Raw genomic sequence first — 72,089 nt, forward strand, 5'->3', positions numbered from 1 at the left:
CAGTACTTCTCCACTAGACTCTAAATACTATAACTACAGCATTTATTGTAGTCTACAATAAATATTATGAAGAGCGCCGGCTACATTTAATGATCTCAACACTGAGAAAGATGCAACACATTAAGAGTAAATGTATCACTCACTATCCGTGGGACCAGTCGCAGGCTTCTGCCCAATGCGGCAGACAGAACCTGAGATCCACACTCCCTATGTTTGTTTGCTTATCCCGCATTCAAGGGGGATTGTTTGGTATAGTATGTGTGGGCAGCTGTGAAGCATTAGATGATGCAGTGCAGTCGTTCCTTTTACTTTCTGTAAGGAGTGAGTAGCACTGGTTCCAGGTTTAGTCACAGCGAATCTGTGCTCGGGGAGGCCAACATTTGTTGTTTTGAGGTGGTTGTGTTTTCGAAATAATGTACAATTCATCCAAGGATTATACGCTGCGCGTGTGAATATGCCTTGATTCGGCAACGTTGAGCCTGGTTAACCAGTGTTGGATACTTCTGATGATGTTTGATAGACATAGCACCAAAGCCACGTTGAATGGATCAGCCCCATTGCCTCAAGATTCACGAGCTTAAATCACAAGCACTCGGAACAGAGTGCTGACATCCTACATTCAAATGCCAAGCTGGACATGACTGGGGTATCACTCGCAAGCCACACATGTCCTACCCAAACAGTTGTTATAGCTTTTTATGCTGGTGGATCCGATGCACTGCTCTGGATGATGTGATATTACAGTTAAGTTTTTGAATTTTTTTTTCTCATGTATCAAACTGGTAGTAGTCATGTGAGATGCTTCCTGCTGGTCCGATGAAGGAAAAAAATGTACATTTAATATGTGAGACAAGGACATGTTGTCAAGGCTTTCTCGAGCTGAACACCATACGCCAGCAAAGAGTTCCGTATTAATATAAAGAAAGAAATGTGTGACAAGCGTCAAACGTAGCTCCCACTTTCCATTAAAATCCTATCCCGTGTACCGCATAGACCACATCTTAGGTCATTCGGTTTTGAATTTGCCGGTGTGTTTGCACCAGGTACTCCACATACGACAGTCCCAAAGCGGACTTGTCTTCAACCAAGTAGTTGTAGAAAAGAAGCTCTACACAAGTGCAACCACAGACACTTCATGAATTCATGCCCTCACGACATACCGCCGCAAACCATAAGCCTTGTGCATGAAACAAACTTAGCTGAGTCAAAACTAGTTTCTCAAATTCAGATCGCAAATCGAACATCATCTTGTACAATGCCCAAATGCTTAGCATAACCTGTGACCACACAAAGCACATCCATGGAATCTATTAGGCATACCTCGGGGATCTCCTCTCTTCAGCATGCACAACCTGCAATAAATACTAAACAGTCAGTAAGTATCCGGTGAAAACACTCTTCAAAAGCATACCTTGAACGGCCCCCTCAAACAATAACTCAAGGAACAACAGCAGCAACCAATCAACAGAGGTTTCGTTACGCCACAAGCACGATTAGGAGAATAGAATGGTTACCGCAGGTATGAGCAGCGTTGACGCCGTATCTCGTTAACTACCTCATTCAGCCTCCTTGATAATTCATTGTCATACTCCTGAAGAGAGAACTGAATCCACGACCGAATGATTTCAGCAACATCAGACGATGTTCTGTTACATATCCTACTCATGCTAATATCACCCACCAATTTATCATGGACCTATAAAACCAAAAGACACTATACAGTTCTACGAGTATCAAGAGGAATCCAAATTCAATGGTGATTTAAAAAAAGGTCCACTAGTGCTCTAAAAGCACAGAGGCACCGTACCTGTCCAACTGCCAACTCATCCACCGAACACACGCCAAAAAGCTGATGCAAGACTTCTCGTGAAGCTTGCGAGTTAACGTACAGCAAAGCATCCTCTCCATTCTCCAGCAAATAAATACCGTCGAGCTCCAAATTCTCGCTCGATAGAGATAACGTAGATGGAAGAACAACGCCTCTCAGATCCTCCTACAATCAGAAAGGATAAAGAAATCTCATCAAACTACCATACCACACCAACATTGACCACCACAAGCAACATGAAGGGAAAAAGAGAAACAGCAACAGCAACAGCAACACGAACACGAACACGAGCGCGCACAACGAAGTCGGGTTTCAGAAGTACTAAATAATACCTTCGAAGGAAGGTTGTGCAACGCAAACAATCGTGGGTACACCAGAGGAATAGCCGAAGGTGCTGACAGTGAAGCTGCTCGCGTAATCCAGTACGATCTCTCATCAATTCGCGCATCGGTCCGCAAACCCACACTTTTTGTCAAAGCTACACCCAGAAAGAAAACACCTTCAGTAATCTACTGTACACACTGCACAAACTCCCACCAACTACACCTCACAAAAACGGTTTGGCAGGTACCACCTTCGTTTACGTATCACATTGACAACTGCACTAAGAAGTTTGTCTGCATAGCAACCCAGACCACAAGTTGCTGTGAGTTCATACTTACCCATAGTGTAAAGAGGCAGCAACTTTAAGGCTTCCGGAAGTATCAATTGCCCGGACGAAGATGCAGTTGCACAGAACTTCCGGTACGTATATAAAATATTCACACATTGACCAGACACACGATCCCTTTCTTGAGCAACTTGTGTCGTCAACACATCCTGGGCAGCTGCAATTCATGATGGGCAATACAAAAAAATAAAAAAATACATTAGAGTACTTACCCCAAGAACACGTACAAGTCAAGATGACGTACAACAATCACTTAGTCAGCAAACGAACAACTGACCACAGCAGAGATACTTGTAAACTGAGAACGATCACAAACAGGAGAATTGCAAACAGACCCTGCTTCAAAAAGTGGGTGAACTGAGCATCCAGGTCAGCTCCGCGGAAAAGGCTGGTTAGAGCAGTCGAACAAGACAGAGACAATGTGTTCAGTCGGATCCGCCTTTGTCCACTTGTGGTTGTATACAGCAGAGCACTCTTCACAAATGCAAAGTGCGAGATTTCACTCAGTAAGAAACGTAGAAGGATGGTTCCTCTAGACAAACTTAAGAAATGCATACTGCCCGCACAAAATACAAATATTGCATGAACAAGATAATATGTAAACAACGCGGACGTGTGCAAGACGCAGGCATATTCCTCTGTTTAATCACTATTTTCCACGCGGTACCGTTTCTCAAAGCATAATCTACGCATTAATGGCTCTGTCAGAGAAGATGATGCAAACCTGAAAGCAGCAGTCTGCGTTATCTTGAAACTTGTCGTCATGTTTAAAAGTCACCATGATTGTTTTGTCACAATCAATCTGCAAACAAGTTTGTAGAAAGCAGTTGATGGTCAATGTCTGATCAATGGATTCACATATGCAACACAAAGTCTACAACGACTTCATATACCGTCCCCAAGTTCTAAGAATATGAATTTCAACTTTCTCGAAGATTGACAAACTCGATGTGCTCGTCAGATAGCACAGAACACAAACGAAATCCAGGACACCGACAAACGAAGTCTACGACTACTATATGTCAGCAAGCCGCAACTGAAAGATTCAATACGTATTGTACTCATGCTGCTAACAACACTTTTATATGACTCAACAATTAACTATGAACATGACACGCATAGGAAAAGAGTATCACAATCGCAAAGTCATGGCCCTTTCAGCTGTAAATCTAGCAACAGGCTATTGAGAACTAAGTCATCCAAATGTAAATAAAAACAAATAACTCACCGCTGGAAGGTCCACATCTGTAGGGTTACGCTTGCAGAAGTTGCCATAGTAATCTTGAACTTGCATACCCTAAATCCCCACAATCCCAGGTTATATTCTTAAAAAGGAAGGAAGCACATAATACAGAGTAAATGTGTATCTAACAACATTCAGTAACAATACTCGAACCGGGGAATCAACAGAAAACATCCTACCAGCAACATCTATGAAGAGAAAATAATCATGGAAAAGAAATGCACATACATTGCTGCATCGCACTCGCATAACACCTTCCAACCCCTGTGGTCGGGTCAAATTCCACCGTAGATCATTGTACAGCTTCGCAGAATCCACAACAGCTTGGAACTCATGGTAGTAATAAATCTAGACATACACAAGAAAAGGACACATATTAATAACAAAAAAATGAGCCATCCCACTAACTTAACATCTTCTCCTGTGATGTCCAGTAAAGTATTATGAAGAATTGGAACTGGAAACTGGAATTCGCTCTTCTTCTAGAAGTACTCTGTTAGCACGAATACAAGAACCATAGTACAAGCCCAAGATTTAAGAACAAAATAAAATAAAACTGGACACAAGTAAAGGTAGAAAACAAGCAGATGGAGAATTACTAGAATAACGTTTTCAGAATACACCAGGGCTGGCCGTTCTTTCTTCATGGGCAAGACAGCTCTATGTGCCAGCTTTGAGAAAATGTACCTGGCCTCCTGTGGATCGTGGAAGAACAGCTAAGGATGCAATATCCACAAAGCTTTGTGTTGCTAAGAATAGGTCCACACACACCTGTCGAGCATAAAGCACGAGATTTACAGAAGGTTCTGACGAACTCGCAACACTCACACTAAGCATACCACACCCAAAAGATCTGCAGGCAAAGGAAGAAGATAATAGGCGGTGCCCAAACTTACTGTTGCACAACGCAACCTCTGTGTTAAGAAAGGTAAATCACATATCCACATAAATATCAGGATAAAGCCGCATGGCTTACCTGGAACTCCGCGAGCTCAAGTGCCAAGGTCTTCAGGATCTTGTCCGAGGGCTGCAAAAGCTTCTGAGCCTCCTGCGAATCCGTCCAATATGAGTAAATAAGCAACTATAACGCACGCCAGAAATTAGACTGACTTACAAAACAGAGAAAGTGCAATTGTAGGAGGCACAAGAACAATTACAAAATAATAAATAAGTGAAGTTTTCATACAGCATAGATGATACAACAAAGTATGAACCAGGAAAGAACAAATCCAAACCATCAACACTGAAAGAAACTGGAAATCCTAATATTGAACACTAATCAAGTATAGACCAAAATGCTACAAAATAAATTAACATACCAAAGATCATCGCTAAATAAGGGAAGATGAGTGCAACGCAATGAAGTTGGGTATCTCGCACTCTACCTTTTCATTAACTTTGCTCTCTGCCTCGCGTGCTGTTAAAGCTCCAAATCCAACAGACGGTAGAACTGCATAAACCCCAGAAATCTCAGTCATCTAACAAACCCATTAACTGTGATAATAATCTAAAAAACGTACCGTCATACACAAGAGAGAAAAAATTAACTTAAATTAAAAAAGTAAACAAATAACAACCTGTTTGAAAGACTAGCAGCTTCCCTCCAGTCGCCTTCATGCCTAAATAGGCACCCTGGATAGCACAAATATCAAACAGGGGATCACCCAGACCACACAGATCCATCAACCGCGACTTATATAACACTGTGAGACTGCATTACTCTCAAAGCCACTTTGACTAATCATAACCCAGCTGGCGTTCACATTTTCTAGGTAGCACACATGGACAGACCTCCACATCTGCATACCTCTTATGATCAATCTAAGGTTCCCAAATATGAAGTGAAACCACCCTTCTCAAATACAGTCAGCTACATATACACCCACTTCAGCACTACAATCAAAACTACCAACCTTGACGGCAGCTCCAAGAGCAGCGTCCGGTATTCGATTGTTCTGAAACATGCTGGGGATAGTCTCCAATAGTTGCTCCAAATGATCCCGTCCCTAACCACATCACACACGCCAACCACACCATAACACAACCAGTCATCCAACACCAATTATCTCAAAGGTTCATACACCCGGCACCTCAATTTGCCAAAGTAACTTCAACAGATCCACAACGTCAAAAGCGCGTCTCATAAACACATCCACACGATAAGGTCAGGGGATAATCACCTCCGCAAGCGGAACAAGCAGGTCAGTCTGACGAGGAGTGTAAACATCTTGTATGTCGGGAACAACCAACATAGATGGCTGCGCCCCAAACAAACAACACACCCCATGAGCCACACCACCAACACAGAAACCACGAACTCTGAGCAAAACAAAATAGGCCCACTTGATCCCTTCACTGTGCGAAAAAACAAAGAACCTCAAATCTGCATGTCTACCGTCCTATGACCCACGTGCCCGGAATTGCCTAGAATGACCTCTACCGCTTACTGTACATTCCCAGTCCTTCCTAGTCATCGACCACCGAACTATACATCCCATCGAATACTAGAGGTACAAATTCAGCTCTTTGTCGCCTCACAATCCTAAAAGAACCACCGACATTCTCACCGATTGTAAACTCGTGTTCAGGTTGTAGAAATGCACAGTAGAATCGAATGTCGCGATGCCCACAAGAGTCCTCGTATCATCCTGTTCGCAGAAACAACAAGCGGGTTTTACTGACCCATTCTATTCAAGCCATCTCGTAATTTCATCGACGTCATCATCTGAATCACAGACTCATCAACACAACCAAGAAAGAACTCAAGTCTCACAAATACCAAAAGCTTCGAAAACCGCAAACCCACACCCCCTATAACAACAAGCTCGACCCCACGCCTCCACAATAAAAGGCATATTCCGCCTTTGATTTAACCTCCGCACACTTCCATATCAGAAATATAGATCTACCTCTCAGATAACTGTACAACCACCTCCCAAATACGCAACACAATATGATTCAACACACATGCAGTAGACTTACTCCAAGGTCGGCCAGAACACGATTGATTGCACTGCAAGCTGACGCAACTGCTCCCGTGGAAACCGCGTTCACAGACACATCCACCAAGAAGAAGAATACTTGGGGCATTGGAGGTCGAACCTACATGCACATCACAACAAAAATCAGTCCATCGACCCAAACCAACGCCAAAACCTTACATTCCAACCGTGAACATCACCTGAGGTCAACACTTGGAGGCACCAGTTTTGCTGCTTCCAAAGCTGATCCCACATTCATGCTACTTTCCAACGACACTAGAACCTTGCACTGCCAGCAGACCCTCCGTACCATGTACTCTTTTGGAGCTACAAACTCCACGGTGCCCCTCGACAGCTCGGGTCTCATGTCTGCATCCCGTCTTCTCCCGTCCGGTCCCAGATTGCACAGATAATCTCGTGGGGTTTCGCTCGTGTAACCTGTTCATCAACACATCCTCCCGCTCGTCAACACACTCGACCCACATCCTGTGCCTTCCGGATGCTTCGACCTCGGAACCCAAACTTCTACCCCTGTGAATCAACCACATTCTACGGACTGGCGCAACTGCTACGAAGCTGAAACGCATACATTGGACTCGGCCATGATACGGAGCAATGTATCTAATCCAAACAAACTCCACGTGGCCGCAGAATCACTGCATCGCCACTCCAAGCTCGGTTTTGAACCCTCACCACACAAATTGCATGTGAAACGGCGACCCTGGTCGATAAACCTCATAAATGGGTTGATGTACGCTTTGCACTGAGGTGCACTACATCGCACTGGACCGCTCTCTCCGAAATCCACCACCTGCCAACCAACACCTCCACGACTTGCCGTCAGTTCACTGAAGTCACAACCTCAAACACGGATCGGCTTGCACTAAAATCATATCGCCACCTGGCGTACCCGCCGGGTTACTTCCCACCCTGTATCGTGTATAATTTGTTCATCTGACCAAACTTCTCCACCACGGTTTACGCCGCACGCACACACAAACGCCTCTCCAAGTACAAATCGCTCAACTCCCCAGTCCGTCAACTACCTGAATTGCCTCCTCGGCGGGGTCTTGGAGAGCGAGGGGCTGAACCATTACGGCCAACGGCATTCCAGAATTCGCTAACAAATCTCCCGAACACGGAATCTGCAACCATGCGCGGAACCAGATCAATGTCGGATACGCAACCTCACCCGTGAACAGCAGAAATACTGAGCCAACAACCCTGCGCCTCATAACTTCACCAACACCAATTCAAGTAGATTACTCTCATGCACGTAACCTGAACTACTCCTCACTTGCATCCACACCACATCAACCACATGCTTCAAATCACCGGCATCTCTGCGACGTGACCCCTCCACACACCACCACGTCATGGCTTTCTACACACCACCCAGCAATTTCGGAGGCGTTGCCCAAAGGTAGAAAACACCACATCACCTGGTTCAAGGTGCACCGCATGAATCGTGGGCTGCAATTTCCAGTATCCCTCACAACGAAGTGCGTTGTAGCAGACTGACACACGCATACAACACCATCAGTTCAGCGGAACCATTGCATGAAAAAGTCCCCCCATTATACATTCCCTACCATATCGCTTATGCTGCGGGTGAGTAACCATCACGACATTCTTCTCTATGGACGTTGACCTCTATGACCACCACCACCCCTGAGTCACCAGACACCTCAAAACAAGACCCTGGAATACAACATTCTCTGCACAGTACCGGAGGCAAGTTGGCCATGCCATTCACTCGTGTATCGAACGGTAAGGGGCTCGCTGTTGACTGGGGACGCGGAATCTGGTTAGGATCGATACGGGAGGCGGATCCTGGTTGACCTCCAGCGGGTGATCCTGGCTGGGACATGGTCTGCATCGATGGAGCCATGCTTCCCGGTATGTAGGGCTGTCCACCATGAAGTTGCTGCGGACCACCCGCCACAGGAGGCATGGAGCCCTGCCACCCATCAACACCACAGGAGTCATGTGCCCAGCGTCAGTGCCTTTGCAGCTAACTTCGCCACCAAGCAAACACGCTGAGATCGCCACCCAACACCATCAACCACGGAAGCACACGCCGTTCACTGCTGAAGCTACCTCGACCGTAAGTTCACACCCTGACACTCCTAGCACTGACCCGCTCTAACAATCTCGACCTCCTAACTACACCTTGAGCGTCGTGGTCTCATCACTACAGTGGACACTCATTCCCATCGCGAATGCCCTCTTGCCAACCCTCAATGCTCCAGCTCTTCGCAACCACGTCAATGGTTGCAGCATTAGCTTCCAAACACTGATCTCATGCTCAGCAGATTCACACATCAAAAGAAAAGCGACGCCATTTACTCCCAAAACTCACACTTTGAGGTTGACCACCGTAGGCCTCCGGATACACACGCCTTGCAGGAGTTTGCCATGTAGATGGAGTACTATACGAAGCTCCCGCCACAGGTTGACTAGGTGCAGAGAAACTAGGAGGACCTGGTGGACCAGGTGGCTGCTGGCCTGGCTGACCCATGGACATCCGTTGGAACTGTTGTGCAAGAGTAGTTGCTCCAGGCGCTCCCTGCACGCTATGCATTGGTCTGTACAATGCCTCAGACTGCCCCATAGCTGGACTAGGGCCTTGTCCAGGAAACTGGCTGGTGCTTCCACCCAGCCGTGTGGGAGGAGCTTGAGGAGGTCCATTAGCGGGTGCTTGCTGGTACGAGAAGCTAGGAGGACCAGCAGGAGCACTGGATAGGGGAACCTGGCTGCTAGATTGTTGTTGGTACGGCAAGGAAGGGGGGCCCATGGGAGGACCACTGGAGGCAACGGCTGACGATGGTCTCGCCGGTTGGTAAGCTGGAGGGGTGGATTGGGGCGCGGAAAAGGCTGGTCTGTTGACAGCAGCAGGGGCACCCCCAGGCGTGAAACCACCGGGACCTCCAAATGGACCTGCGCATTGCAGCCACTGTCAAAAGCAGTTTAGGGGGACAAAATCTGGATTTCCAGACGCGAAAAAATCAAGGCCACACATCTGTGCTGCACGCACTCCTCCAGACTATCCCTCCCACGAGTTGAGGCACATTGGAAAGCAACCGATATCTGTAAAGGTACAAATCAAGGCATGCTCTTTCTGGGTGCATCTTGCATATATCCAGACTGTATTTCAGACACAAAGGCAAGCGGCAGAAAGAAAAGTTCACAGGGCTTAAAACAGTGATCTAATGGATCCTACTTTCATACATTGGTTGGGGCATCATTCCAGTAATCACTCTAATCTTATCATTTTCAACAGTAATCTTTCTTCATCTGCGACAACCAGCACCACTAGTTGATGGGATCTCGTCACTTTGTCATGGAGCCTGTGTAGATTCAGTTGCTCAAGTACATTGTCATTTTCACAAGCAATTCCTTCTAGATCCAATCAATTATCTCAACAGTAGACACTTCTAGGACCATACTTAGCTGTTAGCGAACCTAGGGGTAGACAATTGACCTGAGGAATGCCCCATCGTTCCTGTAATTGAGTTGGTAGACGGGTTAGTCGCAGGTGGAGCTTCCGGTCTCATATGAGGAAAATCTCCTGCTGGGGACGTAGCTATATAGCTGCGATTGACGAAAGAGCTCAGCCCTGGAGGACCTGAAATTGGCGGTGGTCCTGGAGGACCGGAAACTGGAGAGGGTCTCGCCAGCACCCTGCTTGGAGGAGCTCCCCACTGCGGCTGTACTCCAGGGGGTGTGCTACCGGGTGGAGGTCCAGGAGGCCTGAAAGGGGGAGCTGCGTTGCCATACAGTGAAGGAGGTGGTCCTGTAGGAGGAGGACCCCTTAGGCCAGGCTGCATTGGTGCTATTCCTTGAGCGTACTGGCCACCAGAGGCCCCTGAGTAGGACTGCATGGACTGGGGAGCATAACCTGCGGGTTGTGGAGTCCCTTCTGGATGCTGGTGCCCTGGCCACTCACCCTCTCTCCCCATGCCTTCACTCACCAGAAAAAGACGGCAGCTATTCTTTCCAAATCGTCCACTAAATGGTGATAGTGATCATGTAATGGCTGTGAGTGCCCTCGATGAGCAAAGGTTTAGGCTAAAGAAGGAGGTTCCAATAAACAGATCCGTGACGATTCGTTCTAGAATGGTTGAGACACAACATACTACGAGTTGAACGAAACCGATATTAACAAGAATTCAATTATTTCAGATGCTGGGCCCCCTCAATGCAACATTGTTCATTCAATTTTAGTGGCCTGCGCATTCACTGCAATTTATCAATGCCTCCACTCATCACATCGTCTCACCACCGTAGACACAAAACGAGACGAGTACCAACTCTTTTGCAATCGACCGCTACAGAACCTCCTGAACCAAGCCAAAATCCACTAAAAGCAAACAAGCAGACTCCATTGTACTCGTCATTCTACTCTTTTAAAGATTATCGTCCTCTCAAACCATCAACAATTCGATCGGCTGACAAAGTAAGCCAAATCACCAAACCTGCTCTCAGCTATCCACTAGCCACTCCAAATCTGAACTGTAGAAACCCTAAAAGCATAACTCGAAAACAATCAGTTACAAAATGCCAATATCACTACCTTGTTGATTTCCCTAAAACGAAAAATCTTCGACTTCTCCAACTTCTAGATCAACCCAAAAACCACCACAGAAATTCCTACCCGCAAAGCATTCACAAAATATATCTACACACATAACAAACAAATAAATAAATAATAATGAAAAAAATAAAAAGACGTCAAGATTATACCAGAATATGTACTTCAGAGAAAATATATGGTGAGAAGCCCCTAAGCAGACGCAGAGTAACGTTGCAAAAATTACAACGCACGAGCACAGAATGCAAAACCTGCGCCAGAGGAGGCCTCACCAAACTCTAAGCTCGTCGAGCAGAAGCAAGACGACCAGACCTGAAAATTGCCGGCCCGGGGCGAGCCGGGGCGGGCCAATATGGACACCCAGCCTGAGGTCATGAGATGTCCGCCAGGTCAATGCCTGCATGGGCAGCCCACCTCGCACAAAGTTCTAATTATCACAAGCACCCACATCATGCTATCTTACATCAATCCAGCTTAGAGGTTCCTGTTATTGGTAAATTATTCAAGCTCATCCATAAAAAACTAGAAAAGAGAGAGTAATGTGAATTGGAATTGTAATTCTAGAATAAAGTAGAATGATAAGTGTTGAAACACACAAAAGTCACTAAATCCTTGAGTTACTGAACATATTTCAAAATATTAATTAAGAAATGATGACAAAATGTTAAACATTCAACTTCATACTGAAGATTTTTTTTGGCATGATTTCTTTTTACTTTTTTGTATGATTAACATGCATGTTTCTTCCAATTTTTTTAAGAACAAAATAAATAACTATCTATCTACATACATATAACTATTGAGAATATATCTAGTATATAAAATAGCTTAGGTATGAAAGAAAGACGCCTTCTTATTGACCATGAAGATGAGAACTTGGAAAACATGGGAAGATTGGAGTACAGGAATGTTGATCTTTTTAGGGCCTTGTAGTTTAGAAGAGTCCGCTTCCAAAAGCTTACCTATCTTCTGTGTCCAATGATTTGAGTTTTTGCTAGAACATATATATATATATATATATATATATTTACAAAGGAATATTAAAGTGACCCATGGTTTTACGAAATCAATTCATCCATCATCACAAAGCATAGAGATTGTCGACCTTATCTATATTATCATTATTCTAATACTTTTAGATTGATACAATAATGGTTTTTTTAAAACGAAATTAGTACAATGATGGTCATATAGCCGGTAATAATAATTGCTTATCAACAACTACATTTAATAGTGTCATGGCTTTTTTCTACCTTTCATATTATATATTATTATAGTATATTGCTCTCTTTGCATTGTCCTATTGTAATATGTTTGATATTGTGTTTAGTATTCAAAGAGGGAGAAAAAAAAAAAAAAAAAAAAAAAAAAAAAAAGTCAAATATTTGGATTTTGTAATGGATACTGTGTCTTTTACATCTCTTTTACTTGAGGGTATTTTTTACTGTTTTAAAGACATAAAAGAAAAGATAGACGAAATTGCCTATAATTGAGGATACATCATTTGTAAGTTCAAGTTTGACAAAGGTTACATTGATTTTAAGTGTGATAGGAGACAAGTTTATATTAAATGACCAAATCTCATTTATCAACAAAATACAACAAATCAATTGATTGGATGTCTTTTTGTCTTAAATGCAAAGTGTTTAGAAGGTATTAGACAATGGCAATTAATAGTGCAAAATGGTGAATATAACAATAGACCATTGTCATCTCTAATAGGACATGCATTTGCAAGCCTATCAAAAATATATATATATATATATATATATTTATTGTTAAAGCTTGGACAAATGAATATCTTTATTTTATGAATGTTACTATTTCTAGAATTAAAGGTCAATATTCTCTTCTTAAATCATATTTAAAGGTTTTTATAAAAGACTTGCAAGGGGTACAATTTTTTCTATTTCAATTCTTTGAAAACACAACAAGGGAGATTAATGCACAAGAAAGTTCAAAAGGACTTGTGTATGTTATTAACATACTATTCATTTTTTTCAAATGTTGTAAAAAGAGTATCAATGTATGCATTCAATCTTGCCTTTTCATAGTTGAATTATGTAATAGAGATTTTTGATGTTAACTTTTATATAATATATTGATAAAGACATTAGGAATAGTATATAAACATGAAATTCAAAGCATCCAACATACTAGAAATATTTTATCTATAGCAAAATTTCAAGCTCAATATCATTTAGTGAATACCACTGCAAAATGTATATGCAAGTTGCAAAGACCTTTATATTTTCTTTGACTTTATTGGTCAAATTTTGTAATTACTATCTCTTCATCAACACAAGAAAGTGCAAGGTTAATCATTAGAGCTAGCATTTACAAGTGTACAATTAGAAAATCAAGCAATACTTGACCAAAAGACCAACCATGTGGAGCACCTAATTATATAAGATACAACATTCTATACAACAAAGTGCTTTATAGTTTGAAGTTGTTGAAGCAATAGCTAATATTTGTCATTGCAAGAATTGCTAAAGATAAGGACACAAAATACACACTTGACCTACTCAAAGTTTACTACATCACAAGTCTCTATGAATACATCTCACTTATAATGAAGTATTTACTATCTATGTGCAATTAGTTATTTAAAAATTAGAATATTTCATATGAAGGTGGTGAAAATTTAGTTTATTAACATGTGAAGAGGTAGTGATTATGATTGAACAAGATATATTTGTTTGATTGTTGCACAAATTGAAGAATATGTGCATTTATTTAGCAAATTAATCCTAACATACATAGACATATATAAAGTTTTTAAATAAAGCTCAGTATTACAAAAACAATTTGTATGCCATAGAATGCACACTCTTTATTTGTGTGACTTTATATGATGTACAAGTATCTTTTTTGGTACTTCTTGCAACTCGACCTCCCTCATCAAAGATTTTTTGTATATAAAAATAAATAAATAAATAAATAAAATAAATCATTAAAAAAATAAAATCTAGCTTATCATAATTAAAATAATAATTAAAAATATCAACAAAGGTTTATGCACTATGATTGTAGATGCAAATTCATTGTTTTATCAAGAGATTCAAATGGCACAAAAAAAATTAAATTGGATTTTAACAACATATTACAAATAAACATTGGTTACAATCCTAAATAAAACAACTAATAGACTTATTTGTATCATCTTGCAAGATTTAAGCTGTATTGTATGGTATTGTTATGAACAATATCAAGTTGAATGCATATAAATACTAAGATCTTGTGCTCCAAATTGCTTCTCATTTGAAAACCTCTAACTTACAATTACACTATAATATTGTAGCAAATATCAAACAAGAAGTAGACCAATTTAGCAAATTTTCAAATACAATTCAATCTACTTTGAATATTTTATTGCAACAAACATTATCTTTGTCTAATCATGTAACTTCAATAAAAAAAATGAAGTGTGATATATTTACAATGTTCAAATTGCATAGCAAAGATAAAAATAAGAATAGTATTATCTTACAAAACTATTAGTGCTCATACAAATAATGGGTGTTATAAAAATGTTGGTTTTTAATTTCAAAATACATCTCTCTGTAGTAGGTCCTTGGCTTATGCTTTGATTTACATCTTTCACTTAGACTGCACCACCTTTTGCAAAAATTTAATGTGATAGTCATTATATTTGCACTCATCTTTAGTTGAAATCTACCATTGTCTGTTCAATTTCTCACTCAAAGATGCTTCTTCTTTGTGACTAAATAAAATTACAATAAAAAATATAAGTAAAAAATACATTAATTTTTTCTAATTAGTCATCATAATTTTTTAAAAAATATAAGATAAGCAATTTAAAATTACATGCTAAGCCTTGCATCTAAATCATACTATACAACTTCAATTTACTATGTCTAGCTTCAAAATATCACATTGTTATCTTCATCTATTGCTACTTGAATTGTAAGTATTAAAAATAGAACTTCTAAAGAATAATACATACTTAAACAAGGCTTCTTTAAGGTATAACTAAGTCAAGCTTTATAGTGTCAATATATAACCATCCAAGAGAAAGGCCAAAATGAAGGCCAACAACTCACTCAAACGAATAGAGTATATATTAGAAACTAACCTCTTGGTGATATATTAATAAACTCATAAAATCAAAAAATGATCATCATTGTTGAAAGATATATTGCCCAAGAGCACAAGACCTCACCAAGACAACAAATACATTATCCTCCTTGTGTGCAAATGACTAATCTTTTGTTAACCCCTACGTCTTTAGTACACAAAGCAAAACAATAACATTGTCAAACTTCAACCACCACATCCTTATAATATTAGAGTTAGAAGCATGACAACAACATAGAACTATCCTAATAACAAGCCAAAAGTAAAAAATAGAATGCAAAGTCAAAAACAAAGCATAATGCAAGAAGGAGTTAAGCGAAAAGATGAGAAGATTGAATCTATGTTGATCTCTAGGTCCTTTTCAACATAAAAACCAGAGTTCTTTAGCAAGAGATAAGGTATAGTATAGCCACCATGATTGTACCAATAGAAAAGATTAAAATAATGATAAATGTGATTGATTTTCATTGATTATGGATCTAATAGTAGATAAATAAACCTAGAGTTTTATTATTATTATTATTATGGTTAGGATTGGTGGATCAATTTGATAAATCCTAGATTACTTTAATATTATCTTATATATATATATATATATATATTTATTGGAATATATTCTATAATAAGTCATATATTAATGTAATGGAACAAAAATAAATATATACTTGTAAACTCATATGTAAAAATCAATATATATTTTGATTGATATATATAAGCACAAAAATCAAAAGATTAGGATAACATATACTATTTTTTATTTATGGTTTTATAATATACGATTTTTCTAGAAAGTAAAAATTTATTTAAGAATAAATGTATTAAGATAGAAAAAATAATACAAATTTTCAAACATCAAATTAAACCTTGGAATAATAAACTCAATTTTTTTGAACCTCGTAAATTCTATACAATATCTATTTTTAATAGGTTAAATTTTAAATCCAAAAATATCAAGTTTGTACATAAAATATTATAATTGCAAGACAGTTCTATAATTATTTTGAAATATATAAAAAATTATGAAAATATTTTTTTTATACAATAAGACACATCCAAAATCATTCACAAATTAGGATAAATTTATTAATTTTTTCAAATTATCTTAAAAGAATAATGTTGTCAACTTCATATATTTATTACATATTTATATTTACTTAGATTATATAGATCTTTATAGTATTTAAAATTCAATATTGTAATGAAATTAAAACTAATTATTATTTCATCACAATAATTTTTTTAAAAAAATATATACACACACACACACACATATATATATATATATATATATATAACTCAAATTATATGATTTCCAAAGTATGTATATTTTAATAATTAGATTTTATTTTTAAAGTTAGATTTATGTATAAATCTGAATTTTGTAAACTTTATTACTAAGTTTACAATTTAACAATTTAATACTTAATACACAACTTTTTATTTTATCAATAAATGGATTTTATGAAAATGGGATTGATGTGATTGTAGGAATTACTATATAGGAATCAAAATATGTATTTTGGTGTATAACTATATATCTATATATCTATATATATATATATATATATAGATATTAATAAAAACTTGTGTTGTTGGCTACAAAAAAGGTCTAAAAGTTTTATACGTGGTTGAAAAGTCAATAATTGATCACTCTTTTTGAAATGCTGACAAAAAAAAAAAAAAAAAAAAAAAAAAACCAAAAAAGAGTTTAAGTTGTCTCATCTCTTATATTAATATTTTTCTTTGGTAGAAATTGAGCTTTTAGGTATGTGTAAGTATACATACTTACATACATGTATTTAATGAATGTGGTGGTTAATTATTAACAACACATACTTGTGTTATTTTAAAATTGCCATAATATCATATTTAGAACAATTGATATATAAAATTGTTCAATTCAATTGTTGAAAAATTTATTGGCTAATCCAATCCACCATAACTCATATATCCTCATGGTACATTTTGTTACTCCAACCTTTTCATACCACTGGTTATGGATAACAACTCATGCTTATATTTACACATGTCTAGCCACCAAATGTATGCTTAACATGTAATCAGTATTAATTATTGTTGATACATTATAAATTCATAACACAAAACTGAAAAAGTTTCAATTCATCATTCAAAACAATACTTCAACATAAAACTTAAGTTTGCTTTGGATTAAATTAAATCGAATTAGTGTTAATCAGAAAATTCTCATGCACGAATTGTTTGATTCGTGCATACCCATTGGCCTCGAGCAGGGCCAAAACTTGGTCTTGCTAACGATCTGAACGCCCCGTATTTTCTTTCTATTAACGCATCCATTATTTGCAACTTCCACAGGTTGTTTACCTCTTAACAAATCATCTTGCTTATAGGCCGCTCCTCCACGACATTCTACATTGATTTGGATAGCGTTGCCAGAGACCCTCTTCGACTTTCTGCGTGCCATGAAAGGTAATAGTTCTTCTAAAAGGTAGTAGTTCCGAAGAGTTTAGTTGTAGATTCAACAAATCAGAACACAACTTATTTACGACTGAAATTCACACATCCTAGAGAAGAAAATCGGACAAACCATGTTACCGCTGCATGAACGGGAGACAAATGGAGAGTGTGCCATGAAACTGCAGGGTGATCCAATCGCTCCCTCGTCAACCCCCAAGTCCGCCTCCTCCTGCACGCCCCACCGCTGGGCACATAAGTACTCACGGCCTCCACCACCGCCCGGCCATCCCAGCAACCACATTGTTTTCAATTAGCTCTCGTGCATTTGCCAAATCCAAGAAGGCACAGCAGTCGCGGCCACAGACTACAGCGAGGTCGTCTCGAAGCAGTGTGCTGATTCCAGAAGCAGCTAGAGGGTAGCTTCAGTGGCTTGATTCGTTTCCCTGCCAACCCCACATGACGCCCTGGTCCCGAATCTCCATGCTCGGACGCCCCTGAGATTGCTCTCTCTACCTACTACTCTGATCCCGTGTTACCCACACTGCGATGCCCCGCGTGCCGTTCCCCATTAATCCACGGTGTGCACCCCACTCGACGCGCATCCGCAAAAAGAATTTCAAACAAACAAGGAGCAAGGTGCGTAATAAAGGGTAACCACAACTTCTCAATTTTACCTGAATAGGTGATGCGGTTCCTCGCCTGGTGGTGTACCTGAATTGCCATCGTCCTTCGATCAGTAATGACCCTGTCTGTTGCCAAAAGAAAAGGTTTCAGAAGCTATGTTCTCCGAATTGTGGTAACTCCAAAGCACAGAACAATGTCATGCTCTTGAGAAATGGCTACGTTTTCAAGCAGTCCATTTGTGAGTAGGAAAAAATTTTAGGACTTTTGGGTAGGCGTGCTTACAGGCTCTGGCACACTGCCCGTGGCTTCGAGTGCAGACACTGCCTCAGCTACATCCTGCAAAGCCCCCAAAAATCATCAGATTGCACTGCTTGGAAAGTCCTGCAAATTTATCTCAAGAATGTTTAAAACAATTTTTTATAAACTCAAATGTGTTCCACCGCTAGATCAAAAAAATCGGAAATCGAATAAGAGGTCACAGATAAGCGATGATGATTGTCTGAAAACGGAGAATGGAATGCCTGCCGACAAAGTCGCAGGCTGGCTGCCACCCTTGCATTACTTTTACTTGGGAACCAACCGAGATCTCAAGACTATACTTGCGAATGCTCTCTGAACTTGATCAAATCCAAATTAGCATTGTATTGTTCTCACCAAGAAGTGTGATGAAATCATCTACTTGACGCGCCATTTCATCTTTCCTTTGGTGCATGCCCCCCACGACGATCAGCTCTCCCACTGTATCGCCCATAATCTACAAGTTCTTTGTAGAACAGAAGTTTGACGTGAACTACAAAGTTTGCAAACAAATGAGCAATTTCTCTGATAAGATCATATCAACGCAGTTGCAACACCATGCACCGTTACTGAAACTGTACTCACTCCGCCGCCAAGATTCACTTCTCGAGGAATTGTCATGAAATCAACGGATAAATCCTTCCATTTTGTAGCAAACTGAACTTGCACGCCTGTCTTAACCAAATGAAACGTTCTAAGTAACAGATTGAAAAACACCGATCTGAAAAAAAATGCTACAGAACATAAATGCTGCAGTCTAACACCAAACGGTCCCCATTAATTGCGACATTGAAATAAACCATTAAGAGTGATTTATATGTAAGCAATACATAAATCACTTGGAAACAACAGCACAAAAATTAGCTGAAGAAATCAATTATTTGAACCCTCGGATGATTTCTGCAACAGACGGCACAGATGCGACGTTGAATAAATTATTAATTGCAGATAACGATTTGCAGACGGAACATGGAATGCATCTGATGATGCAACATCCCGAAACAACAGGTTAATCCACCGAAACAACACGTTAATTCACCGAAACAGCACGCTAACGTAGCAGTTAATATGAGTTTTGATTCCCTTTTAATGAAAACAATTAGGCATCCAGCCTGTCATAGAAGGTTTTTATCTCCTCTTGTTTATTTCTTGTATTTGTTCCTATGAGTTGTTTTGTTTTAAGTAAGATTAGTGGAAATCCGAGCCAGTTTAAGTGAAAAGGTGTGAAAGTTTAATTTGTGGGTGTTAAGTAAAAAATTGACCACTTCTAAAGAAATGTTTACTAAGAGAAAAAAAAAGAAAAAAAGAATATATATATATATATATATATATATGAATAACAAGAATATACATATAAAAAGAACATACAAGAAAAAAAGAATATACATATATATATATATATATATATATAAATAACAATAGAACCATTTATATTTCTTCATTGTAATTGGAATTTTTATTTATTTATTAAAAAAATAAAATAGATATGTTAAAAGAACTTCAAGATAAACTACATTTACAATGCTATTTTTGTCTTTATTATTTTCAAGATATAGGATCTCGATCATATTTAGAGAAGTGCATTGTAAAAGGATAACATATAACTATATTTTTGCAAATACTAAGGTTCTAAGATCTATTCTTATGTTCTTCAATGATTGTCTTTGAGATTTATTAATAGTCATCATAAATCTTATTTATTAGAAATTACCTTTGCTGCAACTTGAATGAAATCTCTTCAAATGATAGACATAATGTGATCCTTGGAAGAAAAGTCAATTGTCCCTTGTAGTCTTCAAATAAAATTCTTGCCTCTATAATTTGATTAATGAATTGTATAATGATTAAGCATGATTCATTACAAAGTTCTTGATGTTGAATAATGTTTTGTAATAACATAATAGGACATCTAATCTTTAGTTCTAAGCAAAATAGTGGCAATCCAAATGGACTTAAATTATTTAAATACTTGGTTGGATAATAATTACTATTATAAGTATCATCTTCTATAATTATTTTATTTATGTTGAAATAAATACTTAAAATCGTAAAAAATTCATCCATTGTATGCTTGTTTAGATCATTGACATCATAATTTCTTGTAGATAAAAATTCACTTGTGAGTGAAATATTCATCTTTAAATATCCTATCTTTATCCAAACTAGAATAAACAACTTGAATCAAATCATTTGATGTTGGATCTACTTTCATACATTTTAGAAGAATCATTGTACTTTTCAATAGATCTATAATTGTTAATTCATTTCTAATATGCAAATGGAAACCATTATTAGATATATTATACAAAAAGATTGTATCATAAAAAAAATATTTAAAACAAACAATCTTCTATAATGTGTACTTTTAAGAGATCTTTAGCAAATAATTAAATTTCATTATATATACCTTCTAGATGCATATTTTTGGTTAACTTTCACACATAAATGTTAAACCAAAACTTTAATCATTGCAAAGAAGCATCAACAATCTCTTTTGTTGAGCCTTTAACAACAATATGAAGAATTTGGCAAAAATCTCTATTAAAAATTACAATAATTTTGTCAAATAACTTCTTAGTACTATTTATATCTTAGAGATTTCTATTGACTAGCTTAGTACAATGGAAATATTGCATTGGTATCTCATTTCAAATAATAAGAATTGTCTTTCTTAATATTTTTGCATGTAGTGCATTTTTTTGCAATATTGCAAAACAATCCTTCATGAAGATTGAGAAAAATATTAAACATAGAATGTGTAATTTATCCACCACTTAAAAATTGTGCTGCAATTCCAAAGAAAGCAACACAAAAAATAATTTTCTCATCAATGCAGAATTTCATTGCTACTATATTCTACACAAATATTTTCCTATTTATTGCTCGTCCTTCCAAAAAAATATAGTTTTTCAAGATTATTATCTATTAAAGAAAGGATATTCAAATATATAGTACATTATTTATCATTCAACTTTGGCACACATTCTTCTACTATTTGTTTTAGCTCGTCACAATTTCATATTATATGCTCCATAAACATTTGATTTTTGGCATTTTCATTCCAATTTTTTTTCCACAACAATAACAATGAAAAATTTGCTAGTACTTTGCTTGATTCTTAAAAAACATTATCAAGAAGAAATAGTCCATAATTTTATTTTATTTTTTTGGACTTTTAATTCCATAATTTCAAATCAATTAGTAATCCACAACATCACAATAACTTTCTTTAAACTTATCTTGTAGCTCTTTTAGATGTATAAGTGAATATTAAAGAAGAATAATAGTAAATAATGTTCTTAATTTTTTCCTTCTTTTCATTATAGAAGCTTCTTCTAAGCATTGATTCTACTCTTTATCATCCTCCAACAATCCTATTTCTAAGCATGCACTTTTAAAATTTGGTTGTAGTACTCTATATATAATATAATTTTTTTTTAAATAAAATGTGGTCTATGTACCACCATTAGAAGAAATCGAAGATAGAATCTTTCTTCTACATTAAGATTAGTAAAATATAACCTTCTAATTAAAAATCCATGTTGTTTTATTGTTTAATTCTTTGAGGTTTTATTCCACATAAAATGTTGTGAAAACTCTTAATACTTGTATTGCCAAGCAATCTCTATAGATTCATACATTTCAAAGAATATTTTCAAAGTTATTTTTTGTCACTCTTTGAGGGCCAAGTCTTCTATTAAATCATTATTTGGAATAAAAATTACTTCATTCATTCTAAAAAGATATAATGCCAATCGAACCATATTTGATAATTCTTTATGCATTTTCATTCCAAATAAATGATATGCTACTTCTAAAGCTCCAATTTATTATGCATCAATATATTTTTTGATCTCATCTTCTATATTTTTAATTTGCATTTTTATACAATCATGTCATTTATAGAAAAACTTGTTAATATATTTCATAATACAAATTGAAGCACAAACCTCAATGTTGATATGACAATTACACTTTCTACTAAAAGTAGGATTGTATAGAACAACATCTCTATTCTCTACAATATTATTGCCAACGTTGAAAGTCCTTCTATTATTTTTTTTATAATATTGGAAATAGCCATTATCATCCATTGATGTTATTTCTTAATATTCTTTTGGATATTTTTTTGATATATTCCATCTTTCATGTACAAAGCTTGTATATTTTAAGGTCCACATGGACCATAAATCATATAACTACTAATTGTCTCAAATAACAAAGGATCTTCTTTTTTAATAAGAAACTATATACAAATAAATCTATCAATATTAATTGAATTTTTTATCTTATTATTTTATCCAAAAATTAATAAGCAATTCATAAGTAGAAGACCTTGCATTTAAATTAATAAGTAATTCATGAGTAGAAGACCTTGTATTTAGATTGATTATAGCTTTACAATTATCTAATGGATTCTTTTCAACATTGGCTCATTTGGTAGCTATAAAAGAATACTTTATTTGTTATATAGATCACATGTCATTATTCACTAAAATTCATCTATAATACACCATTCTTTCCAAAATATGTCAACATTGAAATATTTTTTTGACTCACTATATCAAAGACTACTAGATATTTTTGAAGATGTGCAAAACTAAGAAGTTGACATGCAAAGTTTAAGAAAAAGAATAATGCTTTCATCTTCTCATATTAGAAGTATAAAAAATCTATTTAAATTTTTTTTGAATCTATTTGAATGTGGTATTCAATTACATATCAGTACTTTGTATGATTTCTTTTGGCCTTAATAATTGCTTCCAACCTCCTAGGTATAATTTTATTAATTTTTAGTACAAAATTGCTTCAATATTATTCTATTCTATAGCTATTCTTTTCTATAATTTCCAAACTCCTTTTAATTTTATTTTTTGTATATTGAGCTAGTATTTGAGGTGCTCCCAAAGATGTTTAATAGAATTAAGATCAGGAGACTAAGCAAGCTAATCCATTACTTTAATCTCATGATGATCAAATCACTTCCATGCTAGTTTTGAGTTATTCTTGGGATTATTATCTTGCTGAAAAATCATCTCCTCTTCAAAAATGTTAGATTCTTCAATACTAGGAACAAGTTTTTTTCAAGAATTTCTACAAATTGCTTGACATCTATCTTCTCATCAACCTTTGCCATCTTCCCAATCCCACTCTATCCTATACAATCCCATACCATTATATTTCCACCTCCATATTTGATTTTTTCTTGGATCTTCTTGTCAACCAAGAACTGATCATTTTATTTCTACATCCACTTTTTACCATTTGACTCAAATCTATTGATTTTTGTCTCATTTGACCAAATAACCTTCTTTTAATCTTCCATAGTCTATTTCTTATACTTCAAAGTAAAATCCAAGTATTATTTTCAATGGTGAGTAGATAGTACCAGCTTTTTCTTCTTCACCACAACTTTCATATTCCATTTCTTGAGAATATTTTAAATGATTTGGTTTGATATAAGATTATTGATAATATTGTTAAGATTTTTAGCAATCGCAATAGCATTTTCAGCCTTTTTAGTGTTGATTTGGCAAATGATTTTCCTTTCATCTACTACAATGAGCTTCTTTAATTTGCCTAATTTAAGATTTTTTTTATTAAAAGTGATCTTTTTGCTAGCCTAGAGATATCAGCTTTACTGCAGCCAAATTCATAAGCAATTTGGCCATAAGATTTTTGAGAATTAAGAAGAATGGAGGTGATGTTGTCTTAGAAAGAATGAGGAATGGATTTCATAGTTGTTCAAGGAATTGTCAAGGATACAAGAATCTGACAAAGAAATATGACAAGATTAAAGACAAAGAATGAGATTGATAGTAAAAGTGGTTCTAAAGACTCCTATTTATACTATAATGAAGATTATAAAAATCTATGGTACTTTCTATAGAAGTTTTTAGAAGTCTAAAGAAGCTTCTAAAAGTCTAAAGAAGCTTCTAGAAGCCTGTTGAACTTTCTAAAAGATTGTAGAAGATTCTACAAGTATCTAAAAGATTTTAGAAATTTTTAAAAGATTCTAGAAGGTCATAAAATGTGGTAATTTGGAATATGTCCATACGAAGAATTGTGATTAAGAATGGTATTTTTATAGCTGCTGATAAGCATTAATGATGTCATTAGATTAGTATTAATATTGATATAGTAAATCTCATGATGATAGAATGCTATAATGTTGAATAATTGATAGGATCCAAAAATTAGACACCATACTCAAAAAATTGTTTCAATACTATTCTAAATTAGATTGGTCATAGCTCTATAATTACTTAATGGATTTTTTTCAACCTAGGTTCATTTGGTAGCTGTAAAAGAATACTTTATTTGCTACACAAATCACATCTCATTATTCACTATAATTTACCTACAATAAACTATTTTTTCCAAAATATGTCAACATTGAAATAATTTTTTGAGCCACTGTATACATTTATATGTAACATGTCTTAATTTATACTAACATATCTCAATTGATTTTACATTATTGCTATCTAAGTATTCACAATAAATTCTTATAGCAACTTTCTACATCATAAGATAGTTGAATATTCATTATATTGTAAGAACAATCAATATGAATAAAACTTCATTTGAATAATACATATAGTCTGCATATTTTTACTTCCATCTTCATTGACATTCATATCCCTATGACTCATTTGGTTATGCCATCTAAGTTTTTTGCATAGAAAAAAAAATAACATAGTAGAGTGGCAAGTATGTAGAATGTCCTTTATGAATTTGTTACAATGCACCTCTTTTCTATCAAACAACTATATTTCTTATTTTTTTGTCTTTCTTCTATTACTTAATATAAAAATTTTAATCTTGTTAGAAATTAAAAAATTATAATATCTTCTATTGATATCATTACTAAAATAAAGATGTCAATGGGTATCATCATTATTCTATCTTTCTTTTCTTTTTTTGGACAATATTTCATGAGTTTGATAAAAAGTAGAAAAAACATGTAATATTTTTTCAAACATTCTTGAAGCTTCTACATTGTTTGAATTAACAAATTACCATTACATGCCATCCTTGCTTCATGTACAATGCATGGGTCATATATGTAAAGTTGTATATAACTTACCTCTACACCTTCTTTACATAAAAGAATATTGATTTGATATTGAAGCACTCAAAGTATGCAAAAGTTACACATACGAGATCCTTATAAGACAATATTATTGACTTTTGCACCAAAAGATGTAAATAAGTATGCAATATTATCTTATCAAATAGTCTTTTGAAACTCCTTACTTTGTTTATCTTATTCGTTAAGTGGTCGTTTAATTAGTAATAGGAGATCTTAAAAAAATAAAAGTCAAACCTTCCTATGAAGACAACATGTATCAAATCATGATTTTGGTGTTAATGATGGCATAGTTTGCTCATCCATCCAATGGAGTGCCTTGCAATGTGGGCATTGAACATCTATATTTCTAATATTATAATGACCTTCCAATCTTTCTCTTTTATTATAAAGTCCATGAAAAAGTTGTACTTGTGTTCACTTACATTCTTTATGTTATTGTTGAATATTTGCTCTTCAATTACTTTCTGTTATTGTCAAAGCTAGTATACTAATAATGATAAGGATTCAACTAAACAATAAAATTGAGCTTATTATTATAAATTAAAAAAACAAACTTGCAAGCGTTAATATCACACGTTGATAAAATTCTAATAAAACCACATTACTCAAGTATTTGAACAAGATTACATAGTGCTTGTAAAATAAAAATCAATACATATAACTTAATTAATCAAATAATAATGCTATAGTGCTTTAACAGTATATTATACTAATACAAAAATAAAGATCTTATATCTATACATCTCTATTAATCATAAAATATCCACAAAATATCCACAAAATATCCACCTCAAAAACATGGAAAAAAAACATGTAGCCTTATGGATGTATTATGGATGAAATTATATAGATGCACATTTTATTCTTGGATGAAAACAAAATGATGAATAAAAATTAAAATTAAAAATATAATTTTTTAAAAAATTCTGAAAAATAAAATAAAATAATAATAGATGATAGATAATAATAATACAATAATATAAGAAAATAAGAAAATAAAATCATAAAATATTAAAAATAAAAGTAATGAAAGTAAAAAAATAAAATGATGTCTTAAAATAATAATAATAATAATAATAATTTGGTGAAAAATAAAAAATTCAAAAATCCAGGTTCACGCACAGAACTTCAGTCCAGCCCACATTTCACCAATCCCACAACAAATCCAAACATCAAACCAAAAAAAAAGAACAAAAAGAACATAAAGAACAAACAAACGTATATGCAAACAAACAGACAAACTCAAAAAGCAAAACAAAAACACAAAATCAAAGCACTATATCACAATAACAACGTCAGCAATGAAAGCGTTGCAAAACAAAATTTACATTCTGCATTCATGCAACATCTAAAACAAAATCCTACAGAAATCTCACTTATATATATATATATATATATATGCACACACACACAACCCAACAATGCACAGATAGATTATATAAAATAGAATATGACATAAAATCATGGATTTTTTTCACAAATGTTGCATGAGTACCATGCTTTTTCAATTGGGTTTGATTGTTTGCTTCAGTAAAGCTCAAGAAATGGGCTACGATCACTAAACTACATATCAATTCCACTTGTTATTATACACAATGTGCTTACAAAAACCGGGTCAAGTTTTTGGCCACTCACAGCAAAATTTTAGCATTTCACAGCATATTAAAATGTTCTTGGGGTGTGCTCCACAAACATTATAAAATATCACGCTTAATACAACACTCTTTCAGTCCATCACGAATCTAAGCGTTACTATCATAAAATATTTATTGGTTTGTTGGATGGAATTGGAATTCTAACCTCTTTGTTTCAAAGTAATGAAAATATGCACTGTGAACCAAAATTTGCGCACAAATATGCGCTGCAAAGAAAACACAAATATGCGCTGCAACGAGGATCAAATATGCGCACGGGTTTTAAAGTATTATTGATATATGACTACAGCTGATCATTAAGGCCAAGAGGATCTAAAAATGAAAGTTCAACAAAACTTACACCAAATCAGTATTGTGATCAACTGGAAAGCAACAACCCTTGCTGAATCCGCAATCATCCAACTGCAAAGAAAAACAAATATGCCCTGGAACACCACATGCGCATTGAAATTATGCATTGCAAAGAAAAATATGCACACAAATATATTCTGTAAACAGAAACAAATATGCGCACGAGTTTCTGCACCAGAAACTTGCCTCATCATTTACCATGTAATCATTGGCACAGTCAAAGATAGGGATCACACATGCTTTCCCTATCTATTTTCTTTTCATGCTTTCTCTCACGGAAACATCACATTAATCTCATGTTAATCTCAGTTAACTTGGCAGTTAACATTCTTAAAGTAAGTGAAATTCATGATTACACATCAACAAAGAGATATTGATTCAAAGGTCTTTGAAATGTGTATTGACTTATGTTTTATGTTTCATTTTAAAATATCATAGACAAGAATTATATCATCAACTTTTTTACACAAATATATCTTCTTTGAAACTTATCCTACAAGTTTGTTACTTTATTCACTTGAACACCATTGTCAAGTTAATTTTCTTTTTTTTGTTGTTTCTTACTTCTTGAACTAAAGTACGAGTACCAAAAAACATTGATTTTGTAAACATATTAAGTATTTATCCAGTTACCAATAAAGATTACAAAGTCAGACAAGAAAAGATACCAAAACTTTGATAAAATTATTCATTTTGATATTTAATGCATATTATTGCAATGTATTAACATGACTTAAGAATATTTCTCCAAGAAATTTGATTTTATTTTGTCTACCTTTATCAAGATTGGTTTAAAGAATATGGATTTACAAGTTATTTTTCATGAATACCATAATCCTATTATGTGCTATGAATTGGCCTTAGGTGGTGTTTGATCAATGAGCTCCATGTCCGTGCATTTATACTTCTGGTTCACAAAACCATGGACAATTTTTTTGAAGAGAAGAATGCACCATATCGTTTGTTCGCAAGCCTAGCATCTCCTGTGGAGCTCTGTTCTCTCCTTGTAGAACTGTGTCGCAGAAACCTCCCAACTCAATCGACTTGCTCCGCCATTGTAGGCCATCAGTTCGTAGCTGCCGCTCAGATTCAATGTCAACCGCTAGTCGTATTTAGGGAACACTTGAGAACAGAGGGAGATAGTATAGGAGAACCAACAAGGAAGGTCGTTTGGAGGACTAAATCGCCTAATTAATACATAATCCTTGATTACAATACCTAGTCCACAGTGCAAGTCCAAAGAAACGCACTATATGAATCACATGCAATTACTGTTTCTATGATATCCACAGACAAACCATAGTTTGGAATGAAACACGAATGGTATTATTGATCAAGCAGAACATTGCATTGTATAGCAAAAGTGAGGTTCACAAACACTGTACGTGATAGTATCCAATTGACCTTGGGTTGCACACTTAGATCAATACAAATGAAAGCTGTAGGATGGGATTGTTTTAAAGGTAGCTTCAATCTCTTCTCATAAACCTGGTAAGTCAAAACATTAAAAAAATCTTCACCTTGTTAATGTCAAAGACCATTCCAATCAGAAGTTGCATTTCTCAAAATGATCTTTACCATTACATTGAATACATGATCAGTAAAAAAAAATAAAAAAAAATAATACTTTATTTATTTGGAACTAAACCATTTCTTGCTTACCCCGACATGTTCCCCGCACTCCCCCTTTCGCGCTCCCGAGAATTTATGTATTGGCCAGGATTAAAGCTTGAGATCTGACGGCTGATATGTCTAGAGATAGTCGATTGAATTGAGAGGTCTCTGCGACACGTAGTGACGAGGCTATTCTCTTTCTGCACTGCTCTCATGCCGCCACAGTGCATTCCAGGAGTATAACATGAATAGTCCACGGTGAAAACTTCTGGACAGAGTGATTCTAAGTCTATTGTGGCATCAGAGCAAGCAAACGTCCGAGTTAGGATGTAGCGTTTTACATTCTTATGCAATTCTAGAGACGTCAAACACCCCGAGGTGAAATTTGCGCACGCTGATTATCCTCTTTTCAGTTTTTCTATATATAATGCAAGTATTTGTCGTTTCTGTGTTTGCATCGGATTTGCGAACATTGAGGAATGGCATTAGCGAGGATTTGCAAGTGTCAGGGGTGGGAGTGGAGATTGTGTGGGCTGATTCGATGTGGAAGTTTTTAGTGCTGCAGAGGGTTTGGCAGAGATGTTTTTTTTATACTACGAGGTGTGAAGGGAAACAAACTTTAAGGGTTTAGGGTTTCGATTAGAGCTTGGTTTGGCAACGGTATTTTTGTGGTTCATGGTCTTTATGTTGACGCAAAACCGAACTGATGCCGTTTTGCTCTTTGCAGGTGTGAATTATGTGGAACCAATCGTGTACCAGTTTAATTTATCTATGTCACGAATAGGTTCTCTGGAAGTCGGACTCTGTATTGTTAAGTATTCAGCTATCGTTGATAAAATCGGGGGATAGTTTTGACTGGTAATATTGGTGACAATGGCTGCGACAGCTACTGCATTCACTCGTATTTCACAATCTATTGCTGGAACTCTGTCTCTTTCCCACTGTAGCACCAGACCTTTGTTCCACCCCTGCAGCTCTTCAATTCGTCGACAAGCTCCTGCAAGTCAAATCTACTGCTTGTTGTCTGCATTGAATTGCTCGCCAGTTATTCTTCACTCTGGACCTATTAAAGAGCTTCATTGTCGTACATCCTCCCGTACAGATGTTTCATTTGTAATTTCTCAGAGATTCGAGAAGAGGTTTGAGTGTTCCGCTTCGAGATCTGGAGACATTGAAGGGTCAGACTTTCACTCTACATGGACAGCTGCCGACATGCCTGAATCAGAGAGATTTTTACACTCTGGTACAAGACTACAAAATTTATCAAATCTTCCTTGTATCCTTTGTTACGACATGGTTAGCAAACTTTCGAAATTGGAGCTTCTGTGTGTTCTGATATACTAATTTAGGATGTGGCAAAAGCGTTCTGAATGTGATAAACTCAATTATGTTGGACTGGTTGGATGTGGAGCAGAGTCAGTGACAAGTTCAATAGCTAGTGCGTCAGTGGTAACTCCTCTGTGTGAGCGTCCTGCAACGCATGTAACATGCTTGGAAGACCTACTTCAGTGGAGGAGGAAGGCAGAACATTTAGCTGCATCCGTAGGTAGAGAATTTTATGATACAGATGGAGGGCCGGATTCTAGTGATCTTTTGAGGGAGTTGGAGTGGCTTCTCGATGATGCTGTTGCAGCCTGTTGCCGACGTGATCGGAAAGCGGGCTCAAGTGAGAGATGCTGGAAATCATGCAGTTGGAGGGACGTGAAGGCTTGTTTGCCTTTTGAAACAGTGCGAATTTTAGGTGAGGGTTGCAAATTTAGATGAATTGCAGCTTCATTTGTCTTCTTCTTCCGCCTCTTGCTTTCTTTCTTTGTCTACATACACATACACGTGTACACACGCACCTCTTATATATTTTTAATGTTTCAATTTGGTATTAAGGGACTCTAAGCTCTTTTTTCTGAAATTTCAGATAGGGATGACGTTCCAAACGTATCTGCTGATGCAAGTGTTGAGTTTGGAGTCTTCGGAACCCTACTTAAGGAAAGATACACGGACCCAGTTTCGGAATTGGCAGCAGATGGTGCATGTTCTTGTGATTCCTTACGGGATAGCCTAGCAGATATGGCATTCGCTGTTCAAGGCATTCAGGAAAGGTCTGTTTCGGAACCGTCGTTTACCGAAACAACTGCAGACCGAGTTACTCATTTTTCAACTGTAGATCATGTTCCTTTAGAACAGCTCGACAATAAAACTACAAATGCACACATCCTGTTGCGTTCTAGTATCGAAGAGCTCGAGGAACAGTGGACTCGAAGAGTGAGGAATAGGAGGCCGTTCCAATACGTCGTGGGATGTGCACATTGGAGAGACTTAGTCTTGAGTGTTCAGGAGGGGGTCCTAATACCAAGGCCAGAAACAGAGCAAATGATAGACCTTGCAGAGGCTGCAATTACAGCAGATAATTCTCTAAATAATGGGTTGTGGGCGGACCTTGGAACTGGAAGCGGTGCTTTGGCAATCGCCATGGCACGCCTTCTTCCTCCTACTGGGTCAGTTATTGCTGTTGATGCTAGTCCAATAGCTGTTGCTGTGGCTCGGCGGAACGTGGAGAAATATGAGCTCAAGGTGAGCATTTGGTTTCATAGTTTGCAGACGTTGTGTTTCTGCTCAGTTCTTGCACTCTTTTCGTAACATACTAGAGCCTCAATGCTAGAGTTTTCAATGGAAGGATAATTTCGTGTTAATTCTTATACTTCAATGCAAAGTAGTAGCGAATGAGATATTACTTCTTTGATTGTGGACCATAGCTTCTAGCCTCTACCCTCAAGAATGTTATGAGAACAGTACATGTTTTTATGTGCCATTCTCTTTCTTGCTGTGGTTTGGCCTTATTGTGTGAAGGCAATAATTTTTTTTCGTTATATTTTTCGAACAGGACCGAGTGAATGTTGTCTTTGGCTCCTGGTTCACACCTCTAGAGAATCTTAATGGTTCTCTGGCAGGCATATTGAGCAATCCCCCCTACATACCGTCAGAAAATATTGCGGGACTTCAAGCTGAAGTAGGAAAGCACGAGCCGCAGTCTGCACTAGATGGAGGAGAGGATGGCATGAGTGACTTGCGCAAAATCTGTCAAGGCTCTTCGTTTGCTCTCAGGGCTGGGGGATTTCTTGTGTTGGAGGTATGCTCTGACTTCTACATGCATGTAGAAGTAAATATACCTGGTATATTTACTTTGTGTTGTTAGATTCATGTGTCTTCACATAATAGACATGGTAGGAAGTTATTACATCATCTAGTTTCAGGAACTTTATGGTATTGTCTACATAACAGGCCTTTGTTGCTGCATTTTACGTCAGAAGGGACAACTTACTACAGCGTTCATGTATCAGAAAGGTCATCTTGTGTTGTGTCTTAACTTAAAAACTTGGCTTTTGTAGACCAACGGTGGGAATCAAGCTGAGGCTGTATCTGCTTATCTACACAGTTTAAGATCAAAGGGAGACTTTCAAACCTTAACCTCTATTCCTTGCTTTAAGCACATTAGAATCGTGCCTGATTTCGCTGGGATTGGCCGGTTTGTTGTAGCTACTCGTTGCTGATGACCTGGAGTAAATGGTTCTGATGCTTCACTGTTTTGTGAATACGTGTAAAACTTTTTTGGCACTTTTATTGTCTATCTTTTTCACTTTTCCATCGAGAATTGCGATGGTCACCAAGCAATGCTTTTAGCTGGTTGAATGTGTATTGTGTACATATTTGTACTTTTTATGAAGTAAGGGAAACAAGTCTTTATAAAGAATTAATATTATGGATATATATATATATATATATATATACGAATAAATAACTAAAGGGGGAATTAATATTTCTACAGAGTTTTATTATTTCCTTTCAACATTATGTTGCATCCACTACATTGTTGTGGTTCTATGACTAGTTCTAGTTTAATGGCGATTTTGTTTTGGTTCGTGTTCAAAGGGTAGCTCCTTGTCTTTGACAGCAATGGGATCCAACATGGTGGAGCAAAAAGTTTTTCTTCCAAAATGCTTAAACAAAAATGTTGCTAAAATATAATAGATTACAAAACCATATTAATGGCAATGTGATGGGTGCAATACAATACTAGGTAGAAATTACAAAATTCTAAGTATCAATTATCTATATATATATATATTTTTTGTAGGTTTTTGTGATCAAGTAAAATAATTATAATTAAGTTTGAAGAGATTTGTTGTTAAAGTTGATAAGAAAAGCATATATAGAAAATTTTAAAAAGATTAATTAATATTTTAAAGAATAAGAATGAGATGTGTTTTATTTTACTTTGCAATAAACTCTAATTTAAAACCCATTAAGAAAAGGTATAAATCTATGGATAAACTAGGGAGACAAATTGGCCTTTTGATTGGTTGGATTTTTTAATCATCATTGTTTTCATTAAAACTTAACTTGCCAATTCATAGGACTTTAATAGAACCAATCTTAGATTAAAGTGAGGACATCTTAAAATTCAAACTAGAACTCATATCAATATTTACTATTATATTAAATTTGTGCCATTGTAACATATGTAGACATTTATTGATATAAGCAAAAACACAGCATAAGTAAAAAGAGTTGTTACTAAAGTAGATGATTGTTTTAGTGAGATGTGGTGGCCATAGAAATATAATGTATGATTGTACATTTCTTTGTTATGGAATTTGTGTGGTTTATTTGATGTTGATGTTTGGAGGCATAGTAGCAAATATGTATTATGTTATTCTCACTTGTACAACATGACTCCAAAAGGTAAGTACACTACATTTGTTTCAATGTTAGTGAAGATAGAGAACCTTAAGATTGAATTTTAGTTGAAGCTTGCATTACTTGGGCAAATTGACAAGAAGATTATTGACATGTACCATATGTACAAGCTAGTGAATAATTTGTTGCTAAACAATTGTTGTTTGAGATCACTCACTAGAAACTTGTATGTATACATGAAGAGTGTATATTGATGGCTATCATATGTATGTGCATAAGGATTGGATCAATTGTTGGTCTAATGTTGTTTTAACTTGAGAGATAAGTTGTAAGGCATGGTTGAGTGACTCAATAGAAGGCATTGTTTGCATTATCATGTGGTGACACAACTATATTGTGAAAAATAAAAATATGGATGTTATTATAGAAGAGCCTAATGGAAAGATGTAATAAAAAATCAAAGGTAAATATTAGAAAGGTAGTAAAAAATTTAGTCTTAATACTACCTTTTGTAGAAGAGATTTATATTTACTTTGTAGGAGCATAAAAGCCTCAAATCAAAGTAAATGAAATAATTAAATAATATAGGCATCTTTAAGAAAGAATTAATAATATTTTTAAGTAAAAATTACCTCAAATTATCAAAGATTGATACCTAAAGAAGACCAATTGTAAACTTAGATTGAAATTAGATCTCAAGGTACAAAATTGTGAACCTATGGTGACTTAGGGGTTTTTTTTGTCAATTGAAGAGTATAATTTGAGAGTAGACTAGAGAAGAATTTTTCTTAGTGTTTTATATCATTTGGATAAATAATTAGGATTTGAAGAATTTTCAAAGTTAATAATGTACTCAATGGATTTAGATTTTGTGAAATAAAAAATTGTTTATAATTTTGATGATTTTTTGAGTTTTGTAGTATGTGTATGGATGAAAATTTGGCAGTTTGTTGTTGTGTTTGTTATGAATGTGTGTAAGAATATTATAGTCAATTAAGTAGTTAAATTGAAGTATATATGAGTTTTTATAGATAATGGTCTTAGATAATTGAGATTTAGGATCAGTGAGGAATTTTATAATATAACAATATCTGCCAATTTGATTGAAGCAAAAATTGATGAGAACAATTTAAATTCGAATATCAATACAAAATCCAAATTTTAGAGCAATTGAAAAATTTAGTAAGGAGAAATCTTTGTTGAAAGATCAATGTTAAAAACAAAGAAAGAGAATAACCAATAATTGAGAGGTTTTTAGGAGCTTTTATTGCAATTGGTATGTGCGATTTATTTCAAATTATTTGTCCTTATTACTAACTTAGTTATTGCAATTTTTTCAAATTTTGAATCAAAATCAATAATTCAATCATTAGTTATTGAATTCTCAATCTGTTGTAGGATTTTTTAAGAATGTATTTAAGATTTAGGATTTGATTAAAGATTGATTAGAATTTTTTTAGGATTTGATTTATAATTTGGTCAAGGATTAAGATTTATGATTTGATTAGAATTTAGGATTTAAATAGAATTTTATTAGGATTGATCTAGGATTTAGGATTTAATTAGGCTCTAGGATTTGATTAGGATTTTATCTAAGATTTTTTTTTAGATTTATTAGGATTTCAATTAGGTTTAAATTAAAATTTTGTTAAGATTTATTTAATATTTATTTAAGATTTATTTTTTAAAAAAATTAAAGTTTTTTTATTATTTCTTTAAAGATTTATATTTCAAATATTTCTTTAAGTCTTATTTTTATTTATTTTTATTATATTTCTTTGAGATTAATTTAAGACTTCTTTGTATTTTTTTTGTTACTTCTTTTAAATTTATTTGGATTGGTTAAAATTTGATTGAGATTATTAAAGATTATTTAAAGTTTATTTAAAACTCTATTAGACTTGGTAGATTGTTGTTGCATTTCTACTTACCTTCCATAGTTAGGTGCTTATTGCATTCTCAAGAAAAAATACACATAATATGATAGCATTGATACAGAGTTTGTTTTTAAATAACAACCTTATAGAGGAGTAGTCTTTTTGAACATCTTTTTGGCATGAATCTATCAATAGAACAATTATGCATGTAGAGCATGTAGGTTCAACCTAGGTAGGATATCCCGCTTTTCAAAAATTGTTTATAGAATATATTCTTGAAACTTCTTAGGATGCAATTGGGGATCCATAACAAGTGATGGATAATTGCTTCTTCTCACCTTTGCTAATATTGTGCACCTTAGAGTCTCTAATAATCATATCTATATAAGAAACCAGTCGTAAATGATACAACAATTCTTGTACATAGTGCTCTCTTGCATTGGATTTCCATGTCTTTGAAAACTATAGTTTAGCGATAAGAAAAAACATCTCCAATATTGAAAGGTGCAAGAAAAAAAAGGTCTTCTTGTTGCATATATATAAACCTATGCTTAGACTTCAAAAAAAGACAATTTTTGATGCTAAAAGACTCTATTAAACTCAAGCAAAGAGAGGCAACAAATTACCTATTCAAAACATTCTAGAAGGTAGGTTTTTGAAATCTTGATGGTTTCGTAATAGCAAACAATTTTCTTGTTGTGGCCTCTTGGCTCATTTCTTGTAGCAAGCAATTTCTTTATTGTAGCCTCTCTACTCAATCCTTATAGTAACCTCTTGACCACATTTATATGTTTGTTGTATAAAATGCACTCAATGCAATTCCATACAACCTTCATAGATAGCATGCCTATGGTCAAGGACTTTTTATCTTCTAGCTCCAATATATTTCTTAGTTAACAATCTCTAACATATTTTCTATGATAATGGTATGGATTCAACTAGTATAATTTAACTTATAGTTTCTATTGTAGCTTTCAAATAAATTCATTTAGATTTTTATAAAATAATTATTTTATATTTATATTTTTTAGACTTTATCAATGAAAACAAAAATCTTATTTTATCTTTAAATATTATATATATATATATGATTTTATTAAGAAGTATTATATATATAATAAATAAAATAAAATAAATATAAGAATAAAATAAGAAATAAATAAAATATACATATTATTTTATTTCTATTGAAAAAATATATTATTGTAATGCTTTAAGTTTTATGTGCAAGAAGAATTAGAACAAAATCAGCAAGGTGACTTTATGGATTTTATCTTTTATCTTTTTGAACAAAATTATATAATAACTTGTGTTAGTAGGAGTATCTTCAAACTAAGGTTTGTAGATGACTTTATTTTTTAATAGAATTGTCATCCTCAAAACTTAAATCTCTTAAATTCCTTGCTCATTGTTCTAAGCAATAAGTAGCCAATATACAAGGAGAGGGGTTTATTTCTCTAAAATAAAATATCACTTGTTGGTATTACATTTTAAGATTTAAAGAGATTCAATATAATGTCAAAGATGATTTTCTACATTTAAGTGATTTCAAGTTCAAATTCTAAAATCATTACTTCATGCATGAAAATCATTAATTCATGATTTATATTTGACTTAATATTTTAAGGTACGTTTTACTCAACTTTTCTACTTGATCTTGTATTTACTTTACAGATTTATTTATAATGAGTGCTTCAACATCTTCAACTGCTTCTACTATGGTTCCAACTATTACCAGTGCATTCCAACATTTTCAAGCTCTTTTATTTCCACCATTGACTGTGGATGGAAACAATTATCTATTATGGGCAAAAATGGCAAAAGAAAATTTATTTACAACAACTCTTAGATACCATTATCTTTGAAGAATCTTCTATAATCAGTATTTCTATATTTCCTACTATTCCTTGGAAAACACTTCCTCTCCTTCACCATCATCTTGTACCTGCATTACAACATCAATATTTAGAAATGGAAGTTCCTATAGAACTTTGGAAGAATCTTAAATCTAGGTTTGATCATCAAAAGACTATTTTTCTTCCACATGCACATCATAATTGGACACATTTATGTGTCTTGGATCTTTCAAATTTAAATGCTTTCAAAAGTGAAATCTATAGTATCATCTCACAATTACAATTATGTAAACAAAACATTTCTGAAGAAGAAATGATTGAGAAAACTCTCTCTATATTTCCTCCTGTATCTACTTTGCTTGCACAACAATACAGGAACATGAAATTTTAGAGGCATTCTGATCTCATGTCCTATCTACTTCTTATGGAGAAGCAAAATGAGCTACTCTTGCATAATGCGGAAGCTTGTCCTATTGGAACTACAATTCCAGAATCTTATGCACTTAATATTTCAAAGTCTAAGAAGAAATTATATAAAAATGGAAAACATGCTCATAAGTATTAGGGTAGTCATAGTCAAGACCATTTCTATCCATATGGAAAGAATAAATATTCTACTATTAATTATAGTAAAAAACAAAAATCAGAGATGCGTTCTTGCCATAAATGTGGAATGATTGGACATTTAATACATGCGTGCGGTACTTTAGAATATTTTATTAAAATATTCCAAGAAAATAAGAAACTATGAGCAGAGGTTCGTGAAGTTCATACCATGGATGCGTCTATGGATTCAATTGGTGTTGATGACTTAGAGGCTTATATGAATGATAAAACCTCTAATAATGAATCAAATGATGCGTTCATTAATTCTGCAACAACAAATATTATCTTTCGAGATAGACAATTTTTTATTGAAAAATCTTCAACTTGGCAAACTAAAAATATGATGACCATGGCTGGAGTAAATGTGTTTTGTTTCCAAGAGGGCATAGCAATGGTAAAATTACCAATGGCTTCTATCATAAAATGTAAACATGCGATGTTTGCACCATCAGCACCTTAGAGTCTGATCAGCTATCGAGATGTGTATATTAATGGTTATCACCTTTCAACCGCTACTTTAAATAAAAAAGAGGTTTTTGTTCTTACAAAGAATCATTAAGTTATTGAAAAAGCTTTTACTACAAAAAATGGTTTATATCGAATTGTGATTCGACCTCCCTTTATATTTAATTTTGCATCATCTATCATAGAAAGTCGTGTTTCTCTTTGGCATGGATGATTGGGACATCCACGATCCACATTATTTAGAAAGATCATTCCATGTATAACTGGGTACAATTTAAAGCCTACAGATGTAGACTCTATGGAATTATGTTGTGTATGCGTACAAGGTAAAATAATTACTCAGCCTTCAATTTGAAAACTTCCACAAGAATTACCACCAATGCTTGAAAGATTGCATGGTGATATTTATGGTCCTATTAATCCAATATCAGGACTATTTCATTATTTTTTGGTCCTTGTTCATGCATCAGGTAAACAATCACATGTTTCATTATTATCAATTCGAAACATGGTGTTTGTCAATCTTATATCTATGCTTATTCACTTTTGGGCACATTTTCCTGATTATCCTATAAAAACATTGCGTATAGATAATGCAAAAGAGTTCATATCAAAATCTTTTAAAGACTATTATACTATAATAAGAATTGAGTTGACATATTGTGTTCCATATGAACATGCTCAAAATGGACTTGTAGAGTCATTTATAAAGTGTATACAACTTATTATCCAGCCACTCTTCCTTCACGCAAATCTACCTGCATCTATGTCGAGTCATGTAGTTTTACATGCTGCAGCATTAATACGCCTCTGCCCTTCTTCTTTTGAAATTGTTTCACCACATGATCTCATTTCAAATCGTGTTCCAAATCTAACTCACTTACCAGTATTTGGTTGCTGTACTTGGATTCGAGTACGAGAACCTCAATGGCATACCATTTAAGCTCATCGACAAGAAGGCATATATGTTGGTTTTGATTCACCAAACATTATTCGTATTATTGATCCATCAAGTGGCACATTATTACGTGCACATTTACAAAATTGCCATTTTGAAGAAAATGTATTTCCATCTCTTCAAGAAAGAATACCCAATCAACAAAGAAATAAAGTACTTATATTTGAAGCATCAAAAACATTTACAATGAATCCCGATCGTAGGATATCTTTGGCAGAAACTGAAGTTATTAAGATTTTGCATCTAAAATGGATCGTGGATGAAATACCTGATGGTTTCAATGATGCTCCTAGAATTACAAGAGTTCCTATTAATGAGGCTCAGTACGCATGTGCTCAGATTGTAGTGCCATTGACTACAATACGTCAAGTTATAACAACAACAATTAAAAAAACTCGTGGACTACATAAGCAAGTACGTAAGAAGAAAGCTATAAAATTGACTAATCATGGTATTATTTCTCAAGAAATTGCCACACATCTTGTAGGACTATCAATTCATGATGATATATCCATGCATAATGTACTTTCAATTCCTATGAAAAACAATCTTGGAATTGGAAGGAATAAAAACAAGTTGAGTAAAGAATTATCCATTCTATATTGTGGTATAGATGATATTTGGGACAGAGCATCTATTATGGTAGATGAATCATTTTCATATATGATTATAGAAGCCCTTTCTTGGGAGGAAGACGATCTTGAACATCAAACCATCGAGGAGGCGATGTGTTGCTTTGATTGGTCAAAATAGAAAAGTGGTATTGAGGAGGAGTATGATTCTTTGCATAAGAAGAAAGTCTTTGAGCCAATTGTAGACACTCTTACATCTTGCCCTGTGGGATATAAAATGGCATTAATATGCAAGCGAGATGCTCAAGGTCAAATAATCCGCTATAAAGCTCGTCTTATTGTTGAAGGATTTATTCAATGATTTGGCATTGATTATGCATCCACATATTCTCTAGTCATGGATTTAATTTCATTTTGATATATTATTGGAATGACTGTTCATGCTACCTTAGAGATGTATCTGATGGATGTATTAACTTCCTATCTATATGGTTCTCTTGATGCAAATATTTATATGAAAGTTCCACCTGACTTAGAAACAGGAACTCCAAATCGACCTGCTCTCGGACAATATCATGGTATTAAATTATGTAAGGCCTTGTATGATTTAAAACAATCCAAACGTATGTGGTATCAATGTCTTTGAGATTATTTAATTACAAATAATTTTATAAGTTATCCACTAATCCCTTGTTTATTTATCAAACGAGATAAAAACTGGTTTTGTAATCATTGATGTATATGTTGATGATCTTAACCTAGTAGGCACTACATCTGCATGTGTTACAACTACTAACCTACTTATATGTGAATTTGATATGAAAATTGTAGAAAAAATAACTTTTTGCATTGGTCTTTAGATTATGTATCTAATAGATGGTAGCATTTTTCTCTATCAACTAACGTATATTAGACGAATCTTGCAAAGATTTAATATGATTGATGCTTATTCATTGTCTACACCAATGGTTGGACGTGGTCATGATGGTCACGATCCATTCGATCCATGCGAGGAGGATGAAGAAATATTGGAAGACCAATATCCATACCTCACAGCGGGTGGAGTACTTTTGTATTTAACTACATCTACAAGACCAGATATTGCATTTGCAGTTAGTGTTCTTGTAAGACATAGTATACGTCCAACACTATCACATTGAAATGACATCAAATATTTATTACGTTGTTGTATTACGTACTTTCCTGCTCGAGAACGTGCCGGGCGTCTGGCTGTAGAAGGTAGTATGGAGATTCGCTAATATTCAAGCAGTCTATCAGTTTTTGACTGTTGGAATACAAACGATTACAAGAATATATCGTAAATCTATACGGATGTCCTTCGACTGCTTGTCGAAATCTTTTTTGCCCTAGCCGGTAGGTCTCTAGACGTTACAAAGAACCCCGAACAATCCGATCTACTAATCTGCGATACCACTTTATACTCACGACCTTGTATCCACTAACTGTCTTGTTAGATTAATCCAAAAATTTTCATTCACTCCACATACTCAATCCTATAGACACCCTTTTAATCCTTCAACCACAGACATAACTTTGATTTTACAAAACAATCAAGAGTAATCACACTCACTTCATTAAAAATCCCGATTTAATTGTACAACACTGACTTCAGCAATGATTGCCTCAGTCATCCCAAAACCCTATGAAAAAAACCTTCAATTCTCCGTCTTTTTTCCCCGCCCTCGAAGCATGAAGCTAGCTCTCCGATCCTTAAAAAAACCCTGATTCTCCCTCCTTCATTTCTTAATCTATCCTCTCCTTTAATCCTAATTCTCCCCTCTTTCAAACCCTAGCCTCCAAATTTCTTCAAACTTCCGTCTTAGATTCGACATTGGCTCCGCCGTTAGAGCTTTTTCCTCCATTTTTTGCCTTTTAAAAGGTTCTTTTTCCGAAAATAACGTTCCCTGAAACGGCACAAAGAACAAGACAGCCTGAAACGGAATCGAAACCCCCGTAATCGGGACCACATTGAGTCGCCCGACCAATTCAGGTCTCATATTGGCTAAGAGGCCCGTAGTAAGACCTGGATGTTCCCGTAACTGGGTCAAATTGGTCTTTTGCGTCAGATTGGCTAAGGCCTATAGTAAGACCTGGATGTTCTCATAATTGGACCGCATTGGGTTGTCCGACCAAGTCAGGTCTCATATTGGGTAAGAGGCCCGTAATAGGACCTGGATTGGATGTCTTGAAATTGGATCCAATTGGCTCTTCGAACCAGGTTCACCCGTCGTTGAATTGATCCTTTCCCTTTCTGCTCACTCTCGTTATTGGAATCGAATGGAGTATTTCACTATGCCCCGGCTAACTGTAATGGGGTGACTGAACCTGGCCTCTCAGTATTTGTATTAGAATTATTCGTTGCTCCCAATATTCGAGGTAACTGAACATTAATAAAAGTCCCTTTCTTTATATTTTCACGATATACTCGTGTTACAACACGACATCCACCCCCTCTGAACCTGTGCATCCTCAGATATGCACCAATTTACTCAATTGCTGTTTGATTTAGAATATATTCTCTACGTCTTTGTCTAGTTCGTCTTCGTCACCTTCATTATCTAAATCACTTTCATCTTCTTGCTCCGGAATCTCTATACCTTCATTAAGGTCTTCCATATTCATCTCCACGTATCTTCGTTTAAATATTTTTACTCGCTTCCCTGCAATTGGTATTTTCAATTTTATACCATCTAACTCCCGTAATAAGTAAGTCGCATTATCATGAACAGTTGTTACTACATATGGTCCAAACCAACATTTTGAAAATTTTTACAAAGTACTATGTTGATTATCCAGACTATTGTCATAAACAAGTACCCAGTCACCTTCCTCGATTGCTTTAGGTCTCAATCGATGTTGCTTATCGAATCGCGCCTTATTTTGTAACCTTGCTCTTTTTAACCTTTCCAATGCTATCTGCACATCTTCCGATCTTTGCTCCAATTGTCGAATCCTAATAGCCAGAAGTTCTTCTCTTATCAATCCATCTTCCCATGGTAGCATATTCCAAGTAAGTACCTTTTCTTCAATCGACATAATTGGTTTTCGACCTGTCATAAGTTCTACTAACATATATCCTGTCACTGAACTATGTATTGTTTGATCAGCCCATAATGCAAATGAAAAAAGCCGTGGCCACTCTTTAACTTTCCCATTACAAGCTTTAACTAATGCTTTCACAATCGATGGATGACCACGTTCGCTTCTTGCATTCCCTTCCGGATTACAAGCAGTAGTCAGTGATAGTTTAACTCCACATCTTTCAAAGAACTTACGAGCTTCTTGTGCATTTAATTCTCCACGATCTACAGTGATTTTTTCTACGCATCCGTAGCGGCAAATGACATCTTCAAGTAAAAACCTACAAATCTCTTCTATAGCTTTTGTCCTCAATGCTCTTCCTTCTACTTGATTTGATAAATCTTCATGAGCTAAGATCAAATATCTCATCTGCCATAACCCAACTGGCATAATAACCAAATCAACAACCCATTTAAAATGAATAGCTAGAAGATACGTAGGATGAAGACCATCTCGATGTCAGATATTAGAATACGATTGACAGATTTCACATGACTCTACAAATGAGAGCACATCTCAATACATATTTTTCCACCAATATCGTTCCTTGAGTTTAGCAAAAGTAGCCCAGATTCCTCTATGCCCTGCCCATAAACTATTATGAAACTCCTTTAATAATTTTAGTTTTTCTTCTTTTTTGCCTATCACTCGTTGTGGCATCCCAATTCCTTTCTTCGGTCTCTTCCATAAGAATCCATCTTGAAGCAAAAATCCATATGCTTTTTTTCTTATTTGTTTGAATTTTTCTGTAGACCAATTCGTCTGCTTAGTCAAGGTATTCAAGTAATGACCAATATCCAATAATTCTCCTTCATAAGATTCTTCAAGAAATAGCTTGTCTTCTCTGTTGAGATTTGATATTGAATAGAATTTCAATCCGATGTCATCAATGTCTTCAACCATTTCGTCTTCCCTCTTGTATCTTGCTCGAGATAGCATGTCTGCTACTAAATTGTCCTTTCCAGTAACATGCTTAAATTCCAGATTTAGTGACTTAATATAAGCAATCCATCTCAACATTGCAATATCTGGCGTTGAACAGTTAGTAATCATTTCGAGCAATGGCAAGCAATCTATTTCAATTACTACTACTGCCCCAATCAAATAGTCCTTTTCAGCTTTCATAGCTGAAACAACTCCCCAAAGTTCTCTTTTGACTTGCGAATATGCACGTTGACGAATACTTAAAACTTTAGATCCAAATCGAACTGCAAATCTATTCCCACTTGAATCATCTTGACCCACAACCCATCCAATGGCAATTGGACTAGCGTCCACAGTAAGAATCACTGGTCTATTGTACTTATAATCAACCTTCCTCAATATTGGAGGTGATATCAATAATTTCTTCAATCTTTGCATTGCCTGAATATGCCTTTCTTCCCATTTAAATCGGTAGCCCTTGCATAACAGTTCATATAATGGATCCGCTATGTGAGCATAATGAGGGATCCAGATTCAATAAAATACACATGTACCTAAAAATCCATGAACCTCTGTTAAAGAATCACAATCCTCTTTCATCCTTTCAATTGCATCAACTTTAGTCGGATCTGGTTTTCTTCCATAAGATCCACATAAATGTCCAACAATTACAACCTCTCGTACTTCAAATATGGACTCCATACCCGATAATGTAAGATGAACTTCTCCAAGCCAAGTTAAAATCTTTTCACAATCTTGTATATGATTAACAACATATTTGCGACACCCCCTCTTATCTAAAGTTTTATCCTTGTCTCCTTCTCTGCACCCTTTTATAGGAACATCATCCAGAAAAGGCATAGTCTTTTCCGGAATAAAATCTCTCAATACCTTATTCATCCCATTCATCATATGTGCAACTGAGTTGGTCGTGCCTTCAGGAAGAGTGCACATTCTAACCAATCCAAGTGGTGTCCTCATTATTGCCATATCTCTACTTCCTTTGACAAGTTGAAATTGATCATAACCTGAATACAAGTCACCCATTGAATAGATCGCCCTTCTAGCAAATGCCTCAGCAAATTCATCCACAATAGGTCCAATTCTTGCATTCCTGACAGTTACTGCATTCACTGGTTGCATATCTTGAATAAACTATAGTGACCCATTCTTCTTAGGTACCATAAACCATCGACTAGAATACGGCGCAAATGAGAGTTCCAATATTTTCATCTTTATCTTTTCTTTTAATAGTTCCACTAATTTAGATAAATGTGCCCTCGATACTGGAATCGGTCTTAGATTCCAAGGTACATGCGATATAGTGAAGATAACCATAGGTATTATAATATTTAGATCCACACACCCAATTTCATAAGATTCAAAGGCAAATGATCTACCTTGTTTAGCCAACATCTTTTTGAAACAAGTAATTTTCTCTGGCAATAAAGAACCATCAGAACCAATCTTTAATTCTTCAAAAGTCTCTTTAGTAAACTGATGTCCAATACTCATTGGATCTCTTAAACTTGCTTCTTTTAATGCTTCTCCCATTTGTTCTTTAGAATCTTCTAGTAATGGTCCGGCAACAGGCTTTACCTTCTTATTTGCCGTTTTATATCTCGTCTCTACAGTGACTTCTGGTGCTTGAAAAGATTCGAGTATGGTATAAACCTCTCTTGAATGAATCTCAACAATCTTATCATTATCTCCTAACCCAATAGATGTAATCAATTCCAATGAATCTTCTAGTCCATTTTCTTCATAAACACCTAAAATCCTCTCATCATCTTGCAATGTACCTAACTTGCGTAATTGTCCTTCAATATTATATAATCTTTTTCTTTTTTTTCTTTTAAAATCATTAACTTTCTTATACATAATATTTCCATTCTCCAAAATACCAATAAAACTCGCATCAAAGGCACCTTCATCTCGGGAGAGTACCTCCTCTTTTGTACCTGTATAATCTCACTTTACAGTGGTACCTCCTCAAAATCCTTAAATCCTTCAACAATCTTTGGCAATGTTTTCTCCCTCAACCTATCTCGATTTCGTTCATGGTTAGGAGGTACTGTTAGAAATTATACAGCTTTCCTCCCATCTTCACTACGTACCCTTGCATAAGCAGAACCATCGTCAAGTACTTTTGTTTCCATCCGTGTTGCCATAATATAAGGTTGTCCTAAAATCAACGGCTAAGACATTGTATCTTGAACAAAGAAATGTTGCTCCGTCGCAACATCCCCAATCCGAATTTTGACATCTGGACAAGCTCCATATAATTCGCCCTGTATGTTATTAGCTGCTCGTATTGCCCATCCATGTTCCATATCAATTGGCCATTTTTGCTTCTTATAAAGATCTTTAGACATAAGATTTATTTCAGAACCATGGTCGACTAAAGCAACAATTGGTTCTTCTATATCTCCTACTTTCACCAATACCTCAGTAGTTGCCCTTGCCCAATGCTTTCGAGTATAATGGCTCAAAGTTTTCATTTCCTTATCACTATAATCTTCGAAACGTACTCGTTGATTATACCTATTCTTTTCATTTGTTGGTTTCTTGTAACCAATATCAACCTCTTCTTCATCTTTATATATTCTTGCATCAATAGCATGATTCATTCCAGTTTCGCCTATTAATTACCTCTTTCGCTTAATGTTGTCAATGATAACATCATGAAACTCCTTCTTTGCAATTCCCAAAACTTCTTTCAATGTGAATTCCACCTTAGCGTTTAATATACGTTCTTCCAACACTCCTTTCAAATTTGTTGCTGCTTCAATGTCAGAAAATAGCTTATAAGCAATTGATTTGCCCTTATCTTTTGTCTCCCTTGTTTTTTCTTCCAATGATGTTTAGGTATCCTTTACAGGCAATTCTTGTGAAGCTGCCTCCCGAGCCTTATCTCCTCGAGTTTGCCTCTTAGAAGAATTTCCTTCTCTTGTATCATCAAAATTTCCTCATCTCTTTTCTTCCATCAAAGCTTCATGTTGGCTCTTAGCAATATATGCATGAACTGAAAGAGACTCAATAGCATCCTCCTAACCTGTTGCACCTCGTATTGTAGCTGCAGTCCTCAATAACGCTTCTCGAAGTAATTTCCCTTCTTGCATTGTAGAAACGGCAGAAGCCCAAAACTCACTAGTTTCCGTACTTCCACCAAGGTCATCATCTACTCTAGCACCATAACTTGCACTTTCTCGTGCTGCTATTTCGTGCTCTTTTAAGTAATCTTGAATCAATGCTCTCATTCCTCCCTTGCCAAAATTGGTTTGAAGAAGATCCTCTCTATCTTTTAATGCTATCTTCCCATCTTTCCAGCAAATAATTCCTTGCCGTATCATATTATTAAATTCATTGCAATCTTTCCTAGTGTGTGAAGCGTCATCACACCAAATGCATCTTTGTACATATCCTTGTTTTGAAACATTCTTCGAATTGTTTGTAGAAGTATTCTCTTCAAGTCTTGCCAATTTGATTTGAAGATCTTGCATTCCTCGTATAATTTCTTCCATCCCCATATCTGCTTTCTTTGATAAGGATGTCGAAGGTTGAACTGTAGGCATTGTTGGTGGTATTGTACGTACTGGAGCTTTGGATGCTTGTACTGTTTTCGGAATATTGCTCCTATCCTTCCTCCTTTCTCTTTTTGTAAGCAACCCCACCGCATCTTCAACGTTCTTCTACTTTGTTGTCAATCCTTCATCTTCTTCTTTGTCTTCAAGGAGTTCTAATTTCCCTTGTAATTCTCCATTAGCAGCTTGAAGAAATAGATCAACTTTGTTCGGCTCTAATGTCAATTTTTCTACCTTCGACAATTGAGAGTACTGCCTCTCAAATTTCCTTAGTAGCTCTATTGCTTGCAAATTCTTATTGGGCCGTTCAATCCATTCCAGAAATAGCTTCTTAGTAACGCGATCAGCATCTTCCAAGAAATATTCATCTTTCAATGCATGTGAAAAAACCTCCCATGAATTCCCATAATGATCCGTAATCGATGTAATATGCTCTCTTATCTCCGATATCATGGCAAGTCCATATAATTCAACCATTTTCTTCTCAAAAACCCGATTTAATTCCATTTCACGAACATAACATCTTAAATACCTTAAAATATTCCTTCCATCAAATTGATCAATTTTATTGACCATTGCTTGTAATGCTTGGGTTGCCAAAGCTTCCTTTCGATCATTGCTTTGCTATTGTTGCATTGATAATGAGAAGGCTTGAAACATACTAGCAATAGATGGATCCATGTGCATATCTTATCTTTTAGAAGAACCTCCACCAGAAACTCCTCCCAAAGATCCTTCAAAATTTTTATTTTCGTTCTCCATAAAAATAAAATCAAACAAAATCCAATACCTTCCACCTTAAGCTTTCACGTCGGGTTCACCACTTATGTAGTATTACGTGCTTTTCTACTTGAGAACGTGCCGAGCGTCTGGTTGTAGAAGGTAGTATGGAGATTCGCTAATATTCAAGCAGTCTATCGGTTTTTGATTGTTGGAATACAAACGATTGCAAGAATATAACGTAAATCTATACGGATGTCCTTCGACTGCTCGTCAAAATCTTTTTTGCCCCAGTCGGTAGGTCTCTAGACGTTACAAAGAACCTCGAATAACCCGATCTACTAATCTCCGATACCACTTTATACTCACAACCTTGTATCCACTGACTATCTTGTTAGATTAATCCAAAAAATTTCATTCACTCCACATACTCAATCCTATAGACACCCTTTTAATCCTTCAACCACAGACATAACTTCGATTTCACAAAACAATCAAGAGTAATCACACCCACTTCATTAAAAATCCCGATTCACTAGTACAACACTGACTTCAGCAATGATTGCCTCAGTCATCCCAAAACCCTATGAAAAAAATCCTCAATTCTCCGTCTTTTTTCCCCGCCCCCGAAGCATGAAGCTAGCTCTCCGATCCTTAAAAAAACCCTGATTCTCCCTCCTTCATTTCTTAACCTATCCTCTCCTTTAATCCTAATTCTCCCCTCTTTCAAACCCTAGCCTCCAAATTTCTTCAATCTTCCGTCTTAGATTCGACATTGGCTCCGCCGTCAGAGCTTTCTCCTCCATTTTTTGCCTTTTAAAAGGTCCTTTTTCTGGAAACAACGTTCCCTAAAATGGCACAAAAAACAGGACAGCCTGAAACGGAATCGAAACCCCCGTAATCGGGACCACATTGAGTCACCCGACCAATTCAGGTCTCATATTGGCTAAGAGGCCCGTAGTAAGACCTGGATGTTCCCGTAACTAGGTTAAATTAGTCTTTTGCGTCAGATTGGCTAAGGCTCGTAGTAAGACCTAGATGTTCCTGTAATTGGACCGCATTGGGTTGCCCGACCAAGTCAGGTCTCATATTGGGTAAGAGGCCCGTAATAGGACCTAGATTGGATGTCTTGAAATTGGATCCAATTGGCTCTTCGAACCAGGTTCACCCGTCGTTGAATTGGTCCTTTCCCTTTCTGCTGACTCCCATTATTGGAATCGAATGGAGCATTTCAGTATGCCCCGGCTGACTGTAACGGGGTGACTGAACCTAGCCTCTCAGTATTTGCACTGGAATAGGTCGTTGCTCCCAATATTCAAGGTAACTGAACATTAATAAAAGTCCCCTTTCTTTATATTTTCACAATATACTCGTGTTACAAGACGACAACGTTATATAAAAGGTACTAAAGACTTGGGATTTTACTACACACAATCCGCAGATCCAAAATTGGTTGGATATTGTGATACAAGATATAAATCTGATACTGCAACAATTAAATCTCAAACAAGATATGTATTCTTAAGACATGAAGCTACAATATTATGGAAATCAATGAAACAAATAATAACTGCAACTTCATCCAACTATGCAGAAATTATTGCCTTACATGAAGCATCTCGAGAATGTATTTGGTTGCGATCAATTGACAAATTCATTCAAACAACCTAAGGATTTTCATATGATGATTCTCCAACTATCTTGCATAAAGATAATAGTACTTGTATTGCACAGATGCAAGTTAGTTTCATTAAAGGCGACAGAACAAAGCATATTGATCCAAAGTATTTTAATTATACCCATGACTTGATTATTGATGAAGCACTTATAATTAAAAAAATTGAATCTACAAATAACCTTGCTGATCTCTTCACCAAAGCTCTTCCATTAAGCAACCATTGTCAACTTATTTATGGCATTGATATGCGGTGACTTGCTCTTCTTGAATAAGAAAATTAATGAGCTCTTTAAATAATTAAAGAAAATGATGTACTCTTTTTCCTTCATCTATGGTTTTGTCCTTAAATAAAATAAGATTTTCCTACATAAGATTTTAATGAGGCATTAATTGTTGATCTTGCAAGATCACAGAAAAGTACAGATCAAAATTCTATACAAATTTTATATTATGTAAATATTATGATGAGGGAGGAGGAGTATTGAGATCATTAAATATAGCCGGCTTTCTCCACAATATTTACTATAGAATACAATAAATATTGTAGCTACAGTATTTAGAATCTAGTGAAGAAGTATTGTTTATCCTCTCCTCTTTTTCTCTTCTTGTATACTAGACACAACCAAATCAACAGATTTTTATGTGTGAAGCTCTCTCTCCTTAGAAACCCTCTTGTGTGTATGACTTACTACTACTCTTGTGTGTGTGTATGACTTACTATTACTCTTGTGTCTTTCTAAACATTCTCAACAGAAACCATCCCCCAGCATTGAGTGTAGAATGGAACTACTGTCCACCTGTGTTTCATGTTGCAGTGAGTGTCTCCCCAGAACCTTCACTCTGATCACTTGGAAGTCGCTGGTGTACCGTACCGAGCAGAGGACAGAAAATCCCGAGACCATAGAAGTGCTAGGATATTGGGGGGATGAAGCTTGAGCGTGGAGCTAAGGAAACCAGAGTTGGAGCAATGGAAAGAGGACAGGGCTCTAACAAAGTCGGAGATATAAATTGAACAGAAGGGCAACCACTGAGCCTGCTATAAGTTTGCGCATTTCGAGGTTTTAATGCAGCGTGATTTCCGACAATATTTTAGACCTCACTAAAATCCAGCCCCATTCCTGAAATATCCTTTCAATAACTGACAATGGTTTATGTTAACTCTATTTTCTGCAAGATGCGGGGAAACAATTTAGTTATTCGTTTTATAGCATGAAAATTCTAATTTGTTCGTTTTGTCTGTTCCTTGAATTTTTGTACAATTCACGAGATTGAATTTGGTAGTTTGGGTGTACAAGTTGTGAGCATACACTGTTTATCAATGCTTGCTTTCCATTTCATTTTCCTTCATGGGACTACGATTCCAGATATTTACTCATTGTATTCGTTTCATCAGACTAATCCAAGTACATTAATGAAAAGTGAAGAATTTCTAAATGCTTATTGAGTTAAACATCTGAAAATGAAAGTCTATACATTCCGCCGTGCTTGCTCATCAGTCGTTCGTATTTGCAATCGTCATTGATTTGTTCCTCTTTCATCAATATTCAATTTTCGAGAAGTCAATCACAAACAAGCGTTCCAATCCATCGGGCATTATTGTATACCCGAAATGAAGCCACGGCAAATAACAAAGCAAGGTTCGAGAAAAAGTCATCTAGAACATCATTATGCTACTTCAAACACGAGAAAAAAGCCCATATAACTAATTGTTTCCTATGAGCATTTTAATGTAAGTTCTACAATGAAAAATAGAAAATCGATAATGCCTATTCAGCGGTACCACCTACTAAAAGTACTCACATACTAATTTGGTGCAAGATCACTCTACTTCACCAAATACAATCCATTACAACTTGAGATAACCCCAGGAATATTCAGCTGCAGTTCACAGAATGGTATCCAACGCGTATTCACAAGCACGCAAACAAAAAGTAAAGCCGTTAGACTTTCTTGCATACAGAGGGACTACATTAATCATCTACACTTCGATCAATTTATTTCCAACTACTGTAAAGATTTAACTGCGGATTCGTAAAACCGGGTTATATGATGGTAAGTAACACAAAATAGTTTGTGTAAATTTTCATCTTCTGAGAAGAAATTGGGCAAAGGAACAGCCACTAATTCCCCAAATCCAACATCGATCTTCAGATATAAGAGTATACAGTAAGATTTCTGTTACCCATCGTATAAGCAATGTTTCCAAACTTTACTTGTGAGGCGAAGTAAAATAGGAAAAAGAATGTACGCTATGGCCAAGTTAATGTTACTTGAAAGACAGCATCAAGATGATTGTGCTTAACATGAGGTTTGCCCAATCTACTGTTCCATTCTATGTGTACATCGTGACATTCATTGAATGACTGCCAGGTTTTTTGACAAGATAATTGTGCACTAGGACCTCAGTGACACCTATCTGAATAAAAACTCATCAGTGAAGCTGTTATCTTACTGTTGTGAACGATTTATCACACTCCTTCAGACTATCGAGCATGTGAAACACCATTTGCTGAACCACTTCATCTGCGAAAAACACAACAGCATGTGAGACTTCAACATTAAAAGGCACCCCATGATCGCTATTCAACGGGCACAAATCATACCTGGTATTTACTGCAGAACACGAATTACTGTTACATTAATAATTCTGGAAGATAGTATGGTAGCAAAGCCCCACAAAAAATTTACCTCCAGGAGCTCGTATAAGAGCTGCGCAAAGTTCAAGTAAAGCTTCTTTCGAAGGTGTGTCATGCACGGTTTTATCTGAATCCAAACCATCACCATCCAACGCATTTGGGCTTTCACTCAAGCGCAGTTTTGCCAGATTCAGGTAAGGTAAGTGACCAGCTCCAACTTCATATCGGGAACATGCCTTAGCCCTAAAATCTCATGTTTCCGTAACGTCAGAAATTGCGTGCAGCATGAATAAGGACTTCCAAATAAGATGGCTTTCTCAAAGATAAATTTGTGACAAAAAGGGTTACGAATATACCTCTGAAAAAAGCGGGCAGCAAGACTAATGTCACCAGCGTCCCACAACTCGCAGGCCACATCGTTCCAAGGATTTCCTGATCAATTATCCAACAAGAGTCATATTCATAACCCCTACAATATCTTTCAGAGTAGACTTCTGATAATCTCAAGCACATGCAAACCACTCCCATCACAAGGGCTGCCAAAAGACTAAAACACAGTTGAATATAAAAATAAAAAAACAAAATATAATTATATTTGAGAAAATATAAAAATATACAATTGTGAGAAAATAGCAAAATATACAATCATTGGCTAACCAGAACCCAACAAAAGATACAAAAACCATTATCATTCCAAAAGTGAATACGATCTGAATTACTCGAATGATGGAGTTTAATGAAGACAAATACCATAATCATTGTCGAGAAAGATAGCGCGAGCACATTCACGAACACACTCACTTCGATCTGCACCGGCCTACGATCCCACTGAGTGCTAATAAATACACCTCACTTTCAACAAACTTTCAACAGCAAGGGTCAATCACAACTTCCAAAAAACTCAATACTCTAAACTATAACTAGACAGACTTCAGTCAACTATTCTTTAGATTTATTCTTTTACTTTTAATATTGAATTGTCTCCCTAGAAAATAGCTCGAATACCACCCAGATAGCAGTACACTCACAAGTCGTTGCATCCATGCCATAAACGTGTACGCTGCTGCACTTGGATTGAAGTGGCAAGCGGCTCGAAATGCATGTGTAGCAGCACCCATGTTTCCACCTGAAAGCTCCATTTGGCCTTGCTGGAACTGATGAGTTGCTGCAGCGTATGCAGCCTGGGTGTCTCCTTCCAACCTCCCGACAGGTGGAACCATCTCTGTCTCCGTACGCATACCAAGCCTAACCTGCTAACAAGACAAATATAAGATCCAAGCCTTATCTGAAGCAGACATTTTATTTTCAGACGATGAGAAAACCTCCAAACTACCACCACCAAAGAATCCGAAAAAAGAAGGCAAAAGTAGGGGACACGGAAAAGCTCGAGCTGGATATCCTGATACCCAACCATGGTTCAAATGGTCCAATGGAGCACAATTAGCGAAGAAAATCGAAGGATAACCATATTCAACATTTGATGGTCACGTATAAGACTTCCGGAATAAGTTGGAAAGCTTACATCCTTGTTTTGAACTCTATCCGTCAGCTGCTGGTCAGATTCATCTGAGGCATTGCTATCACCACATTTATCCGCTTGTTTCCCAAATTTGCGACTCATATGAGAAGTGGTGGGCGAATCAGTGGGAGACCCAGATTCCTTGAAGGCAACACCATGTGCAGGGTACAATAAAGGAGGTGGAGGTGGCGGGCGTGCTGGAAAAGGGGCGGCATTTGGAAGTTGATTTCCAGCTTCAACCATAGCCAGCCGTGAACATCCTCCAGTGATGAGCTCTTGGGCAATCACACTAGCTTGATTTGGGTAAACAGCCTTGCAACCTACCAGACATAAAGCCTGCAAATAGGAGCACCCAACTGATGAGAACTAAAATAGAATGTACAACTAACCTCGTCTTGAGAGACAAACTGTAGAAGGCAAAAAGAATCATGCAAATTATGAAAGATAACTGGATCGATGCAACAGCATACCTCCAAGGAAACACAACCACATAAGTAGAGAAGATTAGCCATAGTAACTCTTGGGCAGCCCGCGAGGGACAAAATGACTAGAAGCTTCAACTTACTCCCAATCTCCTTCCTGTTAGTATCAGGAGCACAAAACTGGTACACATTAAAATCTAAAATTTGAACGTGAAGATACAAATCAGCCACTAATCAGAGGAGAACAATCGAGTTCTTGAACACAAATAATACAGTTCGAAAATTCGAATCTTTATATAATATAAACCTATATTTAAGAAGAGGAACTTACAAGGTGTGTTGGGACACATTGACACAAAGACCAAGGTCCAGTTCTCGCAACTGGGACAAGTTGGCAAGACCTGCCAGAGCTTGCCCGCTGACTGTATGAAGGCCTCCAAACAATCGAAGTCTTTGAAGTGAAGAACAATTTTCAACAACCCTGTTCACCTACACAAGGAGAGGTGACACTTCAGGCCTTAAATAATCATAGCTAAATACGGAAAGAAAGAAAAAAAAAAATGATGATACCTTGGATCATTAAATGCACTGGGAACTACAAATGAACAAATGCATAACTATACGTATTTAATTTTCCATGAAAGACAGTCATTAAATAATATATTCTCTCCAAAAGGTACTTGAAAATTCAACAGAGTCATTCAGATGGTGACATACACCTCCAGACCAATGTTACACAACTGAATCTTCGAGAATCCATACCACAGAGTCGTCCAGGTTACAGAACGAGAGATCCAAACAGAGGAGCTGTTTTCCGCAGTCAGACTTCATGAGAGATCCTAGACACTTGCTGGATATACGCCAGCAGAGAGCTATGGACAACACAGCGGTATGCTGTCATGAGAAGTAAAATCGAGCGTCAATGGTCGAAATGAGACATCCATTAGATCCAACTTGTAAACCCAAGACATCCTACATACACACACGTAAATAGCACATAAAATGAAACTCCACATGTCACTTATTACTCTCCCTTTAAAGGTAAAGATGTAATGTCGAGCAACTGCTGAGCACAAGCATTGCAACCGCTAAACGTTGCTCATATTGCAGATATACGTGTAGCTAAGTGAAGACAAACCTTTCCCCTTCTCAAAACTGACAACAACATCATGCTCAAACAAACGATATTCCACAAACCTTGAGGCGCTTCTCTGCAAGAAGACCAAGCTCTCTGTCACCAAGCGATTCCGCCACTGATACCAACTCAACATGTTTCCATAGAGGTTCACAGCTGGCAACATCCCTCCATCTTCGGCAAACTGCTGAAATGCCAATAACCTCCCGCCTTGACAGCTTTGCAAATATGCGCATTCTGATAGCATACAGAATATACGGAAGACTCACAACCAAAACAAAATGCCATTCCATCCAATATTTTATAATACCAATACACTAGTGAAATAATGTTGTACACGAGCATTGCAGCTCTCTATGCAAATGAAAGTAGAATTAAAAATAAATAAAAAAACTTACAAGAGGCATTTCATGAAATCCAAAAAGAGAAGACCTAGACTATAATAAAACAACACCATAATAAGGACAAGTAGACAAGAACTCATCCACGGCTTCTATTGAAATGATTATGTCACACTCTCTGATATTATCATATGTTACAAATTAATGCGCTCCAAATAGTTAATTTGAAACTTTTAGACCCTAAGACTACAAATTTTATTATGTGATAGACTATGTATGGAACTCTCAATAAATCACACGTATGGAGAAAGCACTTACATGACATCATCAGAAACTCTATCAATAGGGGATAAATTCCCAAACCGCTTCCTCCGAGCATCGTCCACAAATTCACAAGACTTCTCCAAATTCCACAAACAACTGCAGTGGATGGGCCTTTCTGCTCCAAATGAATACGTTGGCCATTTCCTTCGTGCAGTAAACCCTCTCGTAAGGTCTAATATGTCATCCTGATATTCTTGTCGGTGCGTTTGCGCGGTGGGTCCACATTGACAGTGGGAAACTTGCTGATGGTTTTGGGCAATGCCGTCAGTTGAACTACTTTTGCATCCACATTTGTTGCATTCGACAGTGTTCCTGCATACAAAATTTCCATACCAACTGCCAGATATTCCAGGCGCACACCCTGTCTTTGAGGAAGCTCTAATATCTGCCTCATCTCCCGAACTCTGGCTTTTGGAATCAGACTCTGATGTGGAGCTTTTCACCGTTTCACGTATTTCATTCAGTGAGCAGCTTCCAAGAGACGCAAGAGCAGCCTTTAACAACTCATCATCTCCTTGAGGTGAAGAGGATTGGTTACCCCACCGTCCTGCCTGCCACGCAAACTGTTCGCTTTCTACCTGACTGACATCAGCCGCAGCTGCTCTTGCATTTTGACGAAGGGCTAGATCAATTCGCAATGCCGTGCGACCACTCTCATCCCAGACTGCATTCCCTTTTGCCCCCCACAACCAAGTATTCCAAGCTCTCTCCTCTCTCCTTGCCTTCCTCTGCTCCTTACTTTTCACCATATCTGCCCCTACACTTGTATTACTTCAGACAAGAACTTGTCGCTCTCAGAAGCAATGTTGGAATACACATATCATGAGTTAACTGTAGACCACAATTCGTAACTTGTGCCAGTCCAAATAACAAGGCGATGGAACAGTCACACTGCGATTTATCATATATGGATGGGCGTGGGCCGAAGTCGGCAGTGCAATCTTGCGTGATGAAGTTCCTAAGTCTGCAAGAAACATCAACGTCCAGAAAGAAATCAATTAGTATCTCGTTTTCACATGGGCTCTCGGTAACTCGACTTGGAGCCTAATGCAACAACTAGATACAACAACACCTTGAAATATCTAAGTTAAAAAAAATTAAAGGGTTACCCATTCGTTGCACATAAAAATAAAGGAAATTTCAATCAAAAACTCGGACGTGTCACAATATGCCAGAACACAGACGGAGCATAATGTGCTATTGTCACAAGAATTGAACTCGATGATTCAGTGAAAGATGCAAACGCCAGCTTCACGAGATCAAGACGCTAAACAGCACCGTATACAAAGTCCCTCACGACTTGACATTCATAGTCAGAATCGGCCAGTTCGCCTAAATAGAAATGTAGATTAATAAAAAGAAAATGCTCTAGATAATGTCAAATAAAAGTTGGAGGTATGAGACAGTATGTATACCACATTCGACCATAGAAAAAATAGGGTACGGTGACTGATAGAAAGGAGCTGATGCGACTAAGCACATTCTTGATGTACAAGACACTTTCAAAATGGGCCGAACACTCACAATCTGTTATGCCCTTCTTCGCAAACTTGACAATCAGATTTTGAGAGGGTAATGAACTAAAAGAGTGCAGAACAGGACCAAACACTCAACTGACCCTAGCCATACCGAGCTTCCATCAGTTACAATGTCTTGCACTCGCACATGAAGGAACACTAATCAAAGCAAAGACTACGGCCTTCATTTTCTGCCCTCAAAAATCTCCCGAAAGCGAAACTGGAGCGTCAGACACTAACCGCACAGGAAACTTCAAAACCAGCCATTTCTGCACCAGGAACACGAAGAGTGCCACCTATGCCACGAGAAGGGGGGAAAAGAAAGAGAAAAAAAAAAAAAAAAAAAAAAAAGAAGAAGTCCAAACCATGAAGACGCATGGCCGAGGGTAAATTGCAAAACCACACAAAGTGCCCAACTTTATCCTACCATACAGCAGTATCACCTACAAGTGAAGCCTACGACGTGCCGCATCCACTTCAAAGCCCTGTCCCAAAAACTCCAAATCTCGCAGAAAAATTTCAGCGCTACAAGTGATTCCGCTTACAAACAACTTGACACTTATGCTCCCATTGGCACTCAAGAAAAAACACTAAGCCTAAGGCGGCACCATCACCACATCCCCTGCTCACTGTCGTTCAAATCTCGCCGAACTCGCTACCACAATACCCTCCACATACCTTATAATTCAACCTGTCGGCCACCACTGCATGCCGAACACTAATCCCAACATTGACAGCCTCAACTGGTCCGAGATCCTCGACGCATGCTCACTCTCACGATCCTTCCGGCGGTGCAAACCGCCTCCACGGATGATTTTCTACCGGCACTCGAAATTCGTCAAACCCGAGAAAAGAATTGAAAAAACAAGAGAAAAAGAAGAAGAAGAAGAAGAAGAAGCTGACACATGAATAAATATATATAGGTAGATAGATGATCAAATGGCGAAGGTGAACCTCCGTCTAAGCTTACAGTGCGGTACGAAACTACGGCAGAGCATCTAACCGAGCGCGCTACGAAACACCAGGGTAAGAGATGGAAAACGAAAATCGTAAGCAACCGCAAGGATTTGCCGAAAATCTGCAGGCAATAATTGTTAAGGGGAATTGCAAAGAGAGAGAGAGAGAGAAGCAAAGCAAGTAAGCAGGCAAGCCAGGGGAGAAGACGCCACGACAGACCGGCAATGCAAATGGCAGATATTTTTCGGCAGCAGTCAATGACATCGCGGGAATCGGTCCCCGTGCGTGCGTCAACTGACTGGCTGGTCCCCGCGGTACCGCCCCCTAACCCCGTCCGCCCAGGGAGAAATGACTGACTCCCTGGCATCGCAGGTTATCACGGGCTCCCTCCCAGTTACGACGTCCAGCTAGATTTCAATTATAGGGGCCCGGGCGCCATCGTCTCCATCCCAATAAATATCACGTTTATAGACGCAGACCCGCTCCCTCTCTACGCCCGCTCCCATTGGCGAACTCTGTAAAGTTCACCTAAAGGAGAATTGCAGATATTTTCAGTACAAACAGGCAGATGAATCCAAAGCCTTTTCCTAGGAAAGTTGGATAGTTTCAGTGACCCATTTCTGGGACAAATATTAAATAACTAACTAAATAAATAACTTAGGTTCCTTCCCTGTCAACATTGCCCTCCCTCCTGTGTGAATCCGACCTCAGTAGGGACACCATGCTTGTGGGTGAAACCTCACTTTGTATTAAAACTCTGAGTTTTCCGAGGTGGGTAGGGCTTGGTTTTGAGGTTGAAAGAAGAAAGGAAAAATTGGATGGTTCCTATGGAGTTTTTTTTGTGATTCCACCCCCATTTGTTATAACATGTGAATGCCTAAACTTGGCGCCGATGGTGTGGCCTTCTGCTCACCCCCAGATTCATGATCTGAAGCTTGTTCACACTGCTGCTGCTGCTGCTTCTTTTCTTTAATTCCTTGCCCTTCCCCACTTTCTTTCTTTCCTTCACTTATTTCTTTTATTTACTTACTGGTTTGATTGCTTCATATGAATTAAAACTTAGAATAAGAAATATCGTAAGAAATGAAAAATGAAGAATTCAAGTACTCAAGGAAAACTATGGAACTTGGTTGGAATGAAATAAATTAATGTTTGTTATTGATTTTCACTTGTTGATGACTGGGGTAATAATGCAATTTGGGATTCAAATCCAAAACTCGTCAAAAAAATTCCTATTAATTTCTATTGCAATTTTACTTATTTAAAAAAATAATTTTGGACTGCTCAATTCAAAAAGCCAATATACATATGTAAATTTCTTGTTTGAAACTGAAAATAGAGAGTTGAATAAATACATGCTTTCATATAAAGAAATATTAGTTGTGATTTGATATTTTTTTTTCAAATTATGAAATGAAATATGGTTTTGTGCATGGCAATTTTGGTGTAGCACGACAAGTGGTATCAGCAAGTGTGAATAAATCTAATAGACGTGATTAATTTTTTAAGCTCCAAAAATGATATGCTTATAAATTATGTGATTTGACCATTGAATTGAAGGTTGGGTGGTACTGATTTATAATGAACAACCACCAACAAGCATGCATTTAGAGCCAAATTATATGCACACCATTTAAAAAAGAACGGTTTTTTTTTTGGAATTTGATTTGTAGGGTTAAAAGTGAATATAAGTTTTTTAAAGTATAACATGTGAGAACCATGCAAGTTGTACAACTTGGTTGGATCTAATTTTTACTTATTCCAATGCAAGTTACTACTATTCATCACAATTGATTGTTTCAAAACTTTTTTCTTTTTGTTAATAAAGGATATGTATGTATATATATTCCTTTTTCTTTTCTTTTCTGTACGTGACTGGTCATGTTGAGTGTTGTACTTGTTAATTCTAATTCAGTATTATCAGATTTTAACAATTGATTAATGCAAAATATTGAAATAGGTGTAGAGATAATTAATCATAACAAGTTATGTGATCATAGTCAGTACGAGGCTTTACATTATGACATGTAGAGTGAAATTTTAAAATGAATAGAATGACTAATCTGAATTAGCTTGTGATGAAGTCATTCATAGTTGTATCAATTTATGTAAAAGGTTTTCCAGAGGTGGTTGGCTTTACTACATACTTTTAATACCTGTTTCCATTGATATATTATTATTTTTGAAAATGTTGATCCAATTTTTATATTAAAACAAGTTATATTATTAATAAAAATTTATTGATTTTGCTTTTACAGTTTTATCAAATCCAACTTTTGCAAGGTTTGTTTTTAAAAAACCAAGTTTGGTGAACATTTCCAAGGTAAAACCATTACAATTGTCACATAAACAGTTGGAAATTAGAGCATTGCCATTCATGCCATAATTTTTTTCATTTTTTTCTTTTTTCTTTTGCAAGTAGGTAACACTTTCTAGCATAGTGGAAATAATGCAGAATGACCTACAAAAATAAACATGGACATTCTTCCTTTTCTTTATTTACAATTAAACAAACAATTTTCTGTATGAATTGATCTTTGCCCTAATACTGTACTTTAAATATTAATACCCAGTATCCTCTATTCCATCAAAACTGTTAATCTTGCAACATAAAGAGCCTGTCATCCATCTTTTACTAATACATTATCTGCTCTGCCTTCTAATCAATTCAATCCAATTCTCAATGGCATCCTGTGAACTTTAGAGCATGAATTTTTGGTCATTGGTTGAGGTACTACTTGTTAAGAATTTAACCAACTTGCATTCAAAGCCTTGAAATGGCCTGGAAGCAGAGTGCTACCTCAATTGTATATGTACGTTTTAAAATGATCTTCAAACTTTATCATTTCAAAACGAAAATTGAAACATGTGCAAGTGGGTATAAGTTTTTACATACAGTAAGACAGACATACATAGACATGTATAAGAAAAGAATAGAAAAGAAAAGAAATATATGTGTGTGTGTATATATATATATATATATATATGTATATTGCTCAAAGTAAAACAACTACTCCTTGTTGACACATTCAGTATACATTTTCTTCACATCAGTGTCAAAAGTCAGAAATAAATATTGTTTCTCAAGTCATTTTGTATTTTGAACATAATACATAACTCTTGTATATATATATATATATATTCTTATCAAAAGAAAAAGGCTTCTACTAAACCACGAAAATAATTTTGAATTAAATCTGAAATTAATAGCAACAGAGTGAACTTGAAACACTCTTACAAACATTTTATTTTTTTATTTTTTTATTTTTTTTATTGAATGTGCTAATTTTGAAAATGTTAACCGAGTAACAGTTTTCATGCAATTTGAGATTCCATGAGTTATTCTGGGTTAATTTGAAAAATACTAATACATCTAAAATTTACAATTTTTCTTTTTTCTTTTTTAAGCAGTGCACATTACAAATGTTACCACAATTCTTATCCAAAAAATGAAAATAAAATAAAATAAAATAATGATGTTACTTAAAACTACTGTGTTTTAAAAATGTCATCTGATATACACTTCTTTCTAAAAAACTTTTCAACCTCGGCACTTCCCAAAGCATTGTATTGCTTTGACCCACCAAAAATAACTGTATGAAATTCCCAGAGTCCATTGGGCAGAACGTGACCGACACAAATCGGAAGTGCATGGACAGCGGAGCGTGACACCCTGAGGAGCAGCCACGATGTCCCCCTTCACAATATGTGACCAACTGGTGCTGAATTTGGACTGGGGCTCTGAATCAGGCTTTGAGGTGGGGCCTTAGAGGAGGACCGTTTCCAGCGGTGTGAACGCAAGTGGGACAAGCCCAAGGATAAATCACGGGGCTGGGCCAATTGCGGGCGAGCACTCGATGCGATACGATCTTCGGCTGCTGCATAAGGCTCGGATCTTCCATGCCGTAGGGTTGGGTGGGGTGAGATAGGTACGTGGGATCCCATACCTCTGCCGCGCCCATCAGTTTAGATATGGTCGTAGCCACGGTAGGCCGGTGTGGACTTAGAAACATAGTCGACGGGTCCGCGTCTAGGAACGGGGCTCTATTGCAGTCCTGACCCGCGATTTGGTGGAAGGAAAGGCGGACGCTGCTCTCTCGGAGTCGTGCCCACCGTGTCAGAACCCCCAGTTTCATTTACCAGCTCCTTGGCGGTGTGAACGGATCCCCTGGCTTGTTATTTGGGGCTGGTCAATGGTGGTCCAAAACGAGGTTATGTCCTACGTGGCCACCATGCAGATTCTGAATCGCACCCAACGTGATTCGCTCAAATGTAGAACGCATTTCTCTGTAGAATCTACCTGGATCACAACACAGACCACCATTCCACCACCAATGCTTCTGACACGGCAACAGAACCTCATGAAGCTATCACGCAAGTTCGACAATTTTGATGGAGAGTTGAGCATTTAACTTATTTGAAAGGCAACGCATGAAGTACTCATGCCTAGTTCTATCCCTTGAGGACTTTTTCAAACTTGGTGTAGAAGTCGGTTTTTTTAAACATGAATTTTAATATATTGTATTCCTTAAATTGTTTCAACTTGAATAATCTTTAATATTGTTTCATAAATTTGATGTAGTCTATACTGAGAAAACAAATAGTTTAAACCATATTGGCATTGATGGATCTTGTGTTATATTATTTATTTATTTCTATGTAATATCTTCTTTAAACATGTTTTTATTTTGAAACAAATTTATTTAAAAAGAAACAAGGATAATTAAAAAAGAATAAAAAAGGTACTTCGAATTTTAGAAAGTATGAAATGAAATGTTTTTTTAAAAAATGAAAAAGACTAAATATTGAAAAGATGAATAAAACATAAAATTTTATGAAATAAATTATAAACATGACGTATATAGTGTGTTTTAGAAAAGATAAAAGATTTTGTAAACATTGATTTATTTCATATTAAAGTAACTACATTTTCACATCTTGCTATTGCAACAAAAGAATTACAATTTAATTTTTTAAAATAATAATAAAAATTACATTAATGGTTTTTTAAAAATGAATTTTTAATATAAATAATAATATTAAGAAAATATAAGAATCTTATAGATATTTATTTAGCTATCTAGAGAGAATTATATATATATATATATATATATATATATATATATATATATATATAGATAATTTTTCTTCAAAATATCAATAAATTATATTTTGGTACAAGCATTGCTAAGGATAAGAACTTGAAGAAATAAAATTAATAGGTGAAATGTATCTTAAAGAAAAATAATAGAAGGAGACTTAAAAAATATATATATTAAGAAAGAATTGGAATGATTATTGCCAAATAAAAGAAGATTGTAGACTTTTAAAGTTAGATTAGAAGCAAGAAAGAACTTGATAAGAGTGATGAAGGCATTACTATTGCTTCTATATGTATTATCTAACTAGGATCCACATGATGACATTATGTAAGACCTTCAATTCATGTCTAACTTCCAAGACATGTGTCTAATTTGCAAGATAAGTTTCTTATATGTGCCATTGAATCTCATTTCCTTTATAGCAAAAAATTGCATAGTACTTCATCAAGATTTTGATAGATATTGTTGATAGAAAACATCAATATTATTTGTTGTATTTGCAAGATTCTTAATCGGCTCTCATATGTGATTACTAATATCATATTTTTACCAATGCACTAAATATTCTAATATATTTTGTTATTGCCTTGAGTCTAAGTTTTTTTTTTTTTTTTTTTTTTTTTTTTTTTTTTTTTTTTATCTTGAATTCTTGATTATTATTCACTTCTATAAGAAGAAGTAGCATTTATCTTCTTCTTAATATATCCATTGTCTTGTACGGCTCAAAAAAAGACTTATGAAACACAAGATGGAACTCTAGTAGATATAATCAATAAGCAATTAGATTGATTTGTGCACAAATAAAAAAAATTTATCAAAGTCTATAGTAATCCAATCTAACAAAAATGCAACTAGTCATAATATTGTGACAAAATAACCATACCTTATCTCCAATGTATAATTGAGATTGTTCTTTGCAATAGATATATACGTTGATCTTTTGTCATTCTTGGGCTTTATTTATTTGTGCCTTTATTATCACAAGTAGTTCAATAAATAATTTTTCAAATCTTTTGTTTTAAGATTATCAATGTTTGAAAAGTTAAAGGAATCAAATTATAAATGATAGCCATAGTTAGCATAAAAGGTATTTATTAAATAGAATAATATATTATAATATTTTAATTAAATTCTATTAATGGTAAAATAATTATCCAATTATTTTGATAGTAATTGATAGTTCATTTTAAATATTGTTCTAAAATTTGATACACTTATTTAATTTTTCTATTAATTTAAAAATAGAGGACTAAAGATACTTTAATATCTACTTTTAGTATCTTAAAAAATTCTCCAAAACTTAGATACAATTTGAATCTTTAATTTTCATATAATATCTTTTAATAGTCTATAATAGTAACAGGTGTTCTCAAGAAAAAAATTAGATGTTTCTTTATATGTGATAGTTTTTTTACATAGTATAAAATGTACCATTTTTAATTAGGTAATCTACTATCCAAAAATATAAAATCATATAATTTTGAAATCAAGAAACCTATTATTAAAACCATAGAAAAAATGACAATGATTGTTCAAGTATAGATAATAGCTAAAAAATTGGTATTATTAATAATGGTGAGTTTTGAATTTGAACAATCATCACATGATTGTATAAAGTCTTTAACTTTTTTCTATATTTAAGGCTACTAAAAATCTCTTGATATTAATTTGATAGTCTTGTTATATTTAAAATGTCATGCTAATCATGATGAGCTTCAAGAATACATAATTATATTTCATTCTTTGGAATATATATATATATATATATATAAATAAAAATTTAAAAAAATTCAAACCTAAATGCATCATGAGATTTGAAAGAAATAATCTTAATATCAAGAATAAAAAGATCTAAGAATATAATTGATTGAATTTAATAAAAAAAAATTTAATCGATAATCAATGTTGGTTTTATTACATAAAAAAGAAATTGCTTTAGGTTCAAAAGAATTATATTTTGTTGATCAAAAGTTACATCTTTTTCTTTTGATATAAGCTATGAATGTCTAGAGAAGGTGTTTAACAAACCTTGTTGTATTTATAGCCAATGAGTGTATATTGAACATAAATCTTAACAAAAACATATTTCAACAAGCTGAACAACAATTCAAAATACATGGTGACATAAAATACTTGAGATTCATGTAATTTACATAAATAATCACAAAATTAGAAGCACCTTCAAAATAATGATACTATTCTTAAAGTAAATCCACAATTACAAAAAACTCTATTTGGTGAATCTTGTAATTGATTTTGATTGCTAAAATGTTACTCTAATAAAAAGATACAAAATGAAGTTTTTTATTTTATATTTTTAAAGAAAATAGCACACTTAAGAAAAATTTAAATACTTTTTTTTTTAATAAAAATTTCTTTACAAAAATTAATTCAATATAAAATTAGAATTATTTTAAAAATTATTTGTAAAACTTCAAATGCTATTTGAGATTTGTTTTCTATTAAATTTTATTTTTATAAGCAAAACTTGTAAATAGAATTGTAACTTGAAAATATTTTTTGTTAAAAATCTAATAATAATTAATTTTTTTTAAAAAAGATTGGAATTTTTTTATTATTCTTAGGATATTTAAATCAATGATAGTTTGAAAATAATAAAAATACATCATTAGGCCATCTTTTGAATTGATATATTTTAAAAATTTAATTTAAGTTGTATAAAATGCACACTTCTTTATTTTAATGTATAGCCTTATATTTTTAAAACATAAAAAAATATAAAGTTTTTTTCTCTTCTATTTTTAGAATAGATTAATAAATTTTCTTAATAAAAAAATAACAATTGTTTCTACATACTCTTTAAAAACATCATTTATTATATTTTAAAAAGAAATACATATATTTGTGAATAAAAAAATGATATTATATTCAAAATATCCATTCTTAATTCAAAATTTAATATTTTATTTCTATTTTATTTCTATTATATATATATATATATATATATATATATATATATTAGGTTGTATGCTTCTTTTAGATCTATTTTGGTGTAGATCTTTACTTAGTTTAATAAATCAAGAATCTTCATTTCAAAGGCAAAAAATTCTTAAATGTGATGGCAATTTTGTAAAATTCTTAATAATCTATAAATATCTATAGTAATTCTTTTTTTTTCTTTATAAATAAATAAAATACTCATGCTAGAGATTTTGAATGATATATAAAGTTTTTGGCTAAATTCTCATCAATATACTCTGAAATGTAATTACTTTATTTTTCAAGAAGTTCTAAATTGATCCAAATAGTCATTGACTTTATTCTTAAGGACCAATTAAACAATCAAAAGGAAAATGTTCTCAAAGAATAGCTACATATTTTTTTTCTTAAAAATATCTTGATAATTCTAATATTGGTTTAAAATGCTTCTTAAAGTCTTTTCTTCATTAAAAATATGTATGTTATAAATAAAAAATTAATCTTCTTTTACAACATACATGAAGGTTTTTGTATCTAAAAATAAATATTTGATTTTATTAGACTTATGAAATTTTACTTTGCTAGTAAAATTCTTAGTTATGCCATAAAAAAATCAATTCGATAAAAAATCCAATCTATCTAGGAATTGTACTTTTCTATCCACAAAAAATCTAAAATAAAATTATTTATTATTGTTTTTATAATAATATTTTAAATATAAATTATTTATTATTATTTTTATAATAATATTTTTATAGATAATTCTTATAAATATACATATTTATTTTGATAGTTATATAAATAATATGAATATACAAAAATACACAAAATTAAATAAATGTGATACTATCATGTTGAAAAACTTCATAGATGTGGATTTACTATTATAAGTATCTATAAGTGATTCATAGGTTAAAAGCTTGGCCAACAAGTTGGCTATACATGACACATATTGGCCACTTACGATACAAGTTGGATATATGGTGCATGTATAAGAAACTTATTTTACAAAATAGATACGTATTAGAAGTCTTATAAAATATCACCATGTAACTCTCAATTAGATAGCATGTGTAGAAGTAATTTTTTTTTTTTTTTTTTTTTTTTTTTTAATCTAGTTTCAAGTTTCTTTAGTTTTTAAGTCTTTAGAAATAGCTATTCTAGTTTCTATTGAATATTTATATTATTTTATTTTATTTTTGTTATCTTTCTTTAATATATATTTCATTTATTTATTCATATTCTTTGAAGTTTTATCTTAAATAAATTGATAAGAATATTTTTACAATATTAAAGCTTTGTCTTCTCTTAATTAAGAATGAAATATCTCTTTTTTTTGATAAAATATAAATATATTAGAAGTGGTGGATTATTTATTTCTAAATTAATATTATTTTTAGATTTTATTTTATTTTTAATCTTCTTTTTTACTTGTATTGAATAATATTAAATATCTTCTTTTCTATTATTTTATAATAAAAAAATTTATTGAAAAGAAAAATACAATGATAAAAATACAAGAATAAATAAAAGAATTAAAGCTTGATACACATTATCTTAATTCACTACTACAAAGAGCAACAAGCTTTGCAAGAAGTGAAGATTTAGAGATAATTGGAATTGTTTCAACATCTATACTAAATCATATTAATTTTCCTATAATAGAATATTTTTCTAGTATTAAAGAATCAAGAGTTGTCCTACTTAAGTACTTTATTCGCATACAATCAAAGTTTTGAGGATTTATCAATTAAGTACAATTGGTGATTAATCTTCAACATCAAAGCAAAGCAATTATAGGATAACAAGTATTATTTATTAAAACACTACTTTTGATTTTACTTTATCATGATTTTTTTCTTTTTTTAATGACATGATTAAATATTAGATAATTTAGAGGCTTTTTTTTGGCATAGTTTCAATTGATGTATAGAAAATATGATGCAATTTGTATTGCAACTAGTAAGATTTGTATTTTTTAATAAAAAATTAATTAATAATATTATATGATTTATAATTTTAACAAATTATAATTGATATCAAGTGAGATGATGTTGCATTCATTAGCTATAAATATATACAAATTATATTATAAAGTAAAGCAACTAATGCTGAACCCATTTAATCATCCAATATTAAGTTAAGTAATTGACTTTGTTGTGAAGTGTGATAATTGGCTTCTTGAATTTTGATCTAAATGTTTCATGAGTAAATCTTAATATTTTTACAATTAAATGGTAATACAAACTTCTTCTCAATACATACATTTAAAGGTAAAAGACATGTAAATTGACGTGGTACATTTTAAACTTCTTATTGAATAAAAAAAGACTTATTATTATTAAAAAGAATTATGCTTATATTATAGAGAATCTAAGTACATTTTTTAATATTTTCCAAAAAAATGATACAACTAAAAAATGAGGATTATGGTTGTCAAAGAAAATAATATGTTAAAAAATAAGTTTTTTGAGCTATAATAAGAACCATGTGGTTGAAATCTTATAAAATATATAAATAAGGTTCTATTCTTTCATTAAAATATTTTCTTTCTTTTTATAATAGATGTTTGTTTAAGACCTAAAAATTTCAAAGCCTTTATAATATTAGATTCAAGAATTTTAGCTTATTTTTTAGATAATAAATTTATTAAAAGATATAAAATATTTTTAATAAAAGAAAACTTCTTTATTTGTAGAAGTCATAGATGGTTGTATACTATCTTTTGAAAATATTACTTATGAAATCCTTTCTTCTGATATTTAATATAATAATATTTTTGTTTAATTTGGATTTATTATAGCAAAAAAGTATAATCATCAAATAAGTTGGATTTCTTATAGTCTTAACTTTTTTCAAAGTATGAATAATTTTTTGTTATTAAGTAGAAAGTCATAAATTTGGTACAATCAAAAATTTAATTATAGGTGCAAGAGCTTTTACTCATGCTACAAAATAAGGATTATTTTTTAAAATTTATACTACGCCTGTTTATAATGGTAAAAGGACTTTAGGTAGCATTATTAGCCAATATTAAGATTATTAAGATGTTTTTGAGAAAAAGAATGTAGCATTGTTCTTAGGATTGCTCAATTGGCCTTCAAGAGAAAATTCAGTTGTCATGTGGATCAAACTATAATTTATTACAAAATGAGTTGGTTAAATTTATAAAATACATTAATAATAATCTCATCAAGAATTTCATATGCCATTAAAAATCTCCAATAAGAGCTTTTATTTTATTTGTAAAGATAAAAGATGGATCAATGGAGGTGTATGTACATTATTAAAGTCTCAATAAAATTACTATTAAAAATAGATACCTATTATTTTTGATATTTAAACTTCTTGATCAAATAAATCAAGAAAATATCTATAAAAAATAGATTTATAAAAAATAAAAAACTTGATATATATTAAAGAAGACAATTAATAGAAGATTATATTTTGAACTAAGTACAAGCATTTCAAATATAATATTATGCTTCTTAGATCCTCAAATGTATCAACTACTTTTTATCATCTAATGAATGATATCTTTTAAAACTTTTTATATTATTATGCCAATAATTATCTAAATAATATTAAAATCTATTCTAATATATATATATATATATATATATATATATATTATTTCTTATGTATTACACACACTTAAAGTTGTACAATTATATGCCAAGATAGAAACTGTGTACTTCATACCACTCAAGTTAACTTTATAGGTTAAATCATTTTAAATGATGACTTTATCATGGCTTACAAACAAAAATTTAAAATATAATAAATTAAAATATTTTAGAAATAATAAGAAATATTTTATATTTTTTATATTTTTTTAATTCTTAGTGATTTTTTATAAAGAAATTTTTTCAAGTTGTAGTTCTACTTATACGTTTGATTTTTAAAGATAGACTTGAGTGGAATAAAAGAGCTAAAAAATATCTAAAGCTTTAAAGGTAATTTTTATTTTTGTACCAATTTTATATTTCAACAAATTTTTTAAATTATTTTTTATAGAAACAAATGTATTAGACTTTGCCTTGGATATATTATTTTCACAAATATAAAAAAATAACAAACTTCATCCAATGTTGAAGACTAGACCTCAATGAAAGCAAATAAATAAGCAAGATGTTTTTCAAAAAAAAAAGACATAAAAAAAGAAGTAAATATATGTATTAAAAAAAACTAAAATAATTATTTCTAAAAGACATGAAAACTAAAGATCTTTGAAATTAGATTTGAAGCAAGAAAGAAGTTGACAAGAATAAAGAAGGCCTTATTTTTGCCTCTATACGTACTATCTAACTAGGATATACATAGTGATGTTCTTTAGAACCTCTAACATGTGTCTAATTTGCATGAAATGTGTCTAGCTTCTAAAAAAAACTCCTACATGTGCACCACATGGTTAGTTTGTACAAAAAGTTACAAACATGTCTAACATATGGCTAACTTGTTGGCAAAGTTTGTAACCTATCATTCAACTACAAACACGTATAAAGCGAAAGATGCATCAATGAAGCTTCTAAAAAATTTCTCTATAAGATATTATTGAATATATTTACTTTAATGTGCTTCTAACTATTCATACTAGTTGAATAATTATTGAAATAAATATGTTTATTAATGTTATTTAATGACTTTTTATTCAAGTTTTTTTTAAAGAATT

General features: G+C 34.5%; 4 protein-coding genes and 1 long non-coding RNA gene across 21 annotated transcripts; 1 reads left to right on the top strand and 4 right to left on the bottom strand.

The window, feature by feature from the left end:
• Positions 1-817: 817 nt before the first annotated feature.
• On the bottom strand, positions 818-11,694 carry LOC112284951 (protein transport protein SEC24 C). 3 transcript variants are annotated; one of them, XM_090251660.1, is made up of 27 exons: positions 11,589-11,694; positions 11,299-11,403; positions 10,207-10,953; positions 9,085-9,662; positions 8,452-8,682; positions 8,165-8,239; positions 7,769-7,867; positions 7,416-7,533; positions 7,033-7,160; positions 6,724-6,843; positions 6,309-6,389; positions 5,922-5,999; positions 5,655-5,747; positions 5,319-5,373; positions 5,127-5,191; positions 4,718-4,789; positions 4,429-4,512; positions 3,970-4,089; positions 3,727-3,795; positions 3,223-3,300; positions 2,834-2,972; positions 2,491-2,655; positions 2,161-2,306; positions 1,808-1,993; positions 1,515-1,603; positions 1,321-1,352; positions 818-1,108 (listed from the first exon to the last, which is right to left on the bottom strand). In XM_090251660.1, the coding sequence occupies exons 3-27, from the start codon at positions 10,682-10,684 to the stop codon at positions 1,002-1,004; spliced, it is 3,486 nt and encodes a 1,161-aa protein (XP_090107786.1). In that variant the 5' UTR covers positions 10,685-10,953; positions 11,299-11,403; positions 11,589-11,694; the 3' UTR covers positions 818-1,001. The 3 variants fall into 3 exon arrangements, with proteins under 3 accessions (XP_090107786.1, XP_024381127.1, XP_090107785.1); XM_024525359.2 differs by lacking the exon at positions 11,299-11,403 and having other exon boundaries at positions 11,469-11,640; XM_090251659.1 differs by lacking the exon at positions 11,299-11,403 and having other exon boundaries at positions 10,207-10,964; positions 11,469-11,628.
• A 5,430-nt stretch (positions 11,695-17,124) lies between these two features.
• LOC141046259 (putative plastid-lipid-associated protein 12, chloroplastic) lies at positions 17,125-20,041 on the bottom strand. Of its 2 annotated transcripts, none has more exons than XM_073539139.2 (5): positions 19,132-20,041; positions 18,760-18,813; positions 18,528-18,602; positions 17,992-18,082; positions 17,125-17,849 (listed from the first exon to the last, which is right to left on the bottom strand). In XM_073539139.2, the coding sequence occupies exons 1-5, from the start codon at positions 19,150-19,152 to the stop codon at positions 17,806-17,808; spliced, it is 285 nt and encodes a 94-aa protein (XP_073395240.1). In that variant the 5' UTR covers positions 19,153-20,041; the 3' UTR covers positions 17,125-17,805. The 2 variants fall into 2 exon arrangements, with proteins under 2 accessions (XP_073395240.1, XP_073395237.1); XM_073539136.2 differs by having other exon boundaries at positions 17,984-18,082.
• A 7,261-nt stretch (positions 20,042-27,302) lies between these two features.
• Positions 27,303-28,950, bottom strand: LOC141046260 (uncharacterized). Its single transcript, XR_012219042.1, has 2 exons — positions 28,652-28,950; positions 27,303-27,950 (listed from the first exon to the last, which is right to left on the bottom strand). It is a non-coding gene; the product is annotated as an uncharacterized LOC141046260 (long non-coding RNA).
• A 709-nt stretch (positions 28,951-29,659) lies between these two features.
• Positions 29,660-33,156, top strand: LOC112272624 (uncharacterized). 2 transcript variants are annotated; one of them, XM_024515196.3, is made up of 6 exons: positions 29,660-29,868; positions 30,218-30,733; positions 30,905-31,231; positions 31,403-32,058; positions 32,369-32,614; positions 32,874-33,156. In XM_024515196.3, exons 2-6 carry the CDS (start codon positions 30,364-30,366, stop codon positions 33,033-33,035), a joined length of 1,761 nt encoding a protein of 586 aa, XP_024370964.1. In that variant the 5' UTR covers positions 29,660-29,868; positions 30,218-30,363; the 3' UTR covers positions 33,036-33,156. The 2 variants fall into 2 exon arrangements, with proteins under 2 accessions (XP_024370964.1, XP_090107788.1); XM_090251662.1 differs by lacking the exon at positions 29,660-29,868 and adding an exon at positions 29,903-30,090.
• An 18,873-nt stretch (positions 33,157-52,029) lies between these two features.
• On the bottom strand, positions 52,030-59,591 carry LOC112287509 (uncharacterized). Of its 13 annotated transcripts, none has more exons than XR_016504058.1 (13): positions 59,097-59,543; positions 56,896-57,865; positions 56,299-56,473; positions 55,864-55,995; positions 55,433-55,590; positions 55,150-55,258; positions 54,683-55,015; positions 54,189-54,413; positions 53,911-53,988; positions 53,517-53,592; positions 53,213-53,403; positions 52,977-53,047; positions 52,030-52,402 (listed from the first exon to the last, which is right to left on the bottom strand). XR_016504058.1 is itself a non-coding variant. In XM_024530566.3 (13 exons), the coding sequence occupies exons 2-13, from the start codon at positions 57,648-57,650 to the stop codon at positions 52,349-52,351; spliced, it is 2,343 nt and encodes a 780-aa protein (XP_024386334.1). In that variant the 5' UTR covers positions 57,651-57,865; positions 59,097-59,591; the 3' UTR covers positions 52,030-52,348. The 13 variants fall into 13 exon arrangements, 7 of the variants coding, with proteins under 7 accessions (XP_024386334.1, XP_090107811.1, XP_073391419.1 ...); XM_024530566.3 differs by having other exon boundaries at positions 53,911-53,977; positions 54,189-54,410; positions 59,097-59,591; XM_090251685.1 differs by having other exon boundaries at positions 53,213-53,287; positions 53,911-53,967.
• Positions 59,592-72,089: the final 12,498 nt, after the last annotated feature.

The sequence above is a fragment of the Physcomitrium patens genome, chromosome 1, assembly GCF_059467195.1.
Source record: "Physcomitrium patens ecotype Gransden chromosome 1, ASM5946719v1, whole genome shotgun sequence".
NCBI classification, from domain to species: Eukaryota; Viridiplantae; Streptophyta; class Bryopsida; order Funariales; family Funariaceae; genus Physcomitrium; species Physcomitrium patens.

Bases quoted from the DNA above. Each gene is read 5' to 3' on its own strand.
- LOC112284951 (XM_090251660.1), bottom strand. From the start codon at position 10,684: ATGGGGAGAGAGGGTGAGTGGCCAGGGCACCAGCATCCAGAAGGGACT. The intron at 8,683-9,084 runs GTGAGTTTTGGG...GATGGGTGGCAG, and splicing joins ACGGTGGTCAACCTCAAAGT to GGCTCCATGCCTCCTGTGGC. The intron at 7,534-7,768 runs GTAGTTGACGGA...GTTGGTTGGCAG, and splicing joins CCGCCGAGGAGGCAATTCAG to GTGGTGGATTTCGGAGAGAG.
- LOC112272624 (XM_024515196.3), top strand. From the start codon at position 30,364: ATGGCTGCGACAGCTACTGCATTCACTCGTATTTCACAATCTATTGCT. The intron at 30,734-30,904 runs GTACAAGACTAC...GATGTGGAGCAG, and splicing joins AGAGAGATTTTTACACTCTG to AGTCAGTGACAAGTTCAATA. The intron at 32,059-32,368 runs GTGAGCATTTGG...TTTTTCGAACAG, and splicing joins TGGAGAAATATGAGCTCAAG to GACCGAGTGAATGTTGTCTT.
- LOC141046259 (XM_073539136.2), bottom strand. From the start codon at position 19,152: ATGATTTCATCACACTTCTTG. The intron at 18,603-18,759 runs GTAAGCACGCCT...TTTTGGCAACAG, and splicing joins CGGGCAGTGTGCCAGAGCCT to ACAGGGTCATTACTGATCGA. The intron at 18,083-18,527 runs GTAAAATTGAGA...TGGGGCGTGCAG, and splicing joins GAACCGCATCACCTATTCAG to GAGGAGGCGGACTTGGGGGT.
- LOC112287509 (XM_073535318.2), bottom strand. From the start codon at position 57,650: ATGGTGAAAAGTAAGGAGCAGAGGAAGGCAAGGAGAGAGGAGAGAGCT. The intron at 55,996-56,298 runs GTTTGTGGAATA...TTCTCATGACAG, and splicing joins TTGCAGAGAAGCGCCTCAAG to CATACCGCTGTGTTGTCCAT. The intron at 55,591-55,863 runs GTATGGATTCTC...CTCCTTGTGTAG, and splicing joins GTAACCTGGACGACTCTGTG to GTGAACAGGGTTGTTGAAAA.